Source organism: Manis javanica, chromosome 2, assembly GCF_040802235.1.
Source record: "Manis javanica isolate MJ-LG chromosome 2, MJ_LKY, whole genome shotgun sequence".
NCBI classification, from domain to species: domain Eukaryota; kingdom Metazoa; phylum Chordata; class Mammalia; order Pholidota; family Manidae; genus Manis; species Manis javanica.
This window is the reverse complement of record NC_133157.1, coordinates 130,683,613-130,745,236: the sequence shown is the minus strand read 5'-3', so window position 1 is coordinate 130,745,236 and position 61,624 is coordinate 130,683,613. Positions and strand designations below refer to the sequence as shown.

The window sequence follows — 61,624 nt, the reverse complement described above, 5'->3', positions numbered from 1 at the left end:
CAGTGGCTGCCCTCCAGAGGAAGTTCACGCTCTGTGGTATGTGGCCTCTTTATGATCTCCTTTGTGAGTTTCATGTCTTGGACTACTTGGCCTTGTGCTCTGTGTTATAACCATATTGAATCACTCCCAGTTCCCCATATATGATATGTGCCCCCAATACCACTCCAGAAAATGTCCTCTGCCTGATCTTGAATCTTCATCTGTCCTGCAGTATGGTGAGGCTCTTTGGGGACCACTGCCACTGCTGCATCATTTTTTATTTTAATGTCACCTATAAGGTTCATCAAACCCTTGGACTCCACTGAGGTTCTTGCCCTCAGAGGATAATCAGCAATCTTCACAGATTCCAAAACTCCTGGGCAGGTGCAAAGTTGATGAGAGTTGTAAAGATAAATTTTCTAGCTTTGATGGCTTTTTCAGTTAGGCTATAACCAGGTCAAGAAAACCTATAACACATTGACTTAAACACCACAGAAATGTGTTACTTCAAACATGTCCAGAGAAAGGCAAGCACTGGTGCCACCATGTGGCATATGCATCCCTAAGCTTATTGGCTCTACTCTCTGACACCTTAGCTCCTCCTCAGGGTATGGGCATGGTCCTTAGGCTGGGTGAAGACAGTTCAGCCATTCCAGACAGCACATATAAAGATGTGTTCTGTCAAAGGAGAGAGGCCACCTGCTTTTAGAAAGGAGGGAAACTCTCCAAGATGCACCCCATTCCTGCATTTCCACTCACATGTCATTGACCAGGATGGGGTCACAGTCCTCCTCCAAGGCAATTATCTGTCAGGGGAAGCGGAACAAATATGAATGATCTACACAAACCACGTGGAGTAAAATGGAGTGTTGGGAAGGCAAACACCTTGATCACTGAAATCACAATGAGAACATGATGGTTGTTAGATTAGATGATTCTAACTCCACTTAGAGCTGCTTGGCTGAGTTTTTAAAGCATAGTAACACCTAGGCTTTACCACACAGCAAATGAACAAGCATGTCCAGTAGGTGTGTGGTCTCAGATTTAGACAAAAGTGTCCCCATTCATAAGAGCAGAGCAATTGCCTTGGCTGTGAAGGAGTGTGTCCTGAATGGTTGGTCCAAGGACAGGCTAAGAGGGGAAATAGGGGCCCTCACCCAGCAGCAAATCTGTCTAGAGGATAAATGTAGAGGGAATGAGTGGCATCTCTTCAATTTAATTTCTTATTTCACCTAATTTTAGGTGAAAACTGCTGTGGAATGAAAGGTTGAGTAAGGAGGGACTTACTGACAATTCTTGATGCAGCAAGTATGTGATTTAATCCGTAAGTGTAGAGGAAGCCTCGAGAGTAAGTTGGGCTTTCAAGGTGAAGCACCTGTGCGTAAGAAACATGGAAGTAGTCACCTGGTGGGCTGCAGACACACACAGAAACTCAGGAGTTGCAACTATCAAAAATCTGAAAAGCTTGAGTTATATATGCAAAAAAGGGTGATGTCTATTGACCCAGTAATTCCACTCCTAGAAATTCACCCAAAGAAAACAAAATCCCTGATTCAAAAAGATATATGCACCCCTATGGTTATCACTGAACTGTTTGCAATAGCCAAGATATATAAGCAACCTAAGTGTCCATCAGCAGATGAATGGATAAAGATGTGGTACATACACACAAAGGAATATTATTCAGCAATAAAAAGAAAAGAAATCCTGCCATTTGCAATAACATGGATGGATCTAGAGGATATTATTCTCAGTGAAATAAGCCAGGCAGAGAAAAACAAATACCATATGATTTCACTTATTTGTGAAATATAAAAACAAAGCAAAACAGAAAGAACAAAACAGCATTAGACTCATAGACACTGAGAAGTGACTAGTGGTTACCAAAGGAGAGGGGAGTGAGCAGGGGTGGTAGGGAGGGGTAGGGGGATTGTGAACCACTGTGATGTACATTTGATAATAATAATAAAAGAAGATACCAGACTTAAAAGAACCATTTTATTTAATGTGTCTTTGTACTTAATACCCTAGGTGTATACATAGAGTTTCAGTACTTAGAACCTGGTGATCTAATTATTCCTATTTGAAATACTGTAAAACTAAGGCTTACTTGCCCCCAGTTAACCACAAAGGGAGTGTAGTGGGCTGAATAATGGCCACAGAGGCCACACTGCCCTACCTCCTGAAACCCGGGGCTATGCCACCTTGCTTGGCAAAAAGGACCTGGCAGATGGGATTAAGGATCATGCGGTTGCAGGATCTTCCTGGGTTATCCAGCTAGGCCCAGTGTCATCACAACCTCCACAGAGATGGACCTTGGAGAGTTATAGCTACACAGGAGAGGAGGGGAAAGAAGCATAGATAAGAGACTCACAGAGAGTGCAGCTGGCATTGGAGAAGCGAAGTCCCCGAGTGAGGACAGGAGGTGAGCTCTGGAATCTGGAAAAGGCAAGGACATGGATTTCCCTACACCCTCAAGAAGGAATGCAAGCTCACTGACCTTTGTTTTTAGCCCAGTGACCCAGATTTTTAACTTTTGGTCTCCTGAGGTATTGTTCCAAGGCAGTTTGTGGTAATTTGTTATGGCAGCCACAGGAAACTCAGACAGATGCGATTCCAGCTATTCTCCCAACCCACTCCTGTACCATTAATTTTCTCTCTCCACCAGAGTGCTCCTAAGAGCAGAGGCATGCTGCTATTCCTCCCATCCTAGGAAACCCTCACCTGACTCCATTTTCTTCATAAGCAATGGCCCAATCCTGTGATCCTGTTTGGAGCAAATTCTTTGAAAACTCTCTATGGCCTGACTCTAGTTCCTCTCTGCCCACTTTCTTGAGCTTAGTCTATTCAGGCTCTGGCCTCCACTCCTCTATCAAATTTTTCTCAACATTGTAACGATCAGTTGTCTGATCCAATGGTCAGTTTTCCCTCCTCATCTTACTTGTCCTGTCAGTAGCATTTGACTCCTCATCCCTGAATCAGTCCCTCCATTTGCTGCCTGGGACAGAACAACCTCCCCACTGCCTCCTGCAGCACCCGACCTCCTCTAGCCTCCTTTGCCAATCTCTTAATGACAGGCCCCCTCTTCTCTGTCTGCACTCACTCTACCTAACCTCTGACCATCTGCTTCCATGGCCCTAAGTGGCAACTATATTCTGGTGAATCCCAAACACAGCCCTTTGGTCTAAGCCTCTCTAACGTGAGACTAGCATATACACTGCATTTTCACTTGGGGACATAATAGTCATACCAAACATGTCTACAATTAAACTCAGGATTTTCCCACAAAAATCTGCACCTCCAACGTCATCTCCACCTGGGAAAATGACAACTCCTTCCTTCCTGTTCCCTAACCGAAATACCTGGAGTCAACTTTGGCTCCTTTTTGTTCCTTTCACAAAAACTTCACTTGGTTAAAGAGCTGCTTGACTACACTCTTATAATAAATCCGAGTTCTAACAACTTCTGACCACCTTGTCTGTTCATACTATATCCAAGTCAGCATTCTCTCTACCTGAATTTTATACAAAGCCCTAAAATAGGGTACCCAGAGTGGTGCTTTGTAAACAAGTCAGCTCATGCAGCTCCTCTGCTCAGAATTCGCAGTATCATTCTCCATTTCTCTCAGCATCAAAGTCCTTTCAAAAACCTACATGGCACACACTCCCCACTGTGGACTGACTGGACCTTATTTCCTACTTCCCTCACTCATTAAATAAGCACGCCTTCCATTTGACTGGATGAAGCCACTGTCTTTGTATTCCATGATGTTGGCTGAACAAACTTCTTGAAAAAAAATGGTGCAGAATGAAGCACTTGGTGCCTTAGTTTATCACATGTGCACAAATATCAGCGGTTATACTGAGTTATGTCCCAATGGCACTTGCCACTTTCTGACAGCTAAATACTCCTTATTTCAGTGACTCTTCTTCCTCCACCAGATACACAGTCAAGACTTTTTTTATTTTAACTTAATTCTTTTCTATTTCATTTACTGATTAAACAAAGGCTGGTACAGAAAGGATGGTCACTAGAGTTTTGTTGAATAAATAAAAGAATGAATGGCAAAATACCGGGAACTAATCAAAATGCCGAAACATAGGCAGATGATCAAGGAATTCATAAATTAATATGATGCACTGATTTACCAAAAACTAAATATAATATTGGAATTTTTAAATAATACTTGATAGCTTGAAGAAATATTCATGCCTAATGATTTTTTTAATGTACAAACTATGTTGAAAATTATTTCAATTTTGTATATAAAACACAAACACACACTTTTGTATAGAAAATCATGAGGGAAATGCACTAACTGCTAAGTACTTTTAAATGGGCTTATTTCAGGTTATCTTATACTCTATCCTTTCCTTTTATCATCCAAACTTTCTGTAATTTGTATGTATTATTTTAATTATCAGGAAAAACAAACACCTTATTTTGGAGTCTTTTTTATTTTATTTAGAAATATAAAGGTAAGTCCCTGAAACCATAGGCACTGCTTTCCACCACTTCCAGCAGGTACAGAAATCGTGTCCACACTCTGGAAGCTAGAAACCCTGGTAGAGCCTGTGGTGATCGCTTATGGTCAATATTCTTCAGAATATGGATACCAAGGGTGATGGGCAGCACTGAAAGAGAAAGCAGGACATTAGCTCAGCAGCTCTGTCTCACTGCCCAAGAGAGGCTTTCTCTGAGTGAGCTTCAGGCCCTGCTCCAATCTCTGAGTGACAACCACGCCCTCGCGCCCGGAGCCCCGCCCACTCCCACGCTTCCAGGGCAAACTGCACCTGCAGCCCATCCCCCACGTCCAGAGCAGCAGGGCCACAGCAGGGCGCTCACAGCCCCCAGGCACAGCTGATGCCACCAGCCCATAAAATAGGAATTTTACAGTTGTGTTAGGATAAACCTGAATACAATCTATGCTGGATTCATTATTACTCAGTCTCTATTAACATAATCATTTTTTTACATTATTAAAGGAATGAAAGATGGACGGTTTCCACAGGCCCCTGGAAGTACAGTGGGCCGCAGGCACTGCGCCTCTGTGTCTAATGGGAAAGCCGCCCAAGGGCAAGTCCCTCAGCGCAGGGGGGAAGCCCAGGCAGCAGTGAATTCAGGGATGCAAGTGCTGGCGGGCTTGCTTCTGGCCGGGTTTGTGCCGCCTTACTGTTGGGTCCCAGACAGGGCCCTGGAGTTGACCCCTGGTCTGAGGTCTGCAGGGAGCTCCTGTGTCGCTCCTACACCGGAGAGCAGGCCTGCCTCCCTGATTTCAGGAAGCTTAGTGCCTCTGACATACTCCACGCAACAGAAAACCACTTGTGAAAAACACTCAGGTCACTTACAAGTGTATTTTAAAATACCGGAAATTTCTGTTGAGGCCGTCAATTGCCTTCATGTCTTCTGGAGTCAGTTCAAAGTCAAAAACCTAAAAGGAAGGAGAGATCAGATGGCCTCTGCCTGAGAACCAGGGGCCTTGCCAGCTGGGCGGAGACAAGGCCCTTCTGCCTGCACTTTCCCAGCCCTCTCCTCTGCTCCATTTCACAAAAGAGAGGCTTAAGGCTCATCCACCCCACACCTTTCCAAGTGAGGTGCTTGTAACTGAAAAGGAAAAAAAAGCCTTTTTTTCCCCAAACAAAGGGACCACTGGACAATCAGGGAAAAACACCTGCTGACCTGACCAAACTTCTCTCAGGTTTGCCTCCCTCTCTTCAAACTTGACACACCATGAGCTTAGCACAGCGTGGAAGGATGAGCAGCCCCTGTAAGGCTGCTCCACAACCTGGTGACCCCACAGGAAGCATTCTCAAAGCTCTCCTCCACCCACCGCTCTCTTCCTAGATGAACTTATTCTTCTCACAACAGGAAAATCTTTCCTACTGACATTAGACACACTCACAGATCTTACATTCAGAGAGTTCCATCTTTCAAATAAATCTTTCCTATATAAGTTCTGATCTGTTCTTATTTGATAATACACAGCCCCTACTAGACAGTCCAGTAATAGCAAAGCAGACAGATTTTTGGTAAGAAATACAAAAGCAAAAAGCTCAGTATTTCATCCAGGGGACAGTTTCATGGAAAATTCAGTGCCTTTGTCTGTTATCTGTCTATCTCTCTGTCACTCGTCCTAAAATATACACAGTGCCATGGGGATATGTATTAAAATGTTGAGTTTTTTCCTGATTGGTTGTACCATGAGATTTAGATTTCCCTATCAGGTAGTTCCATAAATTCAATGAACTCAAATTTTCCTGTAGGTTTTGGAGCAAATAAATAATAAATAATAGGATCCAAATGTCCTATTTTGCAAATGTTAAAGTCATGATGAAATTTTAGGGTCAACTTAAAACAGGTAGTGCTGATGCAGTTTTCACCATTCTCTAGAGGCTCATGATGATGTTGGAGACCCTGGGTGAAACAAAGCACTGGGGACATATGGGGAGAGTTGTGGAGACCACTAATTCATTTGCTGATTTGACCAGTCTAGAAGCTAATCTAGAAGTAAATCTAGCCTGCTACCTGCCAGGAGCTCTTCTGGGGGAAGGTGCTGAGAGCTGGCCTAGGGAGGCGTACATGTGGGGTTTGAGTCCAGAGAGCACACTGACACAGAAACATGCCATGTAAGCTAACCAGGCCAGGACAGCCTCCCTAACAGAGCCATGCCAAGTGCTATGGGTTCCTGGATGTTTCAACATAGCAGCTAATCCCATTTGGGTTTGATCCTGAAATACAAATCGTTTGTACAAATCCAAACACAGAGAAGAAGAACCAGGGTTGTCAAAGGGGTTCACCGCACAGAAGGACTCCGAGAAGGACAACAAAGACATAAAGTGCTCAGTGTCACACAAGGACATGGCAAAGTCAAGACCGAGACCTAAAAAACCTAGGACCCTGAGGCTAGTTTCCCCTCGTCCCCCTGCCCCCATAGCACCCAGGGAGAGGTGGATGGGATGAAGGGACATGTTTGCATGCTGCAAGGACAGACACACACACACGGCCCTGGTTCTGGCACACATTCCTCACTGGGAGGGACTGCCGGCCTGTACCTGGAAGTTCCCCTCGATTCTCTTCTCATTGAAGCTCTTGGCCAGGACCACCACCCCCCGCTGCAGCTGGTAGCGCAGGGCGACCTGGCCTGGGTTTCTACTGTGTTTCTTGGCAATTTCCTTCAAGACTGGATCCTCCAAGAGATGTGGGCTATCCTCTGGCAACCTGAAAAGAAAACACAGACTGAAGTTTAAGGACTGGAAATCTAGTGATGCTGGCCCTTTTCGCCCAAATTCCCCAGAATATTGAGAGAAGTAGCTATGTATGGTTGGTATCCTTAGAATAGTTTCATGAACATTCACAGAGATTCAATCATAATGGTATCAAACTGGAAACAAGCAACAATTCTATTAATAGGTGAATAGAGAGACAATTTGTGCTGTTTATGTCCACATAATGGAACACTACTCAGCAATAAATAGAAATGATCTAGACACTTGCAGATGGATCCATTCCACAGACAGGTGTGGCCAGAGAAGCCAGATGCAAAAGGGTACATGCTCTATGCCTGCTTTTATACATGAGTCAGGCATTGGGAAACACCCCATAATCGAAGTTGAAAAAAGGAATAAGAGAAATGGTGAGGAAGAATTGTCTGGTTAGGAACCAATGGACTCCTGGGAGAGGTAGAAGGGTTCTGTATCTCCACAAGGTGTGGGTTACAGCCCATCCATCTCTCAAAATATTGTACAGTAAGATTGATGTGAGAAGCTGTATAAATGTTGCCATAATGACACACCTGAAAATAACATTTGGAGTGGGGTTTGCTCATTGGGTGGACAAGAACCAAGAATGTTGAGATGGTGAAAGCTTTGTGAAGGATCATGAGAATTCACTACCTTACTTTGTCTATGCTTTTATGTTTGAACCTATCCATAAGAACACTGTAACACTTAATGAAAGAAGTGTCTCATCACCAATATAGCTGACAATATATGTATATATAATGTATATGTATATATTAATACATAATGTTCTCATTACCACTTTAGGTCTCTTTGGGTTCCCAGAGCACTGTAGGCAACTAGAACGATATCCTTGGACTTGCAGAATTCCAGGAGTTTGCTCTGGTTGAGGTAAGGGTGACATTCCACCTGTAAATGCCAAGACCAATGGGTATAAGAGTGCATGAACCAGTTACATTTAGCTTGAGAAGCCCTTTGAAGAAATATCTAACACCACAGTAAAACATGCACTCTATCATCTACATTAGTAATCTCTCCCATGGATCTTCTGAAACACCGCATGTGCTATCAGTTTTCAAGGACATTAAACAATTTTCTTCTTGTTTTTTATTAGTGTTGAAAATTATTAAAGACTGTTCTGCTTGGGTTGTAGTCTCTAATTGCCTTACCCACTGAGAAAAACCAAGATTCCTTAGAAAATAAGCTGATTCCATGTCTGGGCAAAAAATCCTATGAATTGACACTAGAAGGTCTAATAGTGTGAAAAGCAAAACATATAGAGAAGATGCTGTGGTACATCAAGGACTCAGAAGCTCACTTGAAGAGGCTCCTACTGACCATAAAGGGGACAAAGTGATCTTAAATAAGAACAGTACCCCATACACAAAAGTAAACTCAAAATGGATCAAAGACCTGAATTTAAGTCATGAAACCATAAAACTCTTAGAAAAAAACATAGGCAAAAATCCCTTGGACATAAACATGAGCAACTTCTTCATGAACATATCTCCCCAGGCAAGGGAAACAAAAGCAAAAATGAACAAGTGGGACTATATCAGACTAAAAAGCTTTTGTACAGCAAAGGACACCATCAGTAAAACAAAAAGGTATCCTACAGTATGGGAGAATATATTCATAAATGACATATCCAATAAGGGGTTGACATCCAAATTATACAAAGAGCTCACACACCTCAACAAACAAAACAGCAAATAAGCCAATTAAAAAATGGGCAGAGGAGCTGAACAGACACTTCTTCAAAGAAGAAATTCAGATGGCCAACAGACACATGAAAAGATGCTCCACATCACTAATCATCAGAGAAATGCAAATTAAAACCACAATGAGATATCACCTCACACCAGTTAGGATGGCCAACATCCAAAAGACAAACAACAACAAATGTTGGCAAGGTTGTGGAGAAAGGGGAACCCTCCTACACTGCTGGTGGGAATGTAAATTAGTTCAACCATTGTGAAAAGCAGTATGGAGGTTCCACAAAAAACTCAAAATAGAAATACCATTTGACCCAGGAATTCCACCCCTAGGAATTTACCCTAAAAATGCAGGATCACAGATTCAAAAAGACATATGCACCCCTATGTTTATCGCAGCACTATTTATAATAGACAAGATAATGGAAGGAACCTAAGTGTCCATCAGTAGATGAATGGATGAAGAAGATGTGGTACATATACACAATGGAATATTATTCAGCCATAAGAAGAAAACAAATCCTACCATTTGTAACAACATGGATGGAGCTAGAGGGTATTATGCTCAGTGAAATAAGCCAGGCAGAGAAAGACAACTACCAAATGATTTCACTTATCTGTGGTGTATAAGAACAAAGCAAAAATGGAAGAAATAAAACAGCAGTAGACTCACAGAACCCAAGAAGGGACTAGTGGTTACCAAATCAAAAGGGGTTGGGGAGGGTGAGTGGGAAGGGAGGGATAAGGGGATTAAGTGGTATATTGATTAACACACATAATATGGGGGAGGGCACACGGGGAAGGCAGTATAGCACAGAGAAGACAAGGAGTGACTATAGCATCTTACTACGCTGATGGACAGTGACTGTAATGGGGTATGTGGGGGGGACTTGATAATACGGGGAATATGGCAACCATAATGTTGCTCATGTAATTGTACATTAATGATACCAAAAGAAAAAAGAAAGAAAGAAAAAAGAACAGTAACTATGCTGGGTGGGAAATGTCCTATTTTTTAAATTTCACAAGTTTACAATGACACATAGATGGGACTAAGCTTGTGGATCTAACCTCCAAATTACAGGAAGTAGAGAACACAATCATGTCAAACTGTATCACAGGAATTTGTCAGTAAAACCAATTGTGAGGAAAAATTTAAGAAAAAAAATGCTGAGTGTCTATCAGAAATTAATTGTGAGAAAAGGAAAGAGAAGGAGGGAGAGAAAGGAAGCAGGGAATGAAGGAGGGTAACAGGAATATAAGTCAACATATTTTGAATTATTCTCCACAGATAATTCCTAGTATTTAAACACTGTATAAAATATAACTATATGAATGGTTTTTGCATAATTTTCAAACTGTTTTACAAAAGGGCCATGCAACTATTCAGTATCACAGCTGGCAACATCTACAACATCACGGATCCACAGCATATGGAGTTACATTAAAAAAGTATTTCTGGTATGATTTGCCCATTTCCTCGCTCTCCACTCCTGTGCTTTCTCTGCACCTGCTCCAGCGAGACTCCCCATAAGGCCATGGAGGCAGGCCCACGTCCACTGCATCCCTGGGGGATGGGCTGCTCCGCAGCGGGCCCCACCCCTGGCTCCCTAAACCGCCTCTGCCCTCTCCTCTGGCTGTCCCCTCACCACACTCTCCTCTTTTCTGCCCTCCTGCCTGGAAACTTGTATTCAGTCCCCTAACCAGTGCCTCCCTGCCTGATCCTTACATGTTGACATCCTGCCCTCCTCCTGTTCATTCTGTGACCTTGCTGGGGGAGCTAACCCGTTTCTGTGAGTTTCATTACCACCCATAAACCTACACCTCCAAAATCTGCCCCTGTTGCCTGACAGCCTTCCTGAGCTCCAGATCAGTCTGGCCATGTGCCCATTCAGCTCATGCCCTCAGGTGGCTCACAGGAACCTCCAGCCCACATGCGAGTCATGGAAACATAGGCTTCCCACCCCACCCAAACTTCCTCCTATGGAACTTTGTACAGCAATGAGGGAACAGTCATCTGTACTGTCCACATCATGAACTAATGGGGGCTGTTAATTAAGGAAGAGGGTGTGCAGAGCACACAGTAAGGAGTCCACAGTGGGCTGGATGCTCACCTGGTTGCACACGGGCTTGTACTTGAGGCCTGGCTTGTTCAGAATCATGTCCAGCTGTTTGTGATTGAAATTGGACACCCCGATGGACTTGGTCAGACCTGCATCTTTGCACTTCTCCAGGGCCTGGGAGGAAGGAAACGGGTGACAGACCCTTAATGTATGTTACCCCTTTCATTTGACATGGAACTTTTTAAAAGCTGGAAATCTGTTTTAATGTAATATGACAATTTGAACCCAACAGTTTTATTGCTTTAATATATTATTGTGTCATCTAATGTATTGCTATGTAAACACATGGTGTTTCCCGGAGTCTATTACATGCACAGCCAGGACAGTAAGTAGATATTAATATGCTTTAAATGTCCCCCTGGCCTCCTGCCCTCTTTCATGTGCCTATTTTACTGTCAGGCAGGAATAGTTCTTTGACAAATGGTATCTAGTCAAGGCCAAAAAGAAACTCTCACTAAGAGAGGGTCCTTGTGCTTCTTTCCTGGAATGGTAAAGGAGTCTTTGGGATGGTGTATGCAAGTCCTGGCTTCCACCTCCTCTAAGTCAGACAGCAGCTCTTCCCCTCACCCTGGTGGTGCTGATCTGTCCCAGGCAGAGCTCCAGCTCCTCTCAAATTTGCTTTCTGAGCATTCCCCTTAGACGGAGTCAGGTTCACCCTGCTCGATGGGGCAAAGAAACACCTACTAAGGTCCAGACAAGTTTATCTTAAAATAGACCTTGTTCATCATTGCTTTGCAGATGACAGCACTGAGGTACAGAGGAGCCCACAGTGAGGCTGAGGGCAGACTGATGTGCCCACAGCCCCCTTCCTCAGACCCGGACCCACTGCGTTCTGCATGGTTGCACGGTACCTCCTGGTGTCGGGACCAGTACTTACCGCCCACGTGTCCCGCGGGTCCACTGTGTCTAAAACAATTTCTCCACTGGCATCCTTTGGCAAAAGCTCCTCCCCAGGCTGGAATACAGACACGACAGAGGATGAAGAAGGGTTTGTCTATGAATGGCCTTCCTGGGGCTGAAGGCAGTTGGGTAGGTCACCTGCACAAGGCTGTGGTTACTAATCAGACAGAAAGAAACAGAGATGAAGTATGTAAGAGAAGACGAGGGGCAAAGGGTCCCCAAATCATCCGACAGTCAACAGCAAATCACTTGCATCTTCCCACCCAAACACCCCTAAACCTCACTGAGAATGGCTCTCCTGCTGGTGGAAGTGATCTTCCTTCAGAAGGACAGCCTGGTGTGGATGACAGAACAGAGCGTTAGTATTATTCAATGTGTTTTTTATCCCATTTATGAGGTAACCCAGCTCAGATAGTCGGGATAAGAAACACATCATTCAAAGTCCTCTGGAATGAGAGTTTGGATCAGTGAGGCCCAGCAGGGCACAGTTGTGCAATGCAGACCATCTCAGGGAGTTTCATCTTGTCAGGGCTGAGAGGTCCGAGGGAGGTGGGATTTCCCGTCGTACCTCGGCTGTCTACCCTAACTCCTCACCCTGAGGACACTAATCCTAAGGGCCAACAGACAGCAGCATTTCACTGACACCTGCCCAGTGGTCTCCCCAGCTCTAAGACAGAGGCTGGAGGTAACTGAGTTTCGCTCCATCTGAAGGCATAAGATGAAGACAAAACTTATCAGTGGGGAAGTGACATAACTGACATGGAAGATGTAGTCATTCAGCACTTCCGTCTACCATGCTAAGTCCCACCTCTTTCAGGAAGGCCCCCGGGAGTTGTAGTCAGAATGAGATAACAGAGGTAAATATCAGTGATGAAACAGTCTCGGAAACCAGAACTAGGAAACCCAAATCTAACCTTCATGGCGATTGGCACGTGGATAAGGAAGAGGTCTACATAGTCCAGCTGAAGCTTCTTCAGCGATCTTTCCAGAGCTGGTCGGACCAATTCTGGTCGGAGGAAAGTAGCCCAAAGCTGCAGTGACCAAGAGAAATAAAAACAGCTTGTGATCTCCCACATCTAGGACCCAAACAAAACATCCTATTTAGAAAATGGAGCTAAAAATCTACTGTGGTCTAAAGATCAGAAGAAACAGTGGGCTGCACGGCTGTTCCTAGTGTCAGTGACATTCTTAACCAGCTCTGGGATTTATATGAGTGACTTAAAGGAAATGAAATGAAAAAGAGATGGGCAGGAAAAGCAGACTAAGAGATTCAAAGTCATCTCTGGAAGGAGTCAAGGCAGATCAGGCCAGGGCATGGGCTCTGTTGTCCTACAATCCATGCCTGCAAACAGTCCTGCTGAGGGGTCCCATCTAAAGACAAGTTAGCCCTGGTGTACATGCAACGGATGATTCTGTAGAGACCTCTTTATACTGGAGCAGGGTTACCACCTAAGAAACTTTACAAATGTCAGTGCACCCAATGCTGACTTGCAGAAGTGTTTCCGAGTCTGACTCCCTTTTCAAAATAACTGTCCACTGCACGTGGATCTGTCCTAAGGGAGCCTGCCGTGGAATCAGAGTGGCTTCCTCAGTGGCCACTTGCTCAGTCTGTCCAACACATATGGAAGGTATGGGACTCAACTGGTTTTGAAATACCAATGTTCACTGCTTTTCAGACCCATCAGACTAAAACAAGCATTTGCTGTTTTCTGATGTTCTGTAAGGGACCTTACAGCATTAGGAGGCAAGCTATTCACACCAAAACCAAAGTTGTTGTTTTTCCTAAATAACATAATCAGCCTGCCAGCCCCTGTGCCATCCCGACCCATGGCACCTTGGTGGTGTAGAATAAGTCCTCTCTCTTCACCGTGCCGTCAGCAATCTTCTCTCGAAGGGCCTGGCCCACCTCCTCCTCATTTTGGTAGATGTAGGCTGCATCGAAATGGCGGTAACCTACATCAATAGCCACTTTGGTGGCTTCCCTAGCCTTGCTCTTAGGAACCTGTAAGATATGAAGTAGAAGGGTTGGTAAGGAGCCCCACTCAGAGAGAAGCAATTTATTTCCTTAACAGCATTTCCCCAGATCTTACTGTGGGTCTCCTAGTGCTCTGGTTGGTGGTTGTGGCCTGGGAACCAAACCTGAACTCTGGGAGCACAGGCTTCACTCCACATGGGAATGAGTTGGTGACCTGGGCCTCACCAGGGAACCTGGAAACTCAAGGTTCAATCAGTAAAGAATTCCTTGTAAGAAAGTAGCTAACAGGAAATCTTCTGTCACTTGGAGAAAGCTTCTAAAGACATAGTGGGGATGAAGATGGAGGTGAAGGTGGTGTGGAGGTGACATACATGGAAAAAAGAGAGATCAGAGCATCTGTTTTCAGCTTAGAATGGAAAACAAGTCCAAATACTCATCCTCCATCCAGTGTCCACCCAACTAGGCTCTTTAATTCAGCTTTAAGTCATTCCTGATTGTTTCCTATCCTTCCTCACTCAGGTGCTCTCATGCAACAAGCATTTATTAAGTGCCTCCAGGTGTGCCTGATGTTGTGCTAGGCCCTGAGGCCCTGGGAATCTGACCATTAGCAGTGGCCCATGTCTCTAGAATAGGCACCCCCTGTGCTGAGGCGTAATGGCGGTTATGAGGGGGACCATGTCATTGCAAGGAGACTGGCAGCCACTTGCTGTTGATAGCTCCTGTCCCACCTATACCAAGATGGAGCATCCTGCTCTCGATCATTTATGCAGACAATCGCTCCTAATAACCCAGAGCTGCCCCTGCCTCTCCCTGTGACCAGAGCTGGGCACTCTACATGCACTGCACTCACCATGTGGACATGTGGGTAATACATTTGGTGAGAAGCCTGATTCTATCTCCACTGCTACTCTGTGCCCCTCCATCTTCCTTTGCAAACACCTAACCCTTGTAGGAATAGTGCCTTCTTCACATACAAAGGTTTCCATGATATAAAACCTCCTGCACCAAAGCTACCACATGGTCCTGTGGGGGTTCCTTTCCTCCTGGGCCCCCTGCCTACCAGGTGTTTCTAGCAGAGGGCAGAGCGGCTCTGCCTCAGGTGGCTGCTCAGTTTGGGAAGAGCAGCCTGAGCTCGGATTTTAAACACATAAGAAAGAAGCAAAGGCACAGTACATATCCAGAGCAGTTATCCTGCAATTAAAGGTAAGTCATGCCAAGTGCCCAAAATACATGGAGAACAACCAGTATATTTTCAGTAACCAACATAATAATAATAATAATAAAGAGAATCCACCCTCAAAATGTTCTGCTCTGAATCCATAGCATCATCAGCTTGTTTTACTCAGTGCAAAGGCAGCTCATGAAATGGAGGCCCAGTGCGTCCCTCCAAGCCACCCAGAGTGTCCCAGGTGTGGACACATGCAGCTGCTGACCACCTTTCCTTGGCTATTTCCATTCAACCCTGCAGCTACCTGGCTTCTACTTACTTCCTCGGAAGCAGCAGTGCCAAGTCCGAGCACCGGCATGAAGTGCCCATCGTTAAGCTTCACAGAACGACTGTGCTTGAGGTCCATCACCGTGCTAGGGCCTGGCCGTGCTGACTGCGTTCCCTCCCTTTTGTGACTGAGAGCCAAGGAAGAAACAAGGCTCCAGCTTTATTTATACCCAGTCCAATTACGTGTGGACCTGGGACTGGGAAGTGAATAGGCTGCTGACTTCCTTGTAAGTCTCTCGTCTCTCCAGGTATATCTCACAGGAGTGGCAACAGGAATTTCATGCACAGCACAGGAGTTTGAATTTTCTCTTCAGCATTGCTCACCCTTGACTCCTAAGTTTAAAAATAAAAATTAACCATGGCAATTTGTCCCTGATAACATCAGCAGATTTACCTGACAAGATGCATAATAATCATTAGGCTGGTCATTTTGAAATACTAATTGTACCTCAGGACCTTAGTTAATATCCTCACCCTTCATTTGGTCCAAAATGTCCACCAAAAAAGATATTATTCAGAGTTCCTTGAACAGAGCTCCATGCCTGGTCCTGAGCACACATGCAAGAAAAGTCCTTAGGGAATTTCATTATCCTTTTCCCTGGATCAGACCTTATTCCACCTTTGAATTGTCTGTCTTGTTTCTTTGAATTTTTTGGCAGCAAAAGAATTGTCTGAGCTCCAGGAAGCCTTTGTGTAGTTTTAGCCACATATCAGCTCCTGCCTCCTTCTGGAACAGTCTGCTCAATCCCTCCTCATTCCCATCAGCCTCCTGAACTCCTACTGACCCTAATGTTGGGCAGGAAAATAGATACGAGTGGGGCAGAAAGAGAATAAGGTCAGTAAAGCCCACCAGACAGGACTCAAAGTTAACCAGTTAAAACTAGAAAGCTAGAAAAGACTCAGAATTAGAATTAATCAATTAAAGCTCAAAAGGTCAAAAGCAACTTGGCCTTGAATATTTGAATATTCCCCAGATAAAGTACCTGAGCACAGCCCATGTCTTCACTATGTCAATTAGATCATGTCATTGTAAGATTTACTCTATCCTGCTAAAAGGCCCACCTATAAACAGCACAATAAAGACAGAAAGATTCTATCCGGAAGCTAAAATTGCATTTTAAAAAACCCAAGAAGTTAAGAGGTAAGATTCTTAACAGACTCTTCAGCAAACAGACAACTCAGCCCACCTTGGAGGCAGGGCAGACAGTCTTAATTCATATGCTCCCAGACCAGGAAGCTGAGATCCTGGGAGGGGGCCAGAGCAGTAAATCTCTTGTGTTAATCTAATTTTGCAGAACTACCTGGAAGACTGATAAGAAGAGACTTAATGTCTCATCAGAGATAAACATCTTGAGATCACTTAATAAGTCCACACCCATAGCTCTTTGTCACATACCTAAAAAAAACCCTTAAAAGGGGGAACCCCCAAACTTTCAGTGCACACATCTCTCTGGAGTTGCCCACACTTTCTAAGTGTGTAACTTTAACTTTTACCCAATCTTTCAGTGCCCTTCTCTCTGAAGTAGCCCATGCTCCCCTTTCTCTGAGTCTGCACTTTCTCTCTTTAAATAAAACTTCAGCCTTTCAAGGTGTCTTTCCTCCCCGAGGTTGCCTACACATTTTCTCTCTAAGTAAGTAACTTTAAATAAAACTTACTCTGCTTCACTACTGTGTCGCTGCCATTCGATTCTTTGTTGCAGTGGGGACAAGAACTGAGGAAAATACACAATGCCCCCTAACACTAACGGCAGGTGTCCCTGCCCACATCCTACACGAGGACCTCTGTGACCTTACTGGTTGGATTAAATCACTCTGTCCTGTGCACCCACATTATTCTGGCTTCTATGGATGCTGTTCGACGAGTCATATTAGTGAAGTTACACTCTCACTGATAAGGAACTCTGCTAGATAAAGCCCCACAGTGTTGTTCTGTTCCTTGTCATATTATGCCCTGCTTCCCCCTTCTCAGATTTGTGCACTTGGTACTTCAAATCAAACCCCAGGCTGTGGCACTGGATTTTATCTTACTATTTCCAACCCATCACTCTGGCTGCTCAAGGTCAAAATTCTGCCTGATTCTGTTACTCCACGGATTTAGTATTTATCCCAACATTGTGTCACCACACATTTGATGAGTATACATTATATTTCATTATTAAAAGTCCCATCAGGCTATCATGCTCTCCGCTTCTCTTTAGGAGTCCTCATAAAACTGGCATTTAAACACCAACCTAAAACAGTTGTAGATTGTTGTCTTTCCTTACAGCATATGTTTTCAAAATCCATCTTCCCTTTGAAATTGGAAAGATGATAATTGTTCATATAATTGCAACATTTCCAGAATCACTCATCTGGCCTTAGTACATCTCCATATTAATAGGTGTTTCCAAGGATGGAGAGAAGTAGTCCATTCCATATTAATAGGTAATTACAAAGGGGGAGAAAGGGCATATCTAGACCAGAGAGTTTGGGTGGGTTCCTTTTTGCAGCCAGGTTTCTAGAGACACAGAGAAGCAGGAGCAGAAGTGGACGATTGCTTGTAGGGAGTAAAGGAGTTTCTCCCACTTTATTTCTCCCTTTGACAAATTTTGGGTTCAAAGGTATTTTGCCCCAGAATGGGAAGGTGTATTCCCCCAGAGTTGCAATTATCTTTTGCTTAAGACACCTCTCCTGTTTTCTAAGAATTCTTAGAGGCTGCCAGTGGGACAAGATGCTCTCAGGGAGGTTGGGGTCCATCAGAGGAGTAGATGCACATGGCAAGATGGCCCCAGTGATCCTGTCACCTGGGAGCCATGCCTTTATGTAATTCCCCCTCCTTGCATGTGCCTAGTACTTGGATGTGCTTCTGTTGGGGAGCGTTTTGTATTTTCCTCTGTTCTTGTCCCCACAACAAAGAATTGAAGGTCAGAGACACAGTAGTGAAGCAGAGTAAAAGTTCTATTTTAAGTTACTTAGAGAAAAAGTGCAGGTGACCTCAGAGAGAGGAGTGCCCTGAAATGTTTAAGTTTTATTGAAAGAGAGAAAGACTATGCACTTAGAAAGTGCAGACGACCTCAGAGAGAGGTATGCCTGAGAGGTTGGGAAAAATCCTCTTAAGGATTTTTCAGGAATGTGACCAAGGGCTGGGGGTACAGACTTGTCAAGTGGTTCCCAAATGTTTAAAATTAACTTAACACAAGAAATTTATTGCTCTGATTTCTCCCTGAAATACTGGTGTCTTGATCTGGGAGCTTTCAAACAAGACTACCTGCCCTGCCCCCGATGTGGGCTGAGTTATTGTCTGTTTGCTAAAGAGTATGTGAAGAATCTTACTTCCTAACTGCCTGGGTATTAAAATGTAATCTTATCTTGAAGGTGGACTCTTTCTTACTTTTACTGTGTTGTTTATGGCTGGGCTTGCTTGCCATATTAATTGCCCAGGTTATAAATTACTTGATTAGGGATGAAGGAGAAAAAAACAGCACATAAGTAAAGTTAAAAAATAAGCTGGGCCTAGATTATTAACACAATAAAGACATGGGCTGTGCTGAGGTACCCTCCTTTATCTGAGGAATATTCAAACATTCCAGGCCAAGTGACTCCTGATTTTTTGAGCTTAAACTGATTAACTCATTAACTCTGGGTATTTAGTGGGCTTTCCTGGCCTTATTTTCTTTCCACCTGCTCATATCTATTTTCCTGCCTAATACTTCTAACCAATAGAATAGTGTAAGAAACCCCCTGTATTTAATCCAGACACAGTTGGGGATTAATATACAGAGACACGGTCCCCTGAGAGTAAAGTACAATTGGCCTGCACTGAAAAAGAAAGCATCATGCCAGCCTAGGAAGATACCCATTTGGCTTCTCCTTTCATCTCAAAATTCGGGGATGGAAGGAGAAACTGACGGAAAGGAGCAGAAACCAGGAGCCCAAACTGTCTTCCTCCCTGCTGAGGGAAAGCTGGTGTGTGATGCGTGGGCCAAGGCAGTGAATGCTTGGACATCACCGCCAAGGCCCCAGAGGAGCCCTGTGACCCAGAGCTGTCAAAATCCTCTGTTCATTGTGATTCAGCAGTATTTCTGAAAAGGGGTGGAGTTGTATTTTTTATAACAATAAAGTAGAAACTACAGGATGTTAACCCCACAGGCAGGTCAAATTTCCCTCTCCTTGTATCACATACAAAATGCACACAAGGTGCTAATCAAATGTGCCCTGCACCAAGTCAAGCTATATGGTAAAGCCTCAGGGAAGACAAATAAGAGAAGGAAAGAAGGTGAGTGAATCGATTATTGAAACAGTACCTAGCAGAGAGGCAGAGTCTAGATTGCTCACCATCTACAGAACATTGTGCAGCTGGACAGCTCTGTGGGAGTCATGAAAAAACAGTGGGGGTGACCAGGCTACAAGATGTTCTGAGAAAAATCCACATACCTTGAGTAAACAAAAGGTTTGTTCTATCACAAACTAGATTTCCTGTTCACTCTGAGTGTTTCTCAGCCTCTCGTGATCTAGTGCTTAGTATGGAGCAAAGGTTCAATCCAAGTGAGGGGTGAGCCGAGTTAACCTATTACCAGGGCAGTCTTTATAATAATGTAATAAGTGAGTTAAGTCAGACACAATTACAGAATTAAATAGCTGTCACCAGAGAAAATAAAACCACAGTAAAGGAGGTATATCAATTAATTACCAACCAAATGCAAAATTAAATTGGCCACCCACAAAGTCAGTCAAGGGATATGTAAAGAGTACAGAATATGACATCTAACATGTAAAGGAAAACAGATATTAATGGGGTGGAAAGAGAAAAAGGTTAGTAAAGCCCATTAGAGATGACTCAAAGTTAACCAGTTAAAAATAGAAATGCAGAAAATACTGAGAGTTAGAGTTAATCAGTTAAAGCTGAAAAGGTCAGGAGAAACTCTTAAGGCTAAATAGCTATCACTAGAGAAAATAAAACCACAGTAAAGGAGGTAGACCGATTAATGACTAACCAATTGCAAAATCAAATCAGCCACCCACAAAGTCAGTCAAGAGTTATGCAAAGAGTACAGAATATGACATCTAACATATAAAGAGAGGTAGAGGAAGAAAAAGACAGGAGAAAAATAAGAACCTTCAGATTGTCTTTATAATAATGTAATAAGTGAGTTAAGTTAGACTGTTAGATAGCAAAGAAGCTGCCCTTAAACCTTTGGTAACCAAAAATCCAAAGCCTGCAATGGCAATAAGTACATATCCATTGATAATCACCCTCAGTGTAAATGCACTAAATGCACCAATCAAAAGACATAGTTATAGAATGGATAAAAAAGCAAGACCCAGCTATATGCTGCCTACAAGAGACTCACTTCAAACCCAAAGACATATACAGACTAAAAGTGAAGGGATAGAAAAAGATAATTCATGAAAACAGGAAGAAAAAAGCAGGAGTTGCAATACTTGTGTCAGATAAAATAGACTTCAAAACAAAGAAAGTAACAAGAAACAAAGGACATTTTATAATGATAGAGGGATCAGTCCAATGAGGATATAACCATTACAAATATCTATGCACCCAACATAGGATCACCTAAATATGCGAAAAAAATACTAACCGAATTAAAGGGCGAAATAGAATGCAATGCATTCATTTTAGGAGACTTCAACATACTATTCACTCCACAGGACAGATCAACCAGACAGAAATATAAGTAAGGACCCAGAGGCACTGAACAACACATTAGAACAGATGGACCTAACAGACATCTACAGAACAATCTGCCCAAAAGTGGCAGGATACACTTTCTTCTCAATTGTACATGAGCATTCTTGAGAACAGATCACATACTAGGCCACAGAAGGAGCCTCAGCAAATTCAAAAAGATTGAAATTCTACCAACCAACCTCTCAGATCACAAAAGTATGAACCCTAGAAATAAATTGTATAAAGTAAACAAAAAGGCTCACAAACACATGGAGGCTTAACAACATGCTCCTAAATAATCAATAGATCAATGACCAAATTAAAACAGAGATCAAGCAATATTTGGAGACAAATGAAAACAACAGCTCAGTGCCCCAACTTCTTGTGAGACACAGCAAAGACAGTTCTAAGAGGAAAGTACATAGCAATTCAGGCCTATTTAAAGAATGAAGAACAATCCCAAATGAAGAGTCTAAATTCAAAATTAATGAAACTGGGAAAAGAAGAAAAAATGAAGCCCAAAGTCAGTAGAAGAAAGGACATAATAAAAATCAAAAAAATTAAATAATATTGAGAAGAATAAAACAATAGAAAGAATTAATGAAACCAAAAGCTGGTTCTTTGAGAAAACAAACAAAACAGATAAACCCCTAGCCAGACTTATTAAGGAAAAAAGAGAGTCTACACACACAAACAGAATCAGAAATGAGAAAGGAAAAATTACTATGGACACCACTGAAATACAAAGAATTATTAGAGTAATTTATATGGCAACAAATTGGATAACCTAAAAGAAATGGACAACTTTCTAGAAAAATACAACCTTCCAAGACCGACCCAAGAAGAAACAGAAAATTTGAACAGACCAGTTACCAGCCATGAAAATGAATTGGTAATCAAAAAACTACCCAAGAACAAAACTCCCAGACTAGATAGCTTCACTGCTGAATTTTATCAGATATTTAAAGAAGACCTAATACCCATCCTCCCTAAAGTTTTCCAAAAAGTAGAAGAGGAGGGAATACTTCCAAACTCATTCTATGAAGCCAGCATCACCCTAATACAAAAACCAGGCAAAGACACCACAAAAAAAAGAAAATTACAGACCAATATCCCTGATGAACATAGATGCAAAAGTACTCAACGAAACAGCAAACCAAATTCAAAAATACATCAAAAAGATCACACATCATAGTCAAGTAGGATTTATTCCAGGTATACAAGGATGGTACAACATTCAAAAATCCACCAATATCATCCACTACATCAATACAAAGAAGGACAAAAATCACATAATCACCTCCACAGATGCTAAAAATGCATTTGGCAAAATTCAACACCCATTCATGATAAACACTCTCAACAAAATGGGTATAGTAGGCAAGTACCTCAAAATAATAAAGGCCATATACGATAAACCCACAGCCAACATCAAACTAAACAGTGAAAAGCTGAACGCTTTAAGATCAGGAACAAGACAAGGATGCCCACTCTCCCCACTTTTATTCAGCATAGTTCTGGAGGTCCTAGCCACAGCGATCAGACAACACAAAGAAATAAAAGGCATCCAGATTGGTAAGAAAGAAGTTAAACTGTCACTATTTGCAGATGACATATTGTACATAAAAATCCCTAAAGAATCCATGTGAAAACTACCAGAATTAATATCTGAATTCAGCAAAGTTGCAGTATATAAAACTAATACACAGAAATCTGTTGCATTCCTATACACTAATGATGAACTATCAGAAAGAGAAATCAGAAAAACAAATACGTTCACAATTGCATCAAAAAAGAAAATACCTGAGAATAAACCTAATGAAGGAAGTGAAAGACCTACACCCTGAAAATTACAAGACAGTCTTAAGAGAAATTAAAGAAGACACTAATAAATGGAAATACATCCCATGCAATTGGGAAGGAAGAATTGATATTGTCAAAATGGCCATCATGCCTAAAGCAATTGACAGATTCAATGCAATCCTTATCAAAATACTAACAGCATTCTTCAATGAACTAGAATAAATAGTTCTAAAATTCATATGGAACCACAAAAAACCCTGAATAGCCAAAAGAATCCTTAGAAGGGAGAATAAAGCAGGAGAGATTATGCTCCCCAATTTCAAGCTCTATTACAAAGTATGGGAGAATATATTCATAAATGACATGTCCAATAAGGGGTTGACATCCAAAATGCATAAAGAGCTTACATACCTCAACACCCAAAAAGCAAATACTCAATTAAAAAATGGGCAGAGGATCTGAACAGACACCTCTCCAAAGAAGAAATTCAGATGGCCAACAGGCACATGAAAAGATGCTCCACACAGCTAATCATCAGAGAAATGCTAATTAAAACCATAATGAAATATCACTTCACACCAGTTAAGATGGCCAACATCAAAAAGACTAGGAACAACAAATGCTGGCAAGGATGTGGAGAAAGGGGAACCCTCCTACACTGCTGGTGGGACAAGATGCTCTTAGATAGGTCAACCCTTGTAGACTGAATTAGTTCAACCTTTGTAGGGAGCAATATGGAGTTTCCTCAAAAACTCAAAATAGAAATACTGTTTGACCCAGGAATTCCACCCCTAGGAATTTACCCTAAGAAAACAGGATCACAGATTCAAAAAGGCATATGCACCCCTATGTTTATCACAGTACTATTTACAATAGCCAAGATATGGAAGCCACCTACATGTCCATCAGAAGATGAATGGAAAAAGAAGATGTGGTACATATACTCAATGGAATATTATTCAGCCATGAAAGAAAACAAATCCTACCATTTGCAACATCATGGATGGAGCTAGCGGGTATTATGCTCAGTGAAATAAGCCAGGCAGAGAAAGACAAGTACCAAATGATTTAACTCATCTGTGGAGTATAAAAACAAAGCAAAAATAAAGGAACAAAACAGCAGTAGACTCACAGAACCCAAGAAGGGACTAGTGGTTACCAAATCAAAAGGGGTTGGGGAGGGTAGATGGGAAGGGAGGGATAAGGGGATCAAGTGGTATTTTGATTAGCACACATAATGGGGGGAGCACTGGGAAGGCAGTATAGCACAGAGAAGACAAGGAGTGACTCTATAGCATCTTACTATGCTGATGGACAGTGACTGTCATGTGGTATGTGGTGGGAACTTGGTAATAGGGGGGAACGTAGTAACCACAATATTGTTCATGTGAAACCTGAGCATAAGATTGTATATCAATGATACCTTAATTTAAAAAAAAGGTCAGGAGCAACTTCGCCTTGAATATGTGAATATTCCCCAGATAAAGAAAAGTATCTGGGCACAGCCCATGTCTTCATTGTGTCAATAAGATTATATCATTGTAAGATTTACTCTATCCTGCTAAAAGGCCCACCTATAAACAGCATAATAAAGACAGGAAGATTCCATCCTAAAGCTAAAATTGCAATTTAAAAAACCCAAGAAGTTAACAGGTAAGATTCTTAACAGACTCTTTAGCAAACAGACAACTCAGCCCACCTTGGAGGCAGGGCAGACAGTCTTAATTCATATGCTCCCAGACCAGGAAGCTGCGATCCTGGGAGGGGTCCAGAGCAGTAAATCTCTTGTGTTAAGCTAATTTTGCAGAACTACCTGGAAGACTGATAAGAAGAGACTTAATGTCTCATCAAAGATAAACATCTTGAGACCACTTAACAAGTCCACACCCCTAGCTCTTTGTCACATATCTGAAAAAAACCCTTAAAAGGGGGAACCCCCAACCTTTCAGTGCACACCTCTCTGGGGTTGCCCTCACTTTCCAAGTGTGTAACTTTAACTTTTCCCCAATTTCTCAGTGCAACTCTCTCTCTGAAGTAGCCCACACTCCCTTTTCTCTGAGTGTGCATGTTCTCTTTAAATAAAACTTAAACCTTTCAAGGCACCTCTTCTCCCTGAGGTCACCTGTGCTTTTTCTCTCTTTAAGTAACTTTAAATAAAACTTTTACTTTGCTTCTCTACTGTGTATCTTCCTTCAATTCTTTGTTCAATTTGAAGAGACAGCTAACCTAACCCCAGTGAGACAAATGAGGTGCAGAGGAACTCTGACACAACAGCCCTTAGAAGACCACAGTACATTGCAACCTTAGAGGCTGGAATCTGACAGTTCAAAAGAGGCAAAGCAAGGACTGTACAAATAATTATATTTGCACAGGAAAGATTTTGCTCAACTCAGAACTTTCTCACACACACATCACACACAATTTCATATCTGCTGTCCTCACCCAGCCCTTTCTTTGGCTATTGAGCTTGGGCTCTTTCCGCCTGAATGCAGCTGGGTGCGGGAGAGAACACAAGGCATTTACTTTTAGTCATCTACATATCAGTCTCCAGCTGGTGCACCATTTCCTCATGTCATTTTTAGGGTAAATCTGCTACTTCTAGGATTGCCATTATTTCCTTCATCCTTTCAGGTTTCCATGCCAAATGCAAATATACTAGATGACAAGCCTTAGAAACTTAAGTGTACCAAGATATCCTTGGCCAGTGGCCCCACTCCCTGCATCCTGGGAAGGGGACACCAGACTCAGAAATACTGGGGGAGAGCTGCAAGAAATAGAATGATTTAAAAACCGATGTTTTATTTTAAGAGATTATTTCAAACTAGCTGGTGTCAAAAGAGAGAATCTATGTAACTTAGAGAAGGCGAGCCAGCTTGTGTTTTTGGAATGGCTAACATTCAATCAAAGGCTTCTCTGTTCACTATGGGTCAGCAGAATTTTTGAAAAAATGGTGCAGTGGTATTTTTGATAGCAATGAGACAGAAAGTCTGGGGTGCCAAAACACAAGCATACTCTTCTTGTATGCCCTACAAAATGCAATGCTAGCTATTAATCAAATATACCATGCAGTGCTGTTGACCCAATTCAGGGAGGTGGGGTCTCAACTACCCACGTGGTTCTGGGAGACAGGGCTGACCTTGCTTTCCCAGTAAGAGAAGGCTGGGAAGAATAGACAAAGGGGTTCCATGCGCCCATGGCACGGGAATCATTGGCAATCTTCTTTCATCCCACCTGGGAAACTGATTGTCAAGCCTCTCCTCACTTAGGGTCAGGGAAAAATTAAAAGTAAAATTGCCTGCCAATCCAGAAAACACTTCCACACATGTAGAAATGATGGGAAATGTTTTTTTTATTGAATATGCATTAAACCAGATGACAATGAACATTATAGGTAATCTGCCAGTGGGATTACAAAGTCAGAAATAGATCTCATCCTTTCATACAACAAAGCAGATAAAACCTCAAGGAAAAGATGGCTTCCCAGCAAAATTCTTATACATTATTCCATTTCAAAATTTAGCTGAGAATCAGGCAGCTACCTATACAATATAGTTTCCTTTATCCAAAGGAAAATTGATCCTCTCTGGCAACAGGCAATTACAGTTCAGAGCTGGTGCCTAAAGGACAGGAATCTGTCTTCCCTAATGTTTATATTTCAAAGAGAAGGCTTCAAGTCCATTAAGACAAATATTAACAAAATTGACAAATCTTTTGCTAGACTAACCAATAAAAAAGAAGGCCCCAAAAAATAAAATTAGAAAGTGGAGACATTACAACTGATAAAACAGAAATACAAAGGTCCAGAAGACACTGCTATGAACAACTCCAGGCCAACACATCTCACACTTTGAAGAAACGGATAAATTCCTAGAAACATACAACCTCAAGACTGAATCATGAAGAAAGAGAAAATTTGAAAAGGACAAGTAAGGAGATGAATCTGTAATTAAAACAAAAAATCTCCCATCAGAAAAGTTCAAGACCAGAATCCTTCCCAGTTGAATTCTATCAAGCATGTAGAGAAGTAACACCAATTCTTTTTGAACTCTTCCTAAATTTTGAAAAGGGGAGAATACCCACAAACTCATTTTATGGGACTAGCATTACCATGATCCCAGAGTCATATAATGACACTAGAAGAAAACAAAACAAAAGGCCAATTTTACTGTTGAATGTAGATGCAAAAGTTCACAAGAATCTATGAGCAAAAATATCAATCAGTTCATTAAAAGGATCATACAGTGATCAAGATGGAGTCATCCCTGGGGTGTGGGGATAGGTCAATGGATGCAAATCAGTAAATGTGATACATCACATTAACAGAATGAAAGATAAAAATCACATGATCATCTCAATAGATGTAGAGAAAGTATTTGACAAAATTTGGTGCCGATTCATGATAAAACTCAAAAAACTAAGTACACAAGGAATGTACTGCAACATAATAAAGTCCATATATAGCAAACCCACAGTTAACATGACAGGCAAGGGTAAAAAGCTGAAAGATTTTCCTCTAAGAGCAGAAAAAAGACAAGGATACCCACTCTCACCTCTCTTATTCAACAAACATTGGAACTCCTAGCCAGAGCAATCAGGCAAGAAAAAGAAAGCTGAAGGATGACACTACCAACTGGGTCCAGGAAAACCATCAGGAACTGGAGTTCCTGTGGCTCTGCCACGTGTGGGAAAGGTAACCCGTCAGACAGAAAGGCTGTCTTTTCGAGGGTGCAGAGCTGGGGTCAGTCTATAATTCCACATTCTTCACATCGGTCTTTCAGAGAATCCTTATCAGGGAATTTGTGCTAGTTGCTGGGGGAAAAGCCAAAAAAGGGCACAAACTTCAGAAAACAGGGCTCCCCTTTAATACCAAAAAACTTGCTGATTTCAGAAGGCTGAGTTTTCTCTCCCAGGAGGTGATACAATGCAGAAACTGTGGAAAGAGAGAGGCACCCAGAGACCAAAAATGTCAAGAGACACCCTCAAGATGTGAGGAGACCCAGACCTCTTGCTCAAACCCCGGAGCACCTATCCCGACTGAGGGCAGAGTCTGCCAGCTGCTGCGGCTCCTGTGACCATCATGGTTCCTGGTTTTCATGCGACAGGAAAGGTTCGACCCAACCTAGATTTGTAGGAATAGTAGTAACAACAGCAATGTTTATTGATATCTTTCAGCAGCTTTATGGAAGTACGACTGAATACCATGAAGGTCACCCATTCTAAATGTACAGATCTATGAGTTTTTGTGGCTTTAGAGAGTTTTGCAGTCATCCCCACAATCCTGTTTCAGAACACCTCCATAACCCCCAGGAAGGTGCCCCGTGCCTCTTGGAAGGCATTTACTGCTCCCAAGTCCCAGTGCTGTGCAACCTGTGATGTGTCTGTAGAGTTGTGCCTCTTCCACACGTCTCATGGAACCAAAATCACACGCTGTGTAGCCACTCGTGTTTGGCTTCTCTCACTTAGCAGAACCTTGTGAGCTCCATCCACATCACTGCATGCATCAAGAGTCTGCTCCCAGTTATCGCTGAGAAGTGGCCCACGCTGTGAATGGGCACATCGTGTTGCTACATTCAGCTCATGGCATTTGGATTGTTCCCATGTTTGGCTCTCAGGAATCACACTGTTGCTGTGGACATTCGTGTACACATCCTTGAAGGTAAGTGTTCCTTTCCTCTAGGTGGACCTGAAGATTCACAGGAGTGGAATCACGAGCTCATAAGGTGAGTATATGTTCACCTTGTCAGGAAACTGCCACACTGTTTCCCACGTGGTCCTATTTTCCATTTCCACCAAAGATGTACAGTGGCTCCCCTCCCAGTCCCCGGGCCAGAGAAGCAGCCTTAACCCCTGCTTTGTTTCCTTGTTTGACAAAACTGAGTCACAGAGGAAAAGCAACTTGCCCAGAGGTACACAGGAGGTGCCTGGGTTCTGTGTTTCTTTGTTTAAGCTTTTAAATATACAATTCAGGTGAGTATACCCAGAAAAATGTCAGTTGTTTGTGACATGCTGTCTAGTTTAGGGCATGCCTGTCATCATGGGCCCATGCTCAGTCCTCTTTGACATTGCTTATTAGTTATTATTTCAAAACATTATAATGAAGACATCTACTCAATTCGGCATGTCATTCAGTATTTGGATGTACTGTGTAAGGGCCACAGAAGCTGAGTGGCCTTTCCAGTGTCACCCTTTCTCTGCAAAGGGAGCCAGGACTGGAAAGTATGTTTCCTGAGTTTAGATCTGGGGTTTCTTTCTCCTCCCTCTTCTTATCTCATTCTTTTTCTTCAATCACTTTCCTCTCTCCTTTCTGTTTTCCCTGCCTTTGATTCTGTCATGCATACTCAAGATGTAGTAAGGACAAGGGAGAGCATGTACTGGAGACAATCAGATATTGACTCAGCCAAACTCAGCAGTCGACTGATAAATGCCCAAGCAGCCCCTGAGAGGGGTGATGTTCTATTATCAATCCCAAGGGCGTTTCACTAGTGTTTAATGATATTTCCCCACAAGAGACTGTGAGGATCAGCAGGGACCGTAAAGGTGGTCAAATTCAACCAGCCCCCATGCATGCTAAGCTTCCCCTCACTGTCCTCTGTAAAATATCATCAAATGATGCTTGAATCTCTTCAAGGGCAGAAAGGTACAACCTCATGGGGCAAGGTATTCCACATTTGGGTAGCACTAACTACTAGATGGTTCTTCCTAATGTTAGCCTTAATGTGTTTGGCATTAGCAACCATTCCTTTGTTGTCATGTGAATTAATGGGACTAGAAATGACAAATCTGATCATGAATACTTCAGAATCATTTATAGTTAGCCTAAATCATAATCTCATGGTGTGCCCATTAAAACTGCAGATTTGTGGACTCTGTCACAAACTCACTACCTCAGCATATGTGGGGTGAGACCTAGGAATCCAAGTACTGAATAATCACTTTCAGGTAATTGAAATAGACCCCAATGCAACAGAACTACTGTCTAACCATTAAGATATTTGAATATCTATCTACCTACTCTGAGTAGTTTCTTCTGACAGATCAACCCCTTTACTTTAGGTTATCTTACACTGAATTTTGAATCTTTTCATTACCCTGGTTACTCTTTCAATGTCTTTCCTCCACCTTCCACTGTTGTGCCATCTGTAAATTTGATGAACGTACTTTCTAAAGTTGTACAGGCGTGAAGACAAAGACCTGGCATTTTACAGAAAACCTTTCTACAGACCATCTTCAGCCATTGCATAAGCATTCAATATGTCACCCAAATAATTGTCTTAATTCAAGCTCACATTTCTGAATCTTCCTAAAGCTGAGATGAAATTTAGATGCTCTAGTAGGTCTTGGGCATCCCATGCACCATTAAGACTATGTCAAAGAAAGATAAGTTATTTTGGCAGACTTATTGCCAAGTAAAAGTATAAGCTGGGTCATAGTAATTACAATTCCTCTCCTATGTGCTCTGAAACCATTCAGTTAGTAATTAATTCTAAAATCTTGCCAGAAATTGTTCTGCATATTGATCTATCATGCATATTTTCCACCTTATTCTCTATTTGAAATCACAATGCTTTTCTTTTCTCTCCTTTCTCACATTCAAAAACTCTGTCAGATCATCAATAGTAGTTAAGTAATGTTACGGCAAGGCCTCAGAACCTGGGACAGTGATTTTCTCCTGGCCACAGTATCTGAACTAATTTAGACTAATAGGAGTTCTAATTTTATCTCTAGCTCTTTCTGCTAGGGAAGATTTTTTAGCATAGTGTATGGCTGGCATTGTAGATTGGAAACTACAAAAATAAAAGCCCCAAATGTACTCCAGTGTTTTCTCCAAGACAAATTTACTGAGCTCTGGGGTGGTGGTAGAGGCTTGGGGTCAGGACTAGAAGCCTCCAAGAAACAGAGTAAATGTCCAGAACTCTTTTAGTGCTCAGGCATGAGAGCCATACTTGGTAGGAGACACTCTCCAGACCCCACTGCAGGGAATGGAGTCACAGCAGAGCACATCAGGCTTGTTGGGGTAAGCAGACTGAATTGAAAGCACAGGAGGGCTGAGGAAGCTGCATACTGCATGACAGGTAGAGAATACAGGGGACTGTACAGCAATAGTGGTCCCCAGTATGGCCAGGAGTTCCCTTTACTATCAACAAAACAGTGGGATGTGAAAGTCCCACACATGTAAATGAGGGAGCTCATAGTCAAGCAATTTCCAAAGATGGCACAGAGCTGGGACTTGTTTGAGTTCTCCAGAAGAGTAAAGGATCTTTGTTAAACACCCATGCAAGTGGGTACAGACCCTAGAAGATTAACATTTTAAATTCTAGTGGAACTTCAAAAAGGTTAAAAGAGGTAAGCTAATCAGACAATAATGAAGCTAAATACACACTAACCGAGTTTTAATACAAAAGAAAGCAGAAGAGAAAAAAGAAACGAGGAACAGATGAGACAAAGCATATTGACAATTACACTAGACATACATGGTTTAAATACTCCATTCAAAAGGCAGAGATATACAGACTAGATAAAAGCAAACTTCCTTTATATGCTATCTACAAGAAACAGTCAAATAATGCTGTCTCTATTCACAGATGACAAGTTATCAAGATCGAATTTTACAAAAACAATTTTTGAGACCAACATAATCAATAAGTGAGCTTACTAAGCAAACAGAATACAAAGTCAGTACTTAAAAGACTACTGGCATGGTTACATATGTACCATTAAAGGGTAAGAATTTGAAATTTTGTAAACAGTAACATTTACTACTGTATTAAGGACCATAAAATATTTAGGGGCAAATTAAAAAATATGTGCAAGATTTGAATTCTAAAATGTACAAAATATTGATGAGAGAAGTTAAGAATACCTAAATATGTGGAGAGATCGATTCAAAAATTTGGAATACGCAGAACTGATTCCTTGTCAGTTCTTCCCAAAATGTTTTTCCAAATTTATTGTAATCCTTCTAAAAATCCCAGCACAACTTTTTCAGAAATTGACAAACTGATGGATAGCAAAGGACTTAGAAGAGCAAAAACATTTTTATAAAGAAACCATTTGGAGGACTCAAGCAAGCTTAATATGGCTCAAACAGAGACCAGAGAGAGACAGACACATTGAAGTCCAATTGCTTCTCTACAAAGGTGCCAAGGTAATGCAAAGACAAAGGGTATTTTTCAATAGCTGCTCTGGTAACACTTGGGCATCTTTTCATTCAAGGGAAGAAGCTCCCCAAGTCTAGTCCTGGCCCCCGACACTTGCCCTCCTCAAGCCAGTGCCAACAAGGCAGCAGGGCCCCCTGTCCCCATCCAGGCATCCCCCTGGATCCTTCAGTGGCCACCCTCCAGAGGAAGTCCATGATCCTTGGTATGTGGCCTCTTTATGATCCCCCATTGTGAGCCTCATGTCTTGGCCTCCTTGACTTTGCTCTCTGTATTCCAACCATACTGAACCACTCACACTTCCCCATACATGCTATGCGGCCCCAAACTCCACCCCAGAAAGGTTCCTCTGCCCGGCCTCAAATCTTCACCTGTCCTGCAGTGTGATGAGGCTCTCTGGGGACCACTGCCACTTCAGCTTAATTTTTTATTTTGATATCACCCATAAGATCCTCAAACCCTTGGACTCCACTGGGGTTCTTGCTCTCAGAGGGTAAATCAGCAATCTTCACAGATTCTGAAACTCCTGAGTGGGTGCAAAGTGCATGGGGGTTGTAAAGAGAAAATCATTTACTTCAATAGCTGTTTTGATTAGGATATAATCAGGTCAAGAAAACCTGGCATGGTTACTGCCAGGAAACCTATCGTATCACACACTGGCTTAAACCCCACAGAAGTGTTTTACCTTCAGAACAACAAGTGCAGAGTAAGGTGAATGCGGGGGCAGCCCCGGAACATCGGCTCTGCTCTCACTCCTCAGCTCTTCCTTGGGGTACTGGCATGGTCCTTGGGCTGGGTGAAGATAGCTTAGCCATACCAAACAGCACATCCCAAGATGTGTCCTGTCAAAGGAGAGGTGCCACCTGCTTTCAGAAGGGAGGAAAACTCTCCAAGATGCACCCCACCCCTGTGTTTCTGCTCACTTGTCATTGGCCAGGACAGGGTCACAGTCCCCTTCCAAGACAATTACCTGTCGAGGGAAGTGGAACCAATGTGAGTGACCTACACAAACCATTTGGGGTGAAATGGGTGTTGGGAAGGCAAACACCTTGACCACTGAAATCACAATGAGAACATGATGGTCATTCGTTTAGACTTTCCTACTCCACTTAGAGCCGCTTAGTGAGCTTTTAAAGCATCACACCTAGGCTTTACTACACAGCAAATTAATAAGCATGTCCAGTGGATGGGTGGTCTCAAATTTAGACAAAAGTGTTCCCATAAATAAGAGTAGAGCAATTGCCTTGGCTGTGAAGGAGTGTGTCCTGAATGGTTGGTCCAAGGACAGGCTAAGAGGGGAAATAGCCAGGGGCCCTCACCCAGCAGCAAATCTGTCTAGAGGACAAATGTAGGGAGAATGAGTGGCAGCTCTTCAATTTAATTTATTACTTCACCTAATTTTAGATTAAAACTGCTATGGAACAAAGAATGGAAAGAGAATGACTCACTGACCACAATTCCTGATGCGGCAAGAAGTTGATTTAATCCATACGTGCAAAGGAAGCCTCAGAGTAGGTTGGGTATTGAAGGTGAAGCAGCTGTGAGTAGGAAACATGGAAGTAGTCATCTGGTGGGCTGCAGACACACCCAGAAACTCAGGAGTTGTGAACATCAAAAATCTGAAAAGCTTCAGTTGCCTGTGTGAACAAGGGTGATGTCTACATGTCCTGGGAAGGACTGATAATCTAAGAAATGAACAGAGGGTACCAGGGAGTGGGTAAGGTCACAGGTCAAGTAGATACCAGCCTTAAAAGAACCATTTTTATTATGGGCCTTTCTACTTCATATCCAGGTGAACATCTGTCGCGCGCCCCGTCCTCACCGGCAAGAACAGCACGCAACAACAGCAGGATTCTTCTGCAGAAAGCTTTATTCTTCAGCTCTTTGTGAAACAAATGAGTTGGGCAGGACCTAGAGGGGAAGGAGAGGCTTGCTTATATAGTTCTCATGCTCTGACCTGGTTGGTGCGGCTCCATATGCCTTATTAGCATAACAATTTGGTGGGTCTCATTGGTCCTTATGCCAAGGCGCAATTAGCATGTAGTTTAGTGGTATGGGATGATTTGTCATTAGGAAGTTCGGGGCCTTCCGGCTGCCCTGCATTGGGCGCTATTTTCTGAGCGCGGCTGCCAACATCTCCCCCTTTTTTGTCTAACAGAAGCTCAAGGTGGAACTTGCCAGCAGAGGCAGAGACAGAGGCCTGACCTCCATCATATTTCCTGATGCCCCCTTTTTGGAGAGGGGTTCTGGGCATCTACCCCTATGCAGTCAGGCATGCCTCTCAGAGGGGTCCAAGACCTCTTGCAGTGCTTTGCCTCGCATCCTCTGGCTGGCGTTGGGACCGCTTGGTACAAAGGGTTTGGACCTTTTTTCTCAACCCTCTTGCACCATGAGCTTCTTAAAGAAAGCTGTGATTAAGCATTGAGGTACTCGGGCCTGGTGCAGTGCCACATGGGCTCAGGGTGCAAGAGCTACCTCAAGCTAAAGCTGAGCTTCCTTCTTAAGCATATTGAGCCACACTTGGGGAGAGGCGCCAACGTCTATCGCCATTAGGGCTTGAGCAAGGATCACCTTGTCCTGCTTATGTTGGTTGCGGAGTCTGCATAACAACCAGAGTAAGAGCATGAGACCTCCAAGCAGGAACACGCCCATCCCAGCCATGCCCGCCCACTCCTTGACGTGGGAGAGAGCTCTGAGGAACCAGGAAGAGAGTCCTTCCGCTACGGAGATATCTAGACGGATGGAGTTGATGTGGATAATTTCTCGCCGCAGCTCTTCTAGTGTCCCATCGAAGTCTTGGGACCAGTTTCCTGAAAGATACTGGGACAGGTCTCGTGACAGATTAGCTGCCCGTGTAAAATTTTCATATTGAATGCTAGTGATGCAGAGGGCACGATATTTCCGCTCACATCCCAATTGGGCCATTTGCCAGAGCACCTCCATTTGTTCCTCCACGAGATCTATGCGTTGATTGAGGATCATTATTCCTCCTTTCAGTTTGCCATCAAGTGTGGACTGTTGGTCCAGGGCAGAAGCTACTGAGGCTGCAAGGTTATTGAGCTCTGTAGCCAATTTGATGGAGGTGTCTAAAGCTATACCAGCGGCAGTGGCTGCGACCGCGGTCGCGGAGATCAGGAGCACTATGGTGGCTGTAACGCCGAAATCGCGCCTTTCTCGAAACAGAGTCATGGTGTTAGGGGCGTCTACGGGAACAGGGACCCAACGGGGGATGCGGACTACCAAAGCATTGGTAAAGTTACGCGCATCCCAACACTGAGACAGAAAGCAGGTTTCATTGGAGCAGGAGTCAAAGCTACTATTGGATAAGATAAACAGAAATGGGGGGTATACGCATACTGGAGAAGGTGGAAAAAGGGAATTAGGTGACTCTGGACCTGATTTTGCTGAACACGTGTAGTTCTCGTTGTTATGGGTCATGGTCATGTTCCAGTGTGCGCGCGTGTGGTTGTTCTCGCACCAAAAGGTGATATTTTTTACACCGATTCCCCCACCCTGGAGGGCGGAAAAGGGGGAGAGGTTGGTACACGAGCCATTGACTCCACACAGCATCCATTTATGGAAGGGGTTCATGCTCAGCTGCTGACGAAACTCGCCTTCGAGCACCTTTACTGGCCACCAAGCCTCATTGGCTGGCCGTCCCTCCATATCTGGGGAGATGGTAAACTCCTGCCTCTCAGTTGCCCACGTTACTACAGTTGACCGACAGTCAGTCCAGGGCCACAGCTCTCCCTCATAGTCGCCCACACAATGGGAGGCATATTTGGGTTGACGAGGCCTGTTGGTGGAATTGTTCCTGGGAGAGTGTACAAATGTGCCATTGATCCAGAGAACCATCTGGTGGATAGTCATGTTCTTATAGGGCGGGCTCCCTTCCTTATTAGGCCCTTCAAATTTAGCTGACATAACGGGGAGGCCACTGGCCTCTAGAATTATGTCACTGAACCATCCGTATTTCCTCCGTTTCAGGGAGATACAGCCAGCTAGATTCTGAGTGGTGAAGCATAATGACCCATTAGTTACGAAGGATCGGTTTTCTCCCAACGGGGCTGTTAGGGTGTCCTTTTCTAGGTAGGGCAAGTTCATACTAGAGTTGGTGGTGAAAAAGCGGGGAAAAACGGCTGCATTGAAACGGACAGGCATAGGCTTAGGAAAGGCAGACAGGATTCCCCATCTCAATACTCCCTGAGTCGGGGTCTCCAGTGTCAGGAGCAGGGTCAGGAGGTACAGCGAAGTCATCTCCTTTGTTTAGGACTTTCCTCGTTAGGCACTCCGGGATCCAGAAGGGATTTTCTTCACCCTGGGGGAAAACACACACAGCTCCCCTGGATCTGATTATGATTGGATCCGGGCCCTTCCATTGGTTAGATAACACGTCCTTCCATTTTACTAGTTCTTGTGGGTCTTTTGGCCACTGATTATGGCGATCCGCTGCTGTATGGCCTTGAGCATCCAGATTCAAAAAATTTATAGTGAAAAGTACTAGGGCTGTGGCAGTTTTTGGTGTGGGGGGTATATCCTCAATTCCCCCTTTTTGTTTAAGTAAATAGGATTTGAGCGTGCGGTTCGCGCGTTCCACAATCCCTTGACCCTGTGGGTTGTAGGGAAGGCCAGTGATGTGTTTGATCCCCATACGTTGACAAAATTGAGCAAATTTTGTAGAGGTATAGGCTGGGCCATTATCTGTTTTCAGGATTTGTGGTAAGCCCCATGCGCTCCAAGCTTCAAGACAGTGCTGGATGACATGGGAAGCTCTCTCTCCTGACAATGGGGAGGCAAAGATGACTCCTGAACAAGTATCCACGGATACGTGTACGTATTTAAGTTTCCCAAAAGGTGAAAAATGCGTCACATCCATTTGCCAAACTTGTAAAGGCCTAATACCTCTGGGGTTGATCCCAACATGAGGTGCGGGAAGGAAGCTGCAGCAATGTTGGCAGCTAAGGACAATGTTCCTAGCTTCGGCCCTGGTTATGCTAAACCGCTTGCACAGCGTTTTGGCAGTGACATGAAATTGTGTATGGAATTTTGAAGCTGTGGTGATAGGGTCTAGCAGGGGAAAAGCTATATTTCTGGTTGCGAGGTCTGCCAAGTGGTTGCCTTGGGTCATAGGCCCGGGAAGGCCTGAATGTGCTCTGATATGAGTTATATACAAAGGAGATTGCCTATGAAGTAGTGCTGATTGTATCTGTTTGAACAAAGTGGCTACTGGGCTGGACGCTTTGATTAGCCCGGCCACTTCTAGAGATTTGACTGCATTAACTACATAACAGGAGTCAGACACAATATTTAAAGGTTCAGGAAAGATTTGTAAGACCTCTAAGACTATGCGACATTCCACTATTTGTGGAGTGTCAGGCTTGTAGCCTTTTGTCACAACTTTGCCATCATGGACATAGGCACCTGTGCCTGTCTTAGACCCGTCCGTGTAAACTGTTTTTCCATGAGGCAGCGGGGTTAGGCTAGTGACCTGAGGAAATACTAGGAGATGATTTTTGGCGAAGTTGATGAGGGGATGTTTAGGGAAATGATTATCAAAGGTTCCTGAGAAACTGTAAGCAAGTATGGCCCAATCATCGTTCATAGCACATAATACTTGTATCTGTTCTATGCTGTAAGGGGTTATAATTTTAGCTGGAGCCTCTCCGAAATGTGTCATGGAGGTTTTTACTCCTCTCAAAGCAAGTTTGGCCACGGCTGCCGGATAGTACTCTATTGTCCTAGCCTGAGAGGCTTGGGGATGAATCCAGATCAGTGGGCCGTGCTGCCATAAGACTGCTGTTGGCAGCTCTGGGGTGGGAAGGACACACAACTCAAAGGGTTCATTCAATTGAACCCTATTTAGCTGTGCTGTCATCAAAGCCTGTTCCACTTTGCGTATGGCTTGTAATGCCTCAGGTGTGAGGGAGCGCGGTGACGTTAGTTGTGGGTCTCCTTCTAGGATTTTAAACAGTGGTGTCAACTCAGTGGTGGGTATCTTTAAGTATGGGCGCAACCAATTAATATCCCCTAGGAGTTTTTGGAAGTCATTCAAATTTCGCAACTGATTATGTCTTATCTCAAGCTTTTGGGGGCAAATTACATCTGTGTAAATGGTTGCTCCTAGGAATTTGCTAACACTAGATTTTTGGACCTTCTCGCTTGCTATATTCAGTCTCCAATTTCCTAGGGATCTAGTGAGATCTATATATGCTTCTTCTATTTCCGCTGGTTGTGGGGAGCAAAGAAGGATGTCATCCATGTAATGGATGATCTTTAGCATGGGATAGGTCTTACGAATTGGGTCTAGCGCCTGCTGAACATACAGTTGACATATGGTGGGACTATTTGCCATTCCTTGAGGGAGGACCTTCCACTGAAATCTGGCGTCGGGTTGTTCATGGTTAATAGCTGGCAAAGTAAAAGCAAATCTTTCCCTGTCCTTGGAGCTTAGAGGTATAGAAAAGAAACAATCTTTAATATCTATTATGAGCACTTTCCATTCTTTGGGTAAGGCAGAGAGGAGTGGCAGTCCCCGTTGTACGGGTCCAAGCATTCTCATTTGAGCATTTACTGCTCTCAGATCATGAAGCAACCTCCATGATCCTGACTTTTTCCTGATTACAAATATGGGTGTGTTCCATGGGGACACAGAGGGTTCTAGGTGTCCCACTTGGAGCTGCTCTTGCACTAAGCAATGAGCTGCTTCTAATTTTTCAGAGGATAGGGGCCACTGAGGAACCCATACGGCCTCCTCTGTGAGCCAAGGTATGGGCATGGCATCTTCAATGGCCCCTATGAAAAACCCAGGCCGTGACAGTCATTCTTTACTTTGGGCAGGATGGGCTCTATGCGTCCCTGTTGGTGTTTCCCCAGCCCCTTGCCAGGGATGTATCCCATGTCCATCATCATGCCTTGGGCGGGGGTGGAGTATTCATTAATGAGTTTGAGGCCTAAGTCTCTCATGACATCCCTCCCCCATAAATTGACCGGTAGAGGGAGTACATAAGGGGTGACTGTACCCTCTTGTCCTTCAGGGGCTCGCCATTTCAATGGTTTGGCACTAATTGAAGGGCTTGACTCATATCCTAAACCTTGTAATGAATGTGAGGATTGGGTCACAGGCCACTTGGAGGGCCACCAGGTTGCAGAGATAATACTTTTATCTGCTCCAGTGTCTAGGATTCCCTCAAAGCTCTTTCCCTCTATTTGAAGAGTTAATTTTGGTCTGTCTGCTAAATCTAATACTATGAAGGCTGAATCCCAGTCAGAGGAGCCGAAGCCCCTTTCTCCCCTCTCCGTGTTGGTAGCAGGATAATTGGCGTGGAGACTAGGTAAAACTAAGAGCTGGGCTATGCGGTCTCCCGGAGATATAGGGTAGATTCCTCTAGGGGCCGAACACATGATTTTTACCTGTCCTTCATAATCTTGATCTATGACTCCGGGATGAACTACCAGGCCTTTCAATGCAGCAGAAGAGCGCCCTAGGAGTAACCCAATGGTATTTGGTGGTAGGGGGCCTTTAAAGTCTGAAGGGATAGGCTGAACTCCCATCTGTGGAGTCAACACTATTCTGGTGGTGGCACGGATGTCCAATCCCGCGGAACCTGAAGTGGCTCTCCTTGGGGGGCCTGGTTGTTCCCGAATGACACTTGCGTGCTGGTTGCCCCATATATTTGCGGGCCCTGGTGAAGGGGGCCCCTCTGGGCATTTTTTGGCAGTTCTAAGGGTTTCCCTTCTATATCTTTAATAGACCGGCACTCATTGGCCCAATGCCTGCCTTTCTTAGACTTAGGGCACAACCCAGGGGTCTTTTGGGTTGTTTGCTCTGAAACTGGGCTCTTGCATTCTCTCTTTATATGCCCTAATTTCCCGCATTGAAAGCACTTTATATTTCTGTTAGCGATCCTGGCTTGTTTGTGGCTCTGCAATATGGCTGCGGCTAGACCCGCTTTGGTGAGTGGTCCTCCTATCTCTCTACAGGCTTTTAGCCATGCACTCATTCCTTTTTGTTTCCAGGGTGTAATCGCCTGTCTACACTCTTTGGTACATTGTTCAAATACTAATTGCTCTACCAGGGGCATCGCTTGTTCCTGATCTCCAAATATTCTGCCTGCGGCCTCCATCATACGAGCGACAAAGTCAGAAAATGGCTCGCTCGGCCCCTGAATAATTTTTGTCAAATTGCCTGATACTTCTCCTTTGTTGGTGAGGGCTTTCCATGCTTTGGCGGCGCATGCGTTTATTTGTGCATAGACCTGTAATGGGTAGACGGTCTGATTGGCTACCCACTGGCCCTGGCCCGTCAGCATATCATATGACCATGCAGGCTGCCCTTCAGCTGCATTTGCGCGCGCCTGAGTCATGCTTATATCATGCCACAAGGCCTTCCATTCTATGTACTGTCCCATACTGGAAAGGCACGCCTTGGTCACATATTGCCAGTCTGCAGGTGTCATGGCTGTCTCTGTTAATCTCTCAACTTGTGCTATGGTATAGTTGGCACTGACCCCATACGCTCGGACGGATTCCGCTAAGTCTTTAACTTGTTTATGACTCAGGGGTTGGTGAGAGCGTACACCGTTATCCTCAAATACAGGAAACATTTGTCTAATTGCCTGAAGAGTATCTGGGTGGCAAAAGGAGAGTGCGCCACTCACGTAAGGTGGCGGGGCAACGGGCGTCGGGGGACACCCTGCTTTCATTTTTTCCTTGGTCCGCTTTTCAACTTTGCTGGTTCCCTTACTTCTGCACTCTGCAGTTTTATTTTCTTCCCCTTCCTCTGCGGACGTTAATTCCTCCTCAGATTCCCTATTGGAGAGTTGGAGGTCCCTCAACTCTTTCCAGGGGTATTCACTATTTTCTCCGAGGCGATCGTCACTCGCTTCTCGGGGCTCTTTCGCTTTTGCCCTAGGCGGGCTTTCTCCCTCACTCTGGGGTTTCTTTACTTTCGTTTTTGTGGCCTTTTTTCGGCCGCACACGCTGTTTCCCGTTCCGTTTCTGACATGCTCTCTTGGATATCTGTCAATGCTCTCTGACCTTCTTTTATTACCTTTTCACATCTCTCATCTTGCAGACAAGCTCTAATCAGTTTCCAGAGGGGCCTGGTGCCTCCCCTCAGGCTACCCTCCTCCTCCTCTCTATCAAGATCTTTCCCCAGTTTGTCCCAGCTCGGGATTGAGAGGGACCCTGAACAAATGAACCAGGGGGCCACACGGTCTATCTCCTTCACAAAAGATCCTAAGACTTTGCTGGAGACCTTCAAGTTTCGCTCTTTGAGAGCTGTCTGCAGCGCCGTGACTAATGACGGTGCATTCCCCATGGTGCCTCCTTATTTACAGAGAACCATCAACCATCATCCTAAAAAGCAGGGGCCTCTCGGAACTTACCCCTCCGGGCTTTCTTCTGACCTGCAGTTCTGAATCCTCTCCAGATGTCTGAAGGGTCCTCCCTGTGCCGGTGATGTTCTGGTCCCCGGGTTTCAGCACCACTTGTCGCGCGCCCCGTCCTCGCCGGCAAGAACAGCACGCAACAACAGCAGGATTCTTCTGCAGAAAGCTTTATTCTTCAGCTCTTTGTGAAACAAATGAGTTGGGCAGGACCTAGAGGGAAAGGAGAGGCTTGCTTATATAGTTCTCATGCTCTGACCTGGTTGGTGCGGCTCCATATGCCTTATTAGCATAACAATTTGGTGGGTCTCATTGGTCCTTATGCCAAGGCGCAATTAGCATGTAGTTTAGTGGTATGGGATGATTTGTCATTAGGAAGTTCGGGGCCTTCCGGCTGCCCTGCATTGGGCGCTATTTTCTGAGCGCGGCTGCCAACAAACATCTAGAGTTTCAGCGCTTAGTACCTGGTGCTCTAATGATTCCTACTTGAAAGACTGGGAAAGTAAGGCTTACTTGCCCCCAGTTAACCACAAAGGGAGTGTAGTGGACTGAATAATGGCCACAGAGAAGGCAATGCCCTACCTCCTGAAACCTGGGGCTCTGCCACCTTGCTTAGCAAAAGGGACTTGGCAGATGGGATCAAAGATCATGCAGTGGCAGGATCTTCCTGAATTAGCTGGCTAGTGCCCGTGTCATCACAAAGTCCACAGGGCTGGGACATTGGAGGGTTACAGCCACAGAGAGGAGGGGAGGAAGCACAGACTTGGAGAGAGTGCAGCTGCTTTGGAGAAGGAAGAGGAGTCCCAGAGTGAGGACAGGAGGTGAGCTCTGGAAGCTGGAAAAGGCAAGGACATGGATTTCCCTACACGCTCGAGAAGGAATGTAGGCCCACCAACCTTTGATTTTAGCCCAGTGACCCCTATTTTTAACTTTTAGTTTCCTGAGCTGTTGTTCTAAGCCAGTTGGTGGTAATTTGTTTTGACAGCCACAGGAAACTCAGACAGATGCAATTCCAGCTATTCTCCCTGCCCTCTCCTGCACCATTGATCTCCTCTCTCCACTAGTGTGCTCCTAAGAGCAGAGGCATGCTGCTATTCCTCCCATCCTAGAAAACTGTCACGTGATTTCATTTTCTTCATTAGCAACTGCCTGATCCTGAGGTCCTCTTTGGAACAAGTTCTCTGAAAACTCTATGACCTGATTCTAGTTCCTCTCTCCTCACTTTCTTGAGCTTAGTCTATTAAGGCTCTGGCCTCCACTCCTCTATCAAATTGCCCTAAACTTTGCGAAGGTCAGTTGTCAGATCCAATGGTCAGTTTTCCCTCCTCATCTGACTTGTCCTGTCAGTAGCATTTGACTCCTGATCCCTGAGACAGTCTCTTCATTTGCTGCCTGGGACAGAACAACCTCCCCACTGCCTCCTGCAGCACCTGACCTCCTCTAGCCTCCTTTGCAACCTCTTAATGATGGGCCCCCTCTTCTCTGTCCACACGCACTCTACCTAACCCCTGACCATCTGCTTCCATGACCCTAAGTGGCAACTACATTCTGATGAATCACAGACACAACCCTTTGGTCTAAACCTCTCCTCTAACTGATGGCTTGTACATGTGGCATCTTCCCTTGGAGACTTAATGGGCATCCCAAACATGTTCTAAAATTGTACTCAGCATCTTCCACAAAAATCTGTACCTCCCACCTCATCTTCACCTGAGAAAATGACAACTTCTTCCTTCCAGTTCTTTAACCAAAATGCCTGGAGTCAGCTTTGAAACCTTTCTGTTCCTTTCCAAGGACTTCGCAAGGTTAGAGAGCAATGTTGACTCTACTCTTCAAATAAATGCAAACTGCAACAAATTCTGACCACCATGCCTCCTCATACTATATCTAAGCCAGCATCATTTCTCACCTGAATTTTGTAGAAACCCCTAAAATAGGGTTCTTTTCCCCCTTTTATTTCTCAATATAACACCCAGATTGGTCCTTTCAAAACAAGTCAGCTCATGTAGTTCCTCTGCTAGAATCCAAAATAACATTCTCCATTTCTCCCAGCATCAAAGTCCTTTCAAAAATCTACATGGCACACACTCCCCACCATGGACTAACTGGACCTTATCTTCTACCTCCCTCACTCATTAAATAAGCATGCCTTCCACTTTGCTGGAGGGAGCCACTGTCACTGTATTCCAAGATGTTTGCTGTAAAACTTCTTGTAAAAATGGTGTGGAATGAAGGTCACAGCGCCTTTGTTCATCACATGTGCACAAATGTAAGGACTTGTGCAGAATTCTCTCCTAATGGCACTTGCCCCTTTCTGACAGCTAAATACCTCTTATTTCAGCCCCTCTTCTTCCTCGGCCAGACTATAACTCAACACATTTCTTATTTTAATTCTTGTCTATGTTATTTATTGATTAAACAAAGTCTGGCACATAGAGGAAGTTCAGTAGAATTTTGCTGAAAGAATAAATGAATGAAAGGCAAAATATCTAGGAACTAATCAAAATGCCAAAACATAGGGAGATGACTAAGAAGTTAATAAATTAATAAGATGCCCAATTTACCACAAGCTAAATATAATACTGGAATTTTAAAATAATACTTGGTAGGTTGAGAAATACTTATGCTAACTTAAAAAAAAACTTTAGTGTACTGGACTGAATATATATGTTGATGATTATTTCCATTTTCATATATAAACACAAACACACATTTTTGTATAGGAAAATCATGAGGGAAATGTACTAACAGCTATGTACTTTTATATGGGCTAATTTCAGGTTATCTTATATTCTAACCTTTCCCTTTATTGTCCAAACTTTCTGTAATTTGTATGTATTATTTTAATTATCAAGACAAACATCAGCATTTTGAAATCTTTTTTATTTCATTTAAAGATATAAAGGCGAGTGCCTGAAACCACAGACACTGGTTTTCATCACCTCCAGCAGGTACAGAAATCGTGTCCACACTCTGGAAGCAAGAAATTCTGGTAAAGCCCATGGTGGTCACTCATGGTCAATATTCTTCAGAAAATGGATACCAAGGGTGATGGGCAGCACTGAAAGAGAAAGCAGGACATTAGCTCAGCAGCTCTGTCTCACTGCTCAAGAGAGGGTTTCTCTGAGTGAGCTTCAGGCCCTGCTCCAATCTGAGAGACAACCACGCCCTCCTGCCCGGAGCCCCACCCACTCTCACGCCTCCAGGGCAAACTGCACCTGCAGCCCATCCCCACGTTCAGAGCAGCAGGTCCTCAGCAGGGCCACAGCAGGGCGCTCACAGCCCCCAGGCACAGCTGATGCCACCACCCCATAAAATAGGAATTTTACAGTTGTGTTAGGATAAACCTGAATAGAATCTATACTGGATACATTATTACTCGGTTATTATTAATAAAATCCTTTCCTCCGGATGTTAAAGGAATGAGAGGTGAACCGTTTCCACAGGCCCTCGGCAGTGCAGTGGGCCGCAGGTACTGTGCCTCCCGGTCTAATGGGAAAGCCGCCTGAGGGCAAGTCACCCAGCAGAGGGGGAGGCCCCCAGCAGCAGTGAATTCAGGGACGCAAGTGCTGGCGGGCTTGCTTCTTGTGCCGCTTGGGCCCCACTCACCTTACTGTTGGGTCCCAGACGGGGCCCTGGAGTTGACCTCTGTTCTGAGGTCTGCAGGGAGCTCCTGTGTCGCTCCTACACCGGAGAGCAGGCCTGCCTCCCTGATTTCAGGAAGTTTGGTGCCTCTGACAAACTCCATGAGACAGAAAACCAACTGTGAAAAACTCTAAAAACACTTACAATGGTAATTTAAAATATCGGAAATTTCTGTTGATGCCGTCAATTGCTTTCATGTCTTCTGGAGTCAATTCAAAGTCAAACACCTAAAAGGAAGGAGAGATCAGATGGCCTCTGCCTGGTAACCAGGGGCCTTGCCAGCTGGGTGGAGACAAGGCCCTTCTGCCTGCACTTTCCACCCCTCTTCTCTGCTCCACTTCACAAGAGAGGCTTATGGCTCATAACTCCACCCCTTTCCAAGTGAGGTGCTTGCAAAAGAAAAGGGAATAAAAGCCTTTTTTTCCCCAAACAAAAGGACAGCTGGACCATCAGAAAAAAACATCTGACTTGACCAAACTTCTCTCAGGTTTCCCTCTCACTCCTAGAATTAGGTGCAGCTGTGAACTAAAGCCAGAGTGGAAGGAAGAGCTGTCCCTGTGAGTCCGCCCCATAACCTGGTGACCCCACAGGAAGCATTCTCATCAGCCATCACCACCCCCACCATTCTCTTCCCAGATGAGTTTTCTATTCCCACAAAGAGAAAATCTTTCTGATTGACATCAGACACACTTGATGATGTTACAGTTCTCTCTTTTGAATAAATTTTTCTTATTTACATTCAGATTTCTTCTTGTTTGACAATAAACAGCTCCTAATGGAGAGTCCAGTAATAATACCAAGGCAGACAGAATATTGGTAAGAAAAACAAAAGCAAGAAGCTCAGTATTTCATCCAGGGGACAATATCATAGAAATTCAGTGCTTTCATCTGTTACCTATCTATCTGTCTATGTGTCATTCATCTTAAAATATACCTCATTGCCATGGGGATATGGATTAACATGTTGAGTTGAACGGAAAAATAAAATGGGATTTTTTTCCTGCTGGTTGAACAATGAAATTTAGATTTGCCTATCAGGTATTTCCATAAATTCAAAAACTCAAACTACACTTGAAGGTATGGGAGCAACTGGATCATAAATGATATGCTCTAAATATCTTCTTTTGCAAATGTTAAACTCACGATGAAATTTTAGCATCATCTTAAAATGGGTAGCGCTGACGCAGTTTCTCACCTTTCTCTTGCGGTTCATGACAAAGCTGAAGACCCTCATTGATCTAAGGGACTTGGGGATATATGGAGAGGGTTAGGGGGAACACACCCATTTATTTGCTAATTAGGCCAGTCTAGAAACTTATATCTAGCCTGCTACCTGACAGAAGCTCCGCTGCAGAAAGGTGTGGAGAGCTGTCCTGGGGGAGGCACATGTAGGGGTTGAGTCCAAAAAGAAAACTGACACACAGAAACACACCATGTAGGCTAACCAGGCCAACACAGCCTCCCTAACAGAGCCATCCCAAGTGCTATGGGTTCCTGGATGGTTTAGCATAGCAGCTAATCCCACTTGGGTTTGATACTGAAATACAAACAGGGGCTCCTCAGGCAGAGGAGGTAAGGACAGGAACGAGGGTTTTCAAAGGTCTTTACCGCACAGATGGACTCCCTGAACCAATGAAAAAACAGAAAGGAAAACTGTTCAGTGTCACACGAGGACATGGCAAAGTCACAACCAGGATCCATAAAACCTAGGACCCTGAGGCTAGCACTCTCTTCTTCCTCTGCCCCTGTGGCACCCTGAGAGAGGTGAGTGGGATGAAGGGATGTGGGTGTGTGCTGCAAGGAGAGACAGACAGCCCCGATCCAGCACTCCATCCCCACTGGGAGGTTCTATCGGCCTCTACCTGGAAGTTCTCTTTGATTCTCTTCTCATTGAAGCTCTTGGCCAGGACAACCACCCCCCGCTGCAGCTGGTAGCGCATGGCGACCTGGCCTGGGTTTCTGTTGTGTTTCTTGGCAATTTCCTTCAAAACTGGATCCTCCAAGAGCAGCGGGCTGTCCCCTTGCACCCTGAGAAAAGCACACACACACAGACTGAGGGTGTAGGACTAGAACTCAAGTGTTGACGCACCCTTTATCCCAAATTTCCTAGACAATTGAAAGAAGTAGCTATATGTTGTTGGTATGATTAAAAGAGTTTCATGAAGATTCACACAGATTCATTCATAATTGTGCCAAACTGAAAACAACCAATTTTCCATCAACATGTAAATCAAAAGAAAAATTGGGCTGTGTCCACACAATGGAATATTACTCAGCAATAAACAGGAATGAGCTAGACAGTTGCAGCAGCATGGCTCCATCAACAGAAAGAAGTGAGCCAGAAAAGCCAGAGAGAAAAGCAAACATGCTCTATGCCTTCTCTTAAACATGAGGAAGGTGCTGAGACACACTCAATTCATCAGAGTTGAAAACAGAAATCAGAGAAATGGTGAGGAAGAATTATCCGGGAAGGACACCAAAGGATTCTTAGGGGAAGTATAAGGATTCTGTATCTCAAAGGGGCATAGGTTATAGCACATTCATCCTTCAAAAAGTTATACATCTAAGAATTATGTGAAAAGCTGTATAAATGTTGCCATAATATCACATTTGAAGATAACGTTTGGAGTGGGGTTTGCATGTATGGTGAACAAGAATGAGTGAATGTTGAGATGGTGGAAGCTCAGAGAAGGCTCATGGGAATTCACTACATGACTGTGTCTGTGATTTTATGTTTGAACCTTTCTGTAAGAATGAATTAAAGCTTAATTTAAGAAAAGTCTTGTCACCAGTAGAGTTGCTGACACAGCTCAGCTCTGATGTTCTCATTACCACTTTGGGTCTCTTTGGGATCCCAGCACACTGTAGGCAACTAGAACGATGTCCTTAGACTTGCAGAATTCCAGGAGTTTGCTCTGGTTGAGGTAAGGGTGACATTCCACCTGTAAATGCCAAGAACAACAGGTACGAGAGTACATGAGCCAGTTACATTTAATTTGAGAAGTGCTTTGAAGAAATATCTAACACTACAGTAATACATGTACTCTTCATCCACATTGGTAATCTTTCCCAGGTGCCTTCTGAAATGCTTTCATGTGTTATCAGTTTTAAAGGATATAAAACTATTTTCTTTTAATTTTTTATTAGTGTCTAAAAATGATTAAAGACTCTTCTGCCTGTGTTGTTGTCTCTAAATGCCTTTACCAACTGAGAGAAGCCAAGATTCTTTAGGAAAACAGCTGATTCCATTTCTGAGCAATAATGCTATGAATTGAGCCTAGAACATCTATCACTGTAGAAAGTAAAGCAGAAAGGAAGCCTCTGAGGCACATCAAAGACTGGGGAGCTCACTTGAAGAGGCTCCTACTGACCATAAAGGGGACAAAGAGACCTTCAATAGGAAAAGTAACTACACTGGGCAGGAAATATTCTATTTGCTAAAATTCATGAGTTCACAGTGACACATACATGTGGATGAAGCATGTGGATCTAACCTCCAAATTACAGAAAGTTCAAAACACAGTCATGTCAAACTGTATCACAGGGTCAATTGATAAAACCAATTGTGCAGAACAATTTAAAAAAGAAAAAAGCTAAGTTTCTTTCACAAATAAACTGAAAGAGACAGAGAAGGAGGGGGAGGAGGGAGGCAGGGAATGAAGGAAGGGACAGGGATATATTTCAACATATTTTGAATTATTCTCCACAGATAATTCCTGGTCATAAAACACTGTACAAAAATACAACCATGTGAATGGTTTCTTGTATGTTTTTCAAACTGTTTTACAAAAGGGCCATGCAACTATTCAGTATCACAGCTGGCAACATCTACAATATCACAGATCCGCAACATATGGAGGTACATTAAAAAAGTATTTCTGGTATGATTTGCCCATTTCCTCGCTCTTCACTCCTGTGTTTTCTCTGCACCTGTTCCAGCGGGACTTCCCATAAGGCCGTGGAGGCAGGTCCACGTCCACTGCATCCCTGGGGGATGGGCTGCTCCTCAGCGGGCCCCACCCCTGGCTCCCTAAACCGCCTCTGCCCTCTTCTCTGCCTGTCCCCTCACCATACTCTCCTCTTTTCCTCCCTCCTGCCTGGAAACTCATATTCAGTCCCCTAACCAGTGCCTCCCTGCCTGATCCTTACATGTTGACATCCTGCCCTCCTCCTGTTCATTCTGTGACCTTGCTGGGGGAGCTAACCCGTTTCTGTGAGTTTCATTACCACCCATAGAGACACACCTCCAAAATCTGCCCCTGTTGCCTGACAGCCTTCCTGAGCTCCAGATCAGTCTGGCCATGTGCCCATTTGGCTCGTGCCCTTGACTGGCTCAGAGGAACCTCAAGGCCACATGCGAGTCATGGAAACATAGGCTTCCCACCCCACCCAAACTTCCTTCTTTGGCACTTCCTGCTGCAGTGAAGGAACAGTCATCTATACCGTCCACATCATGAAGTAATGGGGGTTGTTACTTAAGGAAGAGGGTGTGCAGAGCACACAGTAAGGAGTCCACGGTGGGCTGGGTGCTCACCTGGTTGCACACGGGCTTGTACTTGAGGCCTGGCTTGTTCAGGATCATGTCCAGCTGTTTGTGATTGAAATTGGACACCCCGATGGACTTGGTTAGACCTGCATCTTTGCACTTCTCCAGGGCCTGGGAGGAAGGAAATGGGTGGCAGACCCTTAATGTATGTTAGCCCTTTCATTTGACATGGAACTTTTTTAAAGATGGAAATCTGTTTTAAAAATAATATGACAGTTTCAACCCAACAGTTTTATCACCTTAGTATATTATTTCCTCACCTACTTTATTGCTATGTACACACATTGTGTTTCTTGGAGTCTATTGCATGCACAGCCAGGACGATAAGTAAATACTGAGATGCTTTAAATGTCCCCCTGGTCTCCCACCCTCATCCACGTGCCTATTTCACTGTTAAGCAGGAATAGTTCTTTAACAAATGGTATCATAGTCAAGGCCAAAAAGAAACTCCCACTAGGAGAGGGTCCTTGTGCTTCTTTCCTAGAATGGTGAAGGAGTCTCTGGGATGGCATACACAGAGCAGGCTTCTGCCTTCCCTTAAGTCACATAGCAGCTCTTCCCACACCCTGGGGGTGCTAATCTGTCCCATGTAGATCTCCAGCTCCTTTCAAATTTGTCTTCTGAGCATCCCCCTTAGATGGAGACAGGCTCAGCCTGATCAGAGGAGCAAAGAAACTTCTACTGAGACCCAGACAAATTGAGATTAAAATAGACCTTGTTCAACCTTGCTTCGCAGATGACACCACTGAGGTACAGAGGAGCCCAGCAGGAGGCTGAGGGCAGACTGAGGCGCCACAGCCCCCTTCCTCTGACCCCTATCCACTGTGTTCTGCCTGTTTGCATGGCGTCTCCTGGTGTCAGGACCAGTACTTACCGCCCATGTGTCCCGCAGGTCCACTGTTTCTAAAATAATTTCCCCTCTGTCATCCTTTGGCATAAGCTCCTCCCCAGGCTGGAATACAGACACGACAGAGGATGAAGAAGGGTTTTTCTCACTCCTGGGGTTGAAGGTGCTTGGGCAGGCCACCTGCACGAGGCTGTGGCTACTAATCAGACAGAGACGGAGTGTATAAGAGAAGACAGGGGGCAAAGAGCCCAGAATCATCTAAGAATAGGGAGCAAACATCTCTGCACCTTCCCACCTACACACCCTTAAACCTCACTGAGAGGGGCTCTCCTGCTGTTGGAAGTGATCATCCTTCACAAGAACAGCCTGGTGTGAATGATAGGACACAGCGTTACTACTACACAACATGTTTTTGATCCTATTTACAAGGTAAATCAACTCAGAGATAGTGAGGGTAAGAGACATGTCATCCAACATCCCCTGGAATAAGAGTTTGGATCACTGAAGCCCAGCAGGGCCCAGTTGTGGGATATGGACCATCCCAGGAAGCCTCATCTTGTCTGGGCTGAGAGGTCTGAGAGCAGGTGGGATTTCCCATTTTACCTCAGCTGTCTGCCCTAACTCCTCACCCTCGAGGACACTAATCCTAAAGGTCTTACAGACAACACCTCACTGCCACCTGCACACTGGTCTCCCTGACTCTTTGAGGCAGAGACTAGGAGGTCACTGAGTTTAACTCAGTCTGAAGGCCATGCATGAGGACAAAATGTTCTCAGTGGGTGGTGACATAACTCTCATGAAATGTGTAATCACTTAGCACTTCCATCTACCACACTAAGTCCCATCTCTCTTAGGAAGGCCCCCAGAAAGTCTAGACAGAATGAGATAAAAGAGGTGCAACACCACTGTTGAAATAGTCTTGGAAACCGGAATGCAAACCCAAACCTGACCTTCATGGCAACAGGTATGTGGATAATGAAGAGGTCTACATAGTCCAGCTGAAGCTTCTTCAGCGATCTTTCCAAGGCTGGTCGGACCAACTCTGGTCGGAAGAAAGTAGCCCAAAGCTGCAGTGACCAAGAGAAATAAAAATGGTTTGTGATCTCCCACATCTGGGGACTAAAATTAAACATCACAGTTAGAAGATGGAGCGTAAAAATCTACTGTGGTCTAAAGATCAGAAGCGGTGAGCTGCCTGACTGCTCCTAGTGTCCGTCACGTCCTCAACTGGCACTGGCATTTATGTGAGCGACTTGAAGGAAACGAAATGAAACGGAGATGGGCAGGAAAAGCAGCCTAAGCGATTCAAAGTTATCTCTGAAAGGAGACAAGGCAGGTAGGGCCAGGGCAAAGGACTCTGCAGTCCTACTGTGCACGCCTGCAGACAGTCCTGCTGAGGGGCCACTGTCTAAAGACAAGTAACCATGATGTACGTTCACACAGATCACTCTGTAGAGACCTCTATACTGGAGCAGGGTTTCTACCTAAGAAACTTTACAAATGTCAGTACACCCAATGCTGAACTTGGAAAAGTGTTTCCTAGTCTAGCTCTCTTTCCTGAATAATGTGTCCACCACACTTGCCTCTATCCTGAGGGGTCTGCTGAGGAATCAAAGGAGTAGCTGCATCTCCGGCCACTTGGTCAGTCTGTCTAACACATGTGGAAGGTAAGGGGAACAATTCGTTTTGACATATGAATGCTGACTGCTATTCAGATGCCTCCAATCAAAGCAAGCTTTTGCTGTTTTCTGTTCTTCTACAAGGGGCCTCACAGCATTAGGAGGCAAAGAGGCTATTCACACCAAGACCAAAGTTGCTGCTTTTCCAAAATAATATATCCAGCCTGCCAGACCCCTTGCTATCCCCGACCCATGGCACCTTGGTGGTGTAGAATAAGTCCTCTCTCTTCACCGTGCCGTCAGCAATCTTCTCTCGAAGGGCCTGGCCCACCTCCTCCTCATTTTGATAGACGTAGGCTGCATCGAAATGGCGGTAACCTACATCAATAGCCACTTTGGTGGCTTCCCTAGCCTTGCTCTTAGGAACCTGTAAGATACAGGGTAGAAGGGTTGGTAAGCAGCCCCATTCACACAGAAGCGATTTATTTCCTTAATAGCATTTCCCCAGCTCTTACTATGGGTCTCCTAGTGCCCTGGTTGGTGGTTGTAGCCTGGGAACCAAACCTGAACTCTGGGAGAACAGGCTACACTCCACATGGGAATGAGTTGGTGACCTGGGCCTCACCAGGGAACCTGGAAACTCAAGGTTCAATCAGTAAAGAATTCCTTGTAAGGAAGTAGCTAACAGGAAATCTTCTGTCACTTGTAGAAAGCTTCTAAAGGCATAGATGGGGATGAAGATGGAGGTGAAGGTGGTTGGAGGTGACATACATGGAAAAAGAGAGATCAGAGCATCTGCTTTTGGCTTAAAATGGGAAATGAGTCCAAACACTATGCTCCATCCAGTGTCTACCTAACTGGGCTCTTTAATTCACCTTAAAGTCATTCTTGATTGTTTTCTATCCTTCTTTCCCCAGGTGCTCTCATGTAACACTTATACAACAAGCATTAATTAAGTGCCTCCTGTGTGCCTGACATTGCTAGGCCCTGAGGCCCTGGGAATCTGACCATTAGCAGTGGCCTGTGTCTCCAGAAGAGGCACCCCCTGTGCTGAGGCATAATGGCGAGTATGAGGGGGATTACGTCATTGCAAGCAGACTGGCAGCCACTTGCTGTTTATAGCTCATGTCCCACCTCTACCAAGATGGAGTGTCCTGCTGTCTATCATTTATCCAGACAATCCCTCCCAATAACCCAGAGCTGCCCCTGCTTCACCGTGAGACCAGAGCTGGGCACTCTATGTGCACTGCAGTCACCATGTGGACACATGGGTAATACATTTGGTGAGAAGCCCGATTCCATCTCCATTGTACTCTCTGCCCCTATGTCTTCCTTTGCAAATACCTAATGCTTGCAGGAATACTGCCTTCTTCTCAGACACAGGTTTCCGTGATAGAAAAAAAAACCTCCTGCAACAACACTGAGAGCAAAGCTGCTACCACGTGGTCCTGTGGGGGGCTCCTTTCCTCCTGGGCCCTGTGCCTACCAGTCGTTTCTAGCAGAGGACAGAGTGGCTCTTCCTCAGGTGGCTGGCGAGTCTGGGAAGAGCAGCTGGAGCTTGGATTATAAACACAAAAGAAGGAAGCACATGGCCAATATTCACCTGGGGCAGTCGTCCTGCAATTAAAGGTAAGTCAGGCCAAGTGCCCAACATACATGGTGAGCATCCAGTATACTTTCAGTAACCAAAATAATAATAATAATAAAGATAATCCACCCTCAAAAAGATCTCCTCTGACTCTGCAGCGTCATTGGCTGGTCTCAGTGCAAAAGAGAACTTGTGAAACAGAGGCCCATACAGGTCCTTCCATGTCACCCAGGGTGTCCCAGGCTTAGACTCACATGACCACCCTTCCATGGCTGTTTGCCTTCAACCCTCCAGCTGTGGCTTCTACTTACTTCCTCAGAGGCAAGGGTGCCCAATCCAAGCACCGGCATGAAGTGCCCATCGTTAAGCTTCACAGAACGACTGTGCTTGAGGTCCATCACCGTCCCTGGGCCTGGCTGCTCTGCCTTCCCTCCCTTTCGTGACTGAGAGCCAAGGAGGAGTCATGACTCCAGCTTTTCTTGTTTATATGCAGTGCAATGAGAGGTGGGGCTGGGATCGTAGCCAATAGGCATTGTAATCAGCCTACTGACTTCCTTGTAATTCTTTCACGTCCCTGCAGGCATATCTCACAGAAGGCCCAACAGAAATTTCATGCGTGTAATCGGACTTTGAATTTTCTCTTCAGCATTGCTTGCCCTTAACTCTAAGTTTAATAAAAATTACCGTGCCAATGTGTCCCTGATAATGATATATTTACTTCACATAATGCAAAATAATCATTAGGCTGGTCATTTTGAAAGTCATTGTACCTCAGGAATTTAAGATCCTCACCCCTCATTTGGTCCAAAATATCCACCAAAAAAGATGTTATTCAGAGTTCCTTGAACAGAGCTACATGCCTGGTCCTGAGCACACATGTAACAAACTTCTTAGGGAATGTCATTATCCTTTTCCCTGGATCAGACCTCATTCCACCTTTGGATTCTCTGTCTTATTTCTCTGAATGTTTCTGTCAGCAAAACAGTTGTTTGAGCTCCAGGACGCCTTTGTGTAGTCTGGCTGTGTATCAGCTGCTGCCTCCTCCTGGGACAGCCTCCTTGATATCCCCTCGTTCTCTTCAGCCTCATGAATGCCTAGTGACCCTAATGCCAGGCGCCCTGCCCACATCCGACACAAGGGCCTCTGCGACCTCTCTGGGTGGGCTGAATCACTCTGTCCACTGCGCCCACGTTATTCTGGCTTCTATGAATGCAGTCCAACAAGCCGTATTAGTGAAGGTACACTCTCACTGGTAAGGAACTCTACTAGATAAACCCCTACAAAGGTATTTTGTTTACTGTCACTGTTACACTGTTTCCCCCTTCTTGGATTTGTGCACTTGGTACTTGAGAGCCAACGCCAGACTGTGGCATTGGATTTTTTTTTTTTTGAGGGCATCTCTCATATTTAGTGATCAAATGGTTGTTAACAACAATAAAATTCTATATATGGAACTCAATGCACAATCATTAATCAACCCCCTGCCTAATTCTCAACAGTCTCCAATCTTCTGAAGCATAATGAACAAGTTCTTACATGGTGAACAAATTCTTACATAGTGAATAAGTTCTTACATGGTGAACAGTGCAAGGGCAGTCATATCACAGAAACTTTCGGTTTTGATCACGCATTATGAACTATAAACAATCAGGTCAAATATGATTATTCGTTTGATTTTTATACTTGATTTATATGTGAATCCCACGTTTCTCCCTTATTATTATTATTATTATTATTATTTTTTTTTTTTTTAATAAAATGCTGAAGTGGTAGGTAGATGCAAGATAAAGGTAGAAAACATAATTTAGTGCTGTAAGAGGGCAAATATAGATGATCAGGTGTGTGCCTATAGACTAAGTATTAATCCAAGCTAGACAAGGGCAACAAAACATCCACGGATCAAGAAGAGTTCTCTCAAAACAGGGGGAGTGAGGTTCTAAGCCTCGCCTCTGTTGATCCCCAATTTCTCACCTGATGGCCCTCCTGTGACTGTGCCTGTCTTAGGTTGTTCCTCCCTTGAGGAATCTTACCCGTCTCTGGCAAACCAGTTATCTTACAGGGCCATACAGGGAAATGTAAAGTTGGTAAGTGAGAGAGAAGAAATATTCTTTGAAAAGGTTAGCTTTTTACTTCTTTGCAGATTTACGCCCTGTGGCTTCTATGCCCAGCATTTGTCTTGAGGTATCTTTACCACTTGGAAGAATTATGATACTCGGTAATTTCGATATGAGGCACAAACTCTACTAAAGGGTTGTAATTAGGAAGGAAGAAGAAAAACTATAGAAGTAGCAGACGGAAGAAAACATGGGAAGATTGATTATTTCTTTGACATATCTTCTTGTAGAGTAACATAAGCATGTATAGGTCTTAAACTACTGATTAAATTGCGTACACACATTAACATAATAGGAATACAGCTACATAACAAAAGCAGACCTACAATTACCAGCCATATCCAGTGAAACCAAGAAAACCAGTTAGGCACCTTAGGCATTTGTGAAAACTTATCAATGATATGATGCATATTGTCTAACTGAATTTGAATAGTTTGAGAAAAATCAGACAAATTAAAACAACACATTCCTGGGAACTGTTCACATTCCATGTGTTCTTTTAACAGTAGATAGTCTATAGTTGCATGATTTTGGAGTGCTGCAACTTGCACTTCTCTTAATTCTTGGTTGAGTTCCAACAGCATAGATCCAGTCAAATTTGTTGTTTTACTGTATGCACAGGCCAGCTTAGATATCTCTTTCTTCATTCCAATGGCAAGTCCAGGAACCAGTGGGATGAATGCAGCTACAACTGCAACAGTGCCAGGATCTTTGTTGAAGTTTTTTGATGATCATCTTCTGGAATGACTCTTCCAGAGTATGTTGATGTTGGAAGTTCTTCTTGATATCATATCTTAGTTCGTTTTCTGGGTAGCCAAATTAGGCTTTGATACTCTATATAAACACAAACAAACCCTTTGTCCACCCTTTGATATGACCTTTCTATGTGGCATTGGATTTTACCTTATTATTTCCAACCCATCCCTCTAGCTGCTCAAGGTGAATTCCTCCTGATTCTGTTACTCCAGGGATTTAGTATTTGCCCCAACATTGTGTCAGCTGCAAAATCGATTAGCATACCCTTTGTAGCTTCATTGTTAAAATAAAGGCTAAGTTCTGGGTTAAGATCACAAGAAAATTATCTGAATTGACGATAACAGCCTTAAACACATCATTCAACAGTTACAAATCCGTCTAACACCCCTTGCGGTATTTACCTGTAGTTTGCACTGAATGCTCTGTTGAAGTGCAGAGACACTGTTTCTTCCTTCTCTCCTGACTCATCAGCCTAGGAATGTTATCAGTAAAAGAGACACTACTTCCTGTGTAAGTCATATCAGGGTATCATACTCCCTGCTTCTCTTTTAGGAGCTCTCATAAAACCGGCATTTAAACACTAGCACTAGCCTAAAACATTTCAAGATTTTTATCATGCCTTCCAGCATATGATTTTCAAACCCCATCTTCCCTTTGTAATCAAAAAGATGATTATCCTTTGCTTCACACACCTACCCTGTTTTCTAAGATTTCTCAAAGGCTGCCAGTGGGACAGGATGCTCTCAGGGAGATTGGGGTCTATCAGAGAAGTAGGTGCACATGACAAAATGGCTCCAGTGATCCCAGCTTCCAGGGAGCCATGCCTTTGTTTAATTTCCTCTCCTTGAGTGTGGCTAGTACTTGGGACTTACTTCTAAGTAAGGTACAGGAATACCATTTCCATTATTAGGTTAAATGAGATTGTGACTTCCTGTTGTGCCCGAAGTCGCAAATCCCAAGGAGACCACCAAGGAGCCAACACAGATGCAAAAGCAAAGAGCCTTTATTCGAGGTAGCCCGAGCTCAATCTCACACCCGTGCCAATGCAGTGGCCAGGTGCCAGAGAGAGTGGCGTTTTCCCCAGAACAAAGGTTTTATGGGTTTCCAGGGTGGTTTGGGGGGGTGATGGTTGTGGCCCTGGCTGATTGGCTGGGCCTGGGGTTAGTTGGGGAGGTGATGAGTCGTGGCTTTGGTCAATTGGCAGGGTCCAGGGGTGGTGGTGTACTTCTTGCTGACTGGAGGGGAAGAGGGACTAAGCTCCGATTGGGTGAAATAGGATCCAGGTCCCGATTGGCTGAAATAGGATCTGGGAGCTTGCCCTTTCATTCCACAATCTATAATTTGCTAATAAATCTATTATCTTCTCAGCCTGCATATCTGGATAAAATAAATAGCTATGTTGGAAGGGCCCACATGGCAAGGAGTTGAGGTTATCCTTTGGCCACCAGCTAGAAAAGAACTGAAGCCTTCATTCCACTAGCTCACAAGGACGTGAATTTTGTCAATCACCATGTGAACTTGAAATCACATTCTTCCCTGGGATTGAACCTACAGACCAAACCCTGACTGTGACTGACATCTTGATAACAACTCATTTGAATGATCTAAGCAAAGGATCTGGTGCAGCTGAGCCATGCCGCATAACAAATCACTCCATACTTAGAAGCTTGAAACTAACACAGGGGGACAAGTTTAGTGACAATTATAATTTATGTGATACAGAAGAACATACAGAATCCTAGGAGAATTTGTTGGGTGCAGCTATCTGAGCCTGAATGTGTCAGAGAAGCTTCTGCAGTAATGTTTGTGTAGTTTTATGGCAATCTCTGAATATCCAAGAATTGTGTGAAAGTGTATTTCATTCAACAATACTTATTGAGTAGCTATAATGTGCATGTCATGGTTGTGGGCACAATGAACAAAAGACAAAACACTTCTCCTCTGTGGAGCTTTCTTTTCAGTAGTGAGACAGTAAACTCATTAAAGGACAGAGTGAAGATCTTTTTCTGTGATGAGAAGTAGGGGAAGTGAGGAAAGCAGGGGAAGGAATAGAGTATGGAAGGAGGGGAGAACAGGTAAAATATTTAAGTAGCATAGTCAGAGAATCTTCACAGGAAAGAGATATCTGAGGAAAGACCCAAAAGAGGAGGGGCAGGCTTTGCAGATATCTGAGAAAAGAGGGGTTCTCCAGGGCACTGCCCACCACATAAGCATGCGAGCATCCCCAAGAGGAGCAGGTGGGAGCAGGGTTAGGGCAGAGGGTCACAGAGGCCCAGCCTGTGTACAGCCCTTTAAGCTACTGCAAGGATTCTGGCTTTTACTCTGTTTTAGATGGGAAGAGATTGGAAGGTTTTGTGCTGCTGCATAGAGAACAGAAAGTAGCTGGTGGGGGTGAGGAAGCAATCATTTAGGAGGCTGTTTTGACCATCTAGGCAGAAGATGAGAAGACTCAGATGAGAGTTTCTGGAGAGCAGCCATGAATAGTGGCCAGACTCTGGGCACACCTGGACGGGACTCATGGCAGAATGTGTCCCCAGGCTTTCTGTGCATACAGAGACTAACAGAAAGCAAGGGTGATCCAGAGTGTTGGTCTTCATGGTGGGCAGTGCAGGGCTTTCATTGACTGGGATTGATGGGTGGGGCAGCCTAGCAGGGGTGAGGGGAGCTTTTCCTGAGACACCTGAAGTTTGGAATTTCCAGTAGACCCTCTGTGGATGTGGAGGAGATGACTTGATATTCCTGTCTGGATTTCTGGAAACAGGCTGAACTGGTTTTCTGATGGGAGATTACAGCCTATTGATGGTATTAAAGCCATGAGAAGGTCTAAGATCATCAGGGAGTGAGTGGAGACAAGCATCTAAGGACTGTGCCATTGGCTCTGCAGTAGTAGAAGGGAGGAATATGAGGAGGAGTTGGTAAAGGAAATGAGACTGAGGACTAAGCAAGAGAATGCAGTGCCGTGGTAGCTGCATGAAGAAAGTGGTTGGAGAAGGACAAAGCGGCCTTGCGTGCAGATGGACAGAGTTTTGGGAACCCAAGACTGGGATGAGCTGGGGGTCATGGGCTCTTTCAGGGACTAAAACAAGCAGGGATGAAGACAAAAATCCTCCTTAAATAGATTCAGTCAAGGACAGAGAATTAATGTTAGATTTAGCAACATGGAGATTACTTGTGACCTTAATACAACAGTTTCAGTGGAATGATAAGGACAAGAACTCCAGTGGGGTGGGTTTAAGAGAGGACGGGAATTGGAGGCAGTGGATCATGGACAAATCTTTTGAGAAACTTATGTGGGAAGGTATAGAGAAACAAGGCAGAGGCTAAAGTGGTCATAAGGTCGTAAGTGGACAGAGGCCAAGGTGACAAGTGGCATTAGGTGCAGCATTTTTGAGGACACTGAATACACCAGGAATCAAGAAGAAGCCCCGGTGATGCCACAGAACAAGCCAGAACCCAGTGTTAAATCTTCAAGGCACGAGAGCAAGTGAGCAAGGGGGGACAGCTGCACAGAGCACAGGTGGTTCGAACGTGGGTGACTGGGGCACCCAGCCCTCTAGTCCTACAGCTCAGGGGAGGATGCGTAGAGCCACAGCCCCAGTTTTGGCTTCCGAGGGCTGCTGGGGAGGCTCCTTTGGGCAGCACTCCACTTGATTAAAAGAAAAAAGGGTAGGGACTGCAAGCAGTAACAAAGTCAAGTACTTAGGATTCTGTGACAATGGAGCTTAAGTTGCTGAGGGAACATGGAGCAGGAGCTGTCGGATAAGGGAGGATACACAGCTGTGGGTGCAGAAGAGGGAGCTTTGTGAACCCAGGACTGGGATGAGCTATGAGTCCTGTGCTCTTTCTAGGACTGAAGGAAGGAGCAAAGAGCACATGAACAGTAATCCTGAGGACCTCGTGGCCGATGGCGGTGGGGTTGCGAGCACAGATGAGGGACACTGAAGGGCCAGTCTATCCAGCAACATGCAGGGCTCTGGGACCATTTCTCTACTCCTGATAAGGGATGAGTGGTGGCCAAGAGAGCAGAGAATTCACTCTAGACAGAAAATTCCCCTTTATTTAATCCAGACACAGTCAAGGATTAATAAACAAAGACTTTGTCCCCTGACAGTAAAGTATAATAGTCCTACAGTGAGAAAGAAAGCATCATGCCAGCCTAGGCAGACACCCATGTAGCTCTTCCTTTCCTGTCCAAACTTAGGCATCTGGATGTCAGAAGGAGAAACTGACAGGAGGGGCAGAAACCAGGAGCACTAACTGTCTTCCTTCCACCAGAGGGAAAGCTGTAGAAAGCTGCATGGGCTAAGGCAGTGAATGCTTGGACATCACTGCCAAGGCCCCCAGAGAGCCTGTATGACTCACAGCAAGCACAGGCAAGCCAGTTTGTGTTTTTCCAACTGCTAACACACTGTCAAAAGCCTCTGCTCACTGTGATTCAGCAGTATTTTAGAAAAGAGGTGGAGTACTATTTTTTAAACAATGAGGCAGAAACTGCAGGATGTTAACAAAGCAGGCAGGTCAAAGTTCCCTCTCCTTATATTGCATATAGAATGCACGCCAGATGCTAATCAAATGTGTCCTGCACCACATCGAGCTGTGTGGTAAAGCCTCAGGAAAGAAACATCAGAAAGGGAAAGAAGGAGGGCGGGTCTGTAGATGAATCAGTACCTGGCAAAGAGGCAGAGTCTGGATTAGGGACCAACTACAGAATTTTATGCAGTTGAATAGCTCTGTAGAAGTCATGGGAAAGTGGTGGGTGTACCAAGGCTAAAAGATATGCTCAGAGAAATAGACTTGCCTTGAGTAAACAAAAGGTTTGGTTTACCACAGACCAGCCTATTTACTCTGAGTATTTTTCAGCCTCTCATGATCTAGTGCTTAGGACGGAGAAAAGGTTCATCCAATGTGAAGGTTGAGCCAGTCTGACCGATGACCAGGGCAGCCCAAGTGTGCCCAAGATCAAGTCTGTTTCCTGGAGAAGGTCGTTCATGTTTGGTTTGAAGAGGCAGCTAACCTAACCCCAAGGGGACAAATGAGATGCAGAGGAACTGTGACACAACAGCCCTCAGAGACCA

The 61,624-nt window shown here is 44.2% G+C and overlaps 2 protein-coding genes across 3 annotated transcripts; both read right to left on the bottom strand.

Moving 5' to 3' along the window:
* Nucleotides 1-4,405: 4,405 nt before the first annotated feature.
* Nucleotides 4,406-15,576, bottom strand: LOC108407235 (aldo-keto reductase family 1 member C15-like). Its single transcript, XM_037013378.2, has 9 exons — nt 15,418-15,576; nt 13,790-13,957; nt 12,870-12,986; nt 11,933-12,010; nt 11,047-11,169; nt 8,017-8,126; nt 7,032-7,197; nt 5,328-5,410; nt 4,406-4,613 (listed from the first exon to the last, which is right to left on the bottom strand). The coding sequence occupies exons 1-9, from the start codon at nt 15,502-15,504 to the stop codon at nt 4,571-4,573; spliced, it is 975 nt and encodes a 324-aa protein (XP_036869273.1). The 5' UTR covers nt 15,505-15,576; the 3' UTR covers nt 4,406-4,570.
* Nucleotides 15,577-44,298: 28,722 nt separating this feature from the next.
* LOC108407237 (aldo-keto reductase family 1 member C15-like) lies at nt 44,299-54,149 on the bottom strand. Of its 2 annotated transcripts, XM_037013375.2 has the most exons (9): nt 53,991-54,149; nt 52,351-52,518; nt 51,423-51,539; nt 50,500-50,577; nt 49,614-49,736; nt 47,912-48,021; nt 46,942-47,107; nt 45,224-45,306; nt 44,299-44,495 (listed from the first exon to the last, which is right to left on the bottom strand). In XM_037013375.2, the coding sequence occupies exons 1-9, from the start codon at nt 54,075-54,077 to the stop codon at nt 44,453-44,455; spliced, it is 975 nt and encodes a 324-aa protein (XP_036869270.2). In that variant the 5' UTR covers nt 54,078-54,149; the 3' UTR covers nt 44,299-44,452. The 2 variants fall into 2 exon arrangements, with proteins under 2 accessions (XP_036869270.2, XP_036869271.1); XM_037013376.2 differs by lacking the exon at nt 52,351-52,518 and having other exon boundaries at nt 53,991-54,145.
* Between the last annotated feature and the right edge of the window lie 7,475 nt (nt 54,150-61,624).

Coding starts and splice junctions, on each gene's coding strand:
- LOC108407235 (XM_037013378.2), bottom strand. CDS start 15,504: ATGGACCTCAAGCACAGTCGTTCTGTGAAGCTTAACGATGGGCACTTC. Junction 12,987..13,789: donor ACTTATTCTACACCACCAAG/GTGCCATGGGTC, acceptor TGGTCACTGCAG/CTTTGGGCTACTTTCCTCCG. Junction 11,170..11,932: donor ACCCGCGGGACACGTGGGCG/GTAAGTACTGGT, acceptor CCTTCCTCCCAG/GCCCTGGAGAAGTGCAAAGA.
- LOC108407237 (XM_037013375.2), bottom strand. CDS start 54,077: ATGGACCTCAAGCACAGTCGTTCTGTGAAGCTTAACGATGGGCACTTC. Junction 52,519..53,990: donor GCACCCTTGCCTCTGAGGAA/GTAAGTAGAAGC, acceptor TGTATCTTACAG/GTTCCTAAGAGCAAGGCTAG. Junction 45,307..46,941: donor GAATCAAAGAGAACTTCCAG/GTAGAGGCCGAT, acceptor CCTTCCTTTTAG/GTGTTTGACTTTGAATTGAC.